Raw genomic sequence first — 72089 nt, 5'->3', positions numbered from 1 at the left:
TATCTTTTCTAAACTTCTTATCTTCTTATCTTTTCAAAATTGATTTTCAAATCTTTTTCAACTAACTAATTGACTTTTTTGTTTCTTATCTTTTTCAAAACTACCTAACTAACTCTCTCCCTCTAATTTTCGAAAATATCTCCCTCTTTTTCAAAAATTCTTTTTAATTAACTAATTGTTTCAATTTTTAATTTTAACTTGATTTCATTCCTAATTTTCGAAAATCACTAACCCCTTTTCAAAATTTTATTTTCGAAAATCCTCCTTCTCTCTCATCTTCTATTTATTTATTCATCTACTAACACTTCATCTCACCCAAATTCGAACCCCCTCTTCCATCTGTGTTCGAATTTTCTCTTCTTCCCTTCTTTATATTACATTCTTTTCTTCTTCTACTCACACAGGGGAACCTCTATACCTGGGTAAAAAGGATCCCTATTATTATTATTTTTCTGTTCCCTCTTTTTCATATGAGCAGGAGCAAGGACAAGAACATTCTTATTGAAGCAGACCCTGAACCTGAAAGGACTCTGAAGAGGAAACTAAGAGAAGCTAAAATACAACAATCCAGAGATAACCTTACAGAAATTTTCGAACAGGAAGAGGAGATGGCAGCCGAAAATAATAATAATGCAAGGAGGATGCTCGGTGACTTTACTGCACCTAATTCCAATTTACATGGAAGAAGCATCTCCATCCCTACCATTGGAGCAAACAATTTTGAGCTGAAACCTCAATTAGTTTCTCTGATGCAACAAAACTGCAAGTTTCATGGACTTCCATCTGAAGATCCTTTTCAGTTCTTAACTAAATTCTTGCAGATCTGTGATACTGTTAAGACCAATGGGGTTAACCCCGAGGTCTACAGGCTCATGCTTTTCCCGTTTGCTGTAAGAGACAGAGCTAGAGTGTGGTTGGACTCTCAACCCAAAGATAGCCTGAACTCTTAGGATAAGCTGGTCACGGCTTTCTTAGCCAAGTTCTTTCCTCCTCAAAAGCTTAGTAAGCTTAGAGTGGATGTTCAAACCTTCAGACAGAAAGAAGGTGAATCCCTCTATGAAGCTTGGGAGAGATACAAGGAACTGACCAAAAAGTGTCCTTCTGACATGCTTTCAGAATGGACCATCCTGGATATATTCTATGATGGTTTGTCTGAATTAGCTAAGATGTCATTGGATACTTCTGCAGGTGGATCCATTCACCTAAAGAAAACGCCTGCAGAAGCTCAAGAACTCATTGACATGGTTGCTAATAACCAGTTCATGTACACTTCTGAGAGGAATCCTGTGAGTAATGGGACGCCTCAGAAGAAGGGAGTTCTTGAAATTGATACTCTGAATGCCATATTGGCTCAGAATAAAATATTGACTCAGCAAGTCAATATGATTTCTCAGAGTCTGAATGGAATGCAAGCTGCATCCAACAGTACTCAAGAGGCATCTTCTGAAGAAGAAGCTTATGATCCTGAGAACCCTGCAATTGCATAGGTGAATTACATGGGTGAACCATATGGAAACACCTATAACCCCTCATGGAGAAATCACCCAAATCTCTCATGGAAGGATCAACAAAAGCCTCAACAAGGCTTTAATAATGGTGGAAGAAACAGGTTTAGCAATAGCAAACCTTTTCCATCATCCACTCAGCAACAGACAGAGAACTCTGAACAAAATGCCTCTAATTTAGCAAACTTAGTCTCTGATCTATCTAAGGCCACTGTGAGTTTCATGAATGAAATAAGGTCCTCCATTAGAAATTTGGAAGCACAAGTGGGCCAGTTGAGTAAAAGGATCACTGAAATCCCTCCTAGTACTCTCCCAAGCAATACAGAAGAAAATCTAAAAGGAGAGTGCAAGGCCATTGAATTGACCATCATGGCCGAACCCACAAGAGAGGAGGAGGACGTGAATCCCAAGGAGGAAGACCTCCTGGAAAGTCCAGTGATCAATAAGGAGTTTCCCTCTGAGGAACCAAAGGACTCTGAGACTCATCTAGAGACCATAGAGATTTCATTGAACCTCCTTACGCCCTTCATAAGTTCTGATGATTATTCTTCTTCTGAAGAGAATGAGGATGTTACTGAAGAGCAAGTTGCCAAGTTCCTTGGTGCAATCATGAAGCTGAATGCCAATTTATTTCGTAATGAGACTTGGGGAGATGAACGTCCCCTGTTCACCAATGAACTAAATGCATTGGATCAACTGAGATTGCCTCAGAAGAAACAGGATCCTGGAAAGTTCCTAATACCTTGTACCATAGGCACCATGACCTTTGAGAAGGCTTTATGTGACCTTGGGTCAAAAATAAACCTCATGCCACTCTCTGTAATGGAAAAACTGGAAATCTTTGAGGTGCAAGCTGCTAGAATCTCATTAGAGATGGCAGACAATTCCAGAAAATAGGCTTATGGACAAGTAGAGGACATGTTAGTAAAGGTTGAAGGCCTTTACATCCCTGCTGATTTCATAATCCTAGATAATGGGAAGGATGAGGATGAATCCATCATCCTTGGAAGACCCTTCCTAGCCATAGCAAGAGCTGTGATAGATGTTAACAGAGGTGAATTAGTCCTTCAATTGAATGGGGACTCCCTTGTGTTTACAACTCAAGGTTATCCTTCTGTAAACATGGAAAAGAGGCACAGTAAGCTTCTCTTAAAACAGAGTCAACCAGAGCCCCCACAGTCAAACTCTAAGTTTGGTGTTGGGAGGCCACAACCAAACTCTAAGTTTGGTGTTGAACTCCCATATCCAAACTCTAAGTTTGGTGTTGGGAAGTCTCAACAATGCTCTGAACATCTGTGAGGCTCCATGAGAGCCCACTGTCAAGCTATTGACATTAAAGAAGTGCTTGTTGAGAGGCAATCTAATTTTTATTTATCTAATTTTATTTTTATTTTATTGTTCTTTCATGTTTTATTAGGTTCATGATCATGTGGAGTCACAAAATAAATAGAAAAATCAAAAACAGAATCAAAAATAGCAGAAGAAAAACCACACCCTGGAGGAAGGACTTACTGGCGTTTAAACGCCAGTAAGGAGCATCTGGCTGGCGTTCAACGCCAGAACAGAGCATGGATCTGGCGTTGAATGCCCAAAACAAGCAGCATCTTGGTGTTCAGACGCCAGGAATGCACAGTAAGGAAAGCTGGCGCTGAACGCCAGAAACAAGCATAGAATTGGCGTTCAACGCCAGAAATATGCTGCATCTGGGCGCTGAACGCCCAGAACAAGCATCAATTCGGCGTTAAATGCCAGAATTGCATGCAAAGGCATTTTACATGCCTAATTGGTGCAGGGATGCAATTCCTTGACACCTCAGGATCTGTGGACCCCACAGGATCAACTCAGCATCTGTGGACCCCACAGGATCCCCACCTACTTCCACTCACTCTCTTCCCTCTTCTCAATGTTCATCCTCTCTTCCCAATAAACACTCTTCCCCAAAACTCTTCACTAATCACCTCAATCTCTCTTCCCTATCACTACTTCACCACTCACATACATCCACTCTTCCCCATAAACCTACCTCATAAACTCCACCTACCTTTAAAATTCAAAACCAATTTCCCACCCAAACCCATCCTAGATGGCCGAACCTTAACCCCCCCTCCCTTCCCTATATAAAGCCCTCCATTCTTCCTCTTTTTCACACAACACAACCCTCTCTTCTCCTTCTTGGCCGAATCCACCTCTCCCTCCTCACCTCCATATTTTCTTCTTCTTCTTCATCTATTCTTTCTTCTCTTGCTCGAGGGCGAGCAATATTCTAAGTTTGGTGTGGTAAAAGCATAAGCTTTTTTTTTCCATTACCATTGATGGCATCTAAGACCGGAGAATCCTCTAGAAAAGGGAAAGGGAAGACAAAAGCTTCCACCTCCGAGTCATGGGAGATGGAAAGATTCATCTCCAAAGCTCATCAAGACCACTTCTATGATGTTGTGGCCAAGAAGAAGGTGATCCCCGAGGTCCCTTTCAAGCTCAAGAGAAATGAGTATCCGGAGATCCGACATGAAATCCAAAGAAGAGGTTGGGAAGTTCTAACAAACCCCATCCAACAAGTCGGCATCCTAATGGTTCAAGAGTTCTATGCTAATGCATGGATCACAAGGAACCATGATCAAAGTAAGAACCCGAACCCAAAGAATTATCTCACCATGGTTCGGGGGAAATACTTAGATTTTAGTCCGGAAAATATGAGGTTGGCGTTTGACTTGCCTATGATGCAAGGAGATGCACGCCCCTACACTAGAAGGGTCAACTTTGATCAAAGGTTGGACCATGCCCTCACGGACATATGTGTGGAAGGAGCTCAATGGAAGATTGACTCAAAAGGCAAACCGGTTCAACTTAGAAGACTGGACCTCAAGCCTGTGGCTAGAGGATGGTTGGAGTTCATCCAACACTCCATCATCCCCACTAGCAACCGATCTGAAGTTACTGTGGATCGAGCCATCATGATTCATAGCATCATGATTGGTGAGGAAGTAGAAGTTCATGAAGTCATCTCCCTTGAACTCTATAAAATAGCCGAAAAGTTCTCTCCCTTGGCAAGGCTAGCTTTTCCTCATCTTATTTGCCATCTATGTTACTCAGCTGGAGCTTTCATAGAAAGAGACATTCCCATTGAGGAAGAGAAGCCCATCACTAAGAAAAGGATGGAGCAAACAAGAGAGCCCACTCATGGAGCTCAAGAAACGCATTAGGAAGCTCACCATCAAGAAATCCCTGAGATACCTCAAGGGATGCACTTTCCTCCACAGAATTTTTGGGAGCAAATCAACACCTCCCTAGGAGAACTAAGTTCCAACATGGGACAATTAAGGGTGGAACATCAAGAGCACTCCATCATCCTTCATGAAATTAGAGAAGATCAAAAAGCAATAAGGGAGGAGCAACAAAGACAAGAAAGAGACATAGAAGAGCTCAAGGACATCATTGGTTCCTCAAGGAGAAAATGCCACCATCACTAAGGTGGACTCATTCCTTGTTCTTACATTCTCTGTTTTTCGTTTTCTTTATGTTAAGTGCTTATCCATGTTTGTGTCTTATTACATGGTCATTAGTATTTAGTAACTTTGTCTTAAAGTTATGAATGTCCTATGAATCCATCACCTCTCTTAAATGAAAAATGTTTTAATTACAAAAGAACAAGAAGTACATGAGTTTCGAATTTATCCTTGAACTTAGTTTAATTATATTGATGTGGTGACAATGCTTCTTGTTTTCTGAATGAATGCTTGAACAGTGCATATGTCTTTTGAGGTTGATGTTTAAGAATGTTAAATATGTTGGCTCTTGAAAGAATGATGACAAGGAGACATGTTATTTGATAATCTGAAAAATCATAAAAATGATTCTTGAAGCAAGAAAAAGTAGTGAATACAAAAGCTTGCAGAAAAAAATAAGGGAAAAAAATAGCGAAAAAAATATAAAAAAAAAGAAAAAAAAAGAAAAGAGAAAAAGCAAGCAGAAAAAGCCAAAAGCTCTTAAAACCAAAAGGCAAGAGCGAAAAGCCAATAACCCTTAAAACCAAAAGGTAAGGGTAAATAAAAAGGATCTCAAGGCTTTGAGCATCAGTGGATAAGAGGGCCTAAAGGAATAAAATCCTGGCCTAAGCGACTAAACCAAGCTGTCCCTAACCATGTGCTTGTGGCGTGAAGGTGTCAAGTGAAAACTTGAGACTGAGCGGTTAAAGTCAAGGTCCAAAGCAAAAACAGAGTGTGCTTAAGAACCCTGGACACCTCTAATTGGGGACTTTAGCAAAGCTGAGTCACAATCTGAAAAGGTTCACCCAGTTATGTGTTTGTGGCATTTATGTATCCGGTGGTAATACTGGAAAACAAAGTGCTTAGGGCCACGGCCAAGACTCATAAAGTAGCTGTGTTCAAGAATTAACATACTGAACTAGGAGAATCAATAACACTATCTGAACTCTGAGTTCCTATAGATGCCAATCATTCTGGACCTCAATGGATAAAGCGAGATGCCAAAACTATTCAAGAGGCAAAAAGCTACAAGTCCCGCTCATCTGATTGGAGCTATGTTTCATTGATATTTTGAAAATTTATAGTATATTCTCTTCTTTTTATCCTATTTGATTTTCAGTTGCTTGGGGACAAGCAACAATTTAAGTTTGGTGTTGTGATGAGCGGATAATTTATACGCTTTTTGGCATTGTTTTTAGTATGTTTTTAGTAGGATCTAGTTACTTTTAGGGATGTTTTTATTAGTTTTTATGTTAAATTCATATTTCTGGACTTTACTATGAGTTTGTGTATTTTTCTGTGATTTCAGGTATTTTCTAGCTGAAATTGAGGGACTTGAGCAAAAATCAGATTCAGAGGTTGAAGAAGGACTGCTGATGTTGTTGGATTCTGACTTCCCTGCACTCAAAGTGGATTTTCTGGAGCTACAGAACTCCAAATGGCGCGCTTCCAATTGCGTTGGAAAGCTGACTTCCAGAGTTTTCTAGTAATGTATAATAGTTTATCCTTTGATTCAGAATAGAAGGTCCAAAACTGGCGTCCAACGCCAGCCTCCTGCACCTTTTCAGGCATCCAGCGCCCAAGGAGAAGAGACCAGCGTCCAAACACCCAAAGAGGACCCCCTAGCCAGCGTTCAACACCCTAGAGGCCTCCTAGCACATGGATCTCATCAAAGCTCAGCCCAAACACTCATCAAGTGGGCCCCAAAAGTGGATTTTAACACTAAAAGACTGTTTTACCCTTTCTTATATAATCTTTAGTCATTAGTTTAGTATTTAATGGATATTTTACATAATCATAAGAGACCTCCACACCATATTTCGTTTATGATTGTATTTTCTATTAGTATGAGTTTCTAAACCTCCTAGGTTGAGGAGAGGAGCCCTGCTGAGTCTTATGAATTAATAAAAGTACTATTGTTTCTCTTCAATTCGTGTTTGATTCAATTCTAAGATGTATATTCGTTCTTCAATATGGTGAATGGGGTGATCCGTGATAATCAGCTCCATTCTTCATACTAAGACCGCGTGCCTGACAACCACTAACCACTTGTGTCTTCTTGGGTTCGTGTGAATACATGACTGAAAAGCATCAAACTGCCAGCTTGATTATACATCTCTTAGATGGCTAATCCACGACTTCATTAGGGACTTCTCGAGACACCAGTTCGGCCGAGGTATGGGGAGATTAGGGTCTCTGTGGTAGAGGATAGAACCCAAAGGCATAGCATTCTCTGATCCGGAAGATTCGACCTTGTCTGTGGCGTTTTGAGTAGGATCATTAAGGAGAATGGACTGCAGGGGCTTCACCCTCAATCAGAATGGATCCGTACTAACCCTGGGGTTCAGATCTGGAGGAGATTGGCGACCGCGGCCATACGGTGTTAATCACATACAGCCTTCCATGGAAGAAATCATTCACAATTGAAGAAGACAGTAAGCCCAGAGTTAATTTAGAAGGACAAAGCATCTCCAAGCCTTAACCATCCTCTTATCATTGTTTACATTCAAATTCACAAAGTATTTTATACCCTTTTTTCTTTATTTCCTTTTTTGCAATTAAACATGTCAACCTAGTTTAGATCTCACAAATCCAACAACCCTTCTATCCGCCTGACTAAGACCTGCAAGATAACCATAGCTTGCTTCAAATCACAATCCTCGTGGGATCGACCCTGACTCGCTCAGGTATTGCTTGGACGACCCAGTGCACTTGCTGGTACAGTTGTACGTAGTGTGGGGATTCGTGCACCAGGTACTATCATACTCAAGGTTCTGAAAATCGAATTGGTCATCGAACTACTCTAGTCACTGGTTCACTAGTCCAACCGGTCCAACCATGGTTCATTTCCACCCTCTTGAGCAGAAGAATCAATAACGGGGGAAAAGCTTAAAGAAACTAAAGAAGCTCAAGTGTATAGCAAGAATTTTAAATCTATCGGCATTTCAGGATTTCAGGATTCATATACAAGACAACAAGACTAAAATCCTGTAATCATTCTCATACACAGGTGCAGAGCAATTAAAATAACAATAGCTAATAAACTCGGCTTATACGAGTTACACATCAACTAGGTTGAAACAACGGCTTGATTTAATATGTGAACATTATAGAGAAAATGAATGTATTGATTATTGAATGTATTTGCCACTTTTCTTTGTTGGATTACCTTATATTATTCAGTATTGCTTATTGAATGTATCTACCAATTTCATCAAGCCATCCCATTATATGGCTATCCTATGGTTATTTTATTCAGCTGTAGAATAGTGTTGTTGAAGTGAGTGTTTTCATTACATGTAATAACACTTGAGATCAGAAGCATCAACTGCAAATATACAATTTCAAGGCAATAATCAAAGTAAGAATAAATCCATCAGTTAGGAAATTTTAGCTAGACGAAAATCTTTAATTCAATTTAACTCTCAAACAAATAGGTGCAAAATCCGTTAATAAACTTAACATAATAACGAAATCATAAATGTTTATCACAATCACCCTCATGGAAAATAAGGACTACCAAATTAGATACCATTTAATCAAATTGATTGATACCATCAAAAACAACAAACCACAACAAGAACAATTTATCAAATTAACAAGTTAAAATGTCAAAGAATAACACAACAATCTAACAATCACAAGATCAAGAACAACACCATAACAAATTTATCAAATTAACAAATTAATAAGATCAAGAACATATCAAAACCAATTAATAATCAAATCAAGAACATAACAAAACAAGTTAACAAAACAACAAACCAACAACAAAACAAAAGTTATAAGTCTGGAACAACAACCTTACAATTAAAACAACAACAAACTAAAATAATAACTGAAAATCAATAGAGGAGGGAGAGGGAGATGGAGCTTTATAACTCGACGGAGATGGCTAAACAAAGGGCTGAGCTGCGGCAAAAAGGAGGCTGAGCAGCAGTGGAATGACTTCTATACAGAGGTTATACCACGCGATGGAACTGAGGTTGAATAGAGGCTGGAAGACGATGGCTGGAGCGCGGCAGAGAGCAAGACAATGACAAGACGATGACGAGTAGCACGAAGGCAGTGACACGACGTGGAACAGCTCGAACAAAGAAGCCACGGAAGGATAGACGCCGAAATGAGATAGAACAGAAGGTATTTGGATTTGGGACACGGCAAAAAGGGAACCCACGGAGGCGCGGAGGACCACGGATGGTGGTGGTAGAACCTTGGAAGAAGCTAGGGTGTTGGCCTTTTGGGTTTGAAGGAAGATCCAAAAAAAATTCATATCTGACTTCTTGCAGATATGTGACACTGTCAAGACTAGTGGAGTAAATCCAGAAGTCTACAAGCTCATGCTCTTTCCTTTTACTGTAAGAGACAGAGCAAGGCTATGGCTGGATTTCCAACCTAAGGAAAGCCTAGATAGCTGAGAGAAGGTGGTCAATGGATTATTGACCAAGTTCTTTCCACCTCAGAAGCTGAGCAAGCTCAGGGTGAAAGTACAAACCTTCAGACAAAAAGAGGGAAAATTCCTCTATGAATCTTGGGAAAGATACAAGCAACTGATCAGGAGATGTCCTCCTGATATGATCTCAGATTGGACCATGTTGGATATCTTCTATGATAGTCTATCTAAGATGTCCAAGATGGCATTGGACCACTCTACAGGTGGATCCCTCCATCTGAAGAAAACGCCTGAAGAGGCGCAAGAGCTCATTGATATGGCTACTAACAACCAGTACATGTACACTTCTGAGAGGAACTCTGTGAACAATAGGGCTACTCAAAAGAGAGGCATCTTAGAGATAGGCACCTTAGACGCCATCTTAGCTCAAAATAAGATCATGTCCCAATAAATCAACATGATCACTCAGTACTTAAGTTGGACACAGAGCTCAGAGGCTTACTGTCCAGAGACAGCCTATGAAGTTGACACTGGTGATAACGCCTGAGCCACCATGGAGAAGGTGAACTACATAGGAAACCCCTCTAGAAACTCCAACAACAATCCCTATTCGAATACTTTCAATCAGGGATGGAAGAACCACCCCAACTTTGGGTGGAGAGATCAGCAGAAGCCTCAACAAGGCTTCAGCAATAATTAGAATATAATGAACCAGAACTGGTTCAACACTAAACTATTCGAACCCTATCAGCAGCAGATGGAGACACCCAAGCAGAGCCTCTCTGACTTGGCTGCTATAGTCTCCAACCTCTCCAAGACCACTCATAGCTTCATGACTGAAACTAGGTCATCCATCAAGAACCTAGAAATACAGATTGGTCAGCTGAGCAAGAAGATCCCAGAGATCCCTTAAAACACTCTTCCAAATAACATAGAGGTGAATCCAAAGGAAGAGTGCAAGGCTCTCATGGTAGAGATGGTAACCGAACCCAAAGAGGAGCCTGCTATTGAGGAACTCAAGGAAATCAGAGTTCATGAGGAGACAGAAATAATCACCTTGCACGGCCCTGTGCTAAGAGAGGAATTTGAAGAATATTCTTCTTCAGAAGATTATGAGGAGTCCAAGGAAGAGCAAATTGCTCAGTACCTGGCCATCCTCAGGAAGCTGAAGGCCAACTCCTCTCATACAGAGGTATTGGAGGAGGAAGACGAGCCTGTGGTGCTGGCCAAGGAGTGTGGTGCCTTGGTTCAGAAGAAGCTTCCTCAGAAGCTCCCAGGTCCTGAAAGTTGCCTGATTCCCTATGTTATATGGACCATCAACTTTGAGAAGGCACTATGTGACCTTAGCTCAAGCATCAATCTGATGCCTCTGTCTGTAATAAAGAGGCTAGGAATTCTAGAGGTGCAGCGTGCCACAATCTCATTGGAAATGGCAGATAAGACCCTAAAAAGGGCGTATGGTATGGTGGAGGATGTCCTAGTAAAGGTTGAAGACCTTTACATCCCTGTTGACTTTGTGATTCTAGATACAGGGGAGGACAGAGACGAATCTATCATCCTTGGAAGGCCTTTCCTAGCTACTACTAAGGCCTTAATTGATGTGGAAAGAGGTGAGCTAGTCTTAAGATTACATGAGGATTGTATCTTGTTCAAGATACCCAACCCTCTATCCCTCTGACAGAGTTGGTACCATAGTGCAGCACATTGTGTTTCAGCCTTCCCTCTCAGTGCAGAGCTTTACAAAGCTCCAGAAACCAATTTTAAGTTTGGTTTTGGGCAACCATCATCAAGCACTAAGAAGGAAGGTACTAAGAAGAAGGTACCTAAGGGTTTGAGGGACAAGAAGATCCCCATTGAAGGACTCTCACCTGGCACGAGAGTTGTCTTCACTAAAAGTCCAGTACTTCCACACATAGTGAGTAGAATCCTGTCTCTAGAGCATGTAGAGCTCATCCATGAGAGCACAGGAAGAAAGTTCACTGTTAGGGGTGAAGATCTAAGCCCCTACCTATCTCCGTAATAGAGTTGTCCGTCGCTAATGACGGTAAAGAAGCGCTTGTTTGGAGGCAACCCAACCATTGGTATGGAGTTTTCATTTTCTTTTCATTTATTTTAAGTTTGATGTTGTAGTTTTTCCTTTTACTTTTTTATGTTTGTGATCATGTACAGCACTTAGAATAGTGACAGAAGCATGCAGAACTGAAAACAGAACACCCTGGAAAAACCCCCTTGCTGGGGTTGAACGCCTGACAAGAAAGGAATTGGGAGTTCAACGCCCCCAAGGGATATGAAGCTGGCATTGAACACCAGGAAAGAAGCATCCTGGGTGTTCAACGCCCCAAAGGGAGAGGATTCTGGCGTTGAACGCCAGAAAAGGAGTGCTCTGGGCGTTCAACGCCCTACAGGGGGCAACAACCCGAACCTTTTACCCCCCTATGGGCGTTCAACGCCCATTCCTGGCGTTGAATGCCAGGTAGGGGGCAGGGAATTCTAATTCCCTAGCCTTTCAGGACAGTGGATCCCACAGAATTTTTACCTACCCCACATTCTTCTCTCTCCTACTTTCTAAACCTTGAAAACCACACCCTACTTTCCCTCTTCCCCCATACACCCTCACCAATCACTTCCACATTACCTTTTACTCTTCCCAACACCCATTATAATCCCCATCATTCAATTTTCACCAATCGCACCCACTTCAAATTCAAACCATTCCCACCCATTCTTCCCTCCCTCATCACCGAACCCTAGTCTATCCCCATCCTATAAAAACCCCCCTCTTACAACCCTTCATCCACACTCCTCATAAATAGTATCTCCCTCTAACGCTATACACTTTCCACACTGTTATTCTTCTTCACTCCCCCACTTGGCTGACGCCATCCTCCCCCTCTATCTCTATCAATTCCTTCCCTCTTCTACTCTTTTCTTTCCCTTTGTTTATATTTGATCGAGGACGAGCAAAGTTCTTAAGTTTGGTGTTGCAAAAACTTGGCTTTTTGACTTCTACCATTCCCAAGTATGGCACCAAAGACTAATGAAGTCTCAAGGAAGAGAAAGGGAAAGGCTCCCACTTACTCTTCTGAATCATGAGAATCATGGAGATTCCTCACTAGAGCCCACCAAGATCACTTCTATGCTGTGGTAAGGCACAAAAGGGTGATTCTTGAGGTCCCCTTTAGGCTCAAGGAGGATGAGTATCCGGAAATCCTTGAAGAAATCTAGAGAAAGGACTGAAAAATTCTAGCTCACCCTATCTCAGCTGTTGGCACACTAATGGTGCAAGAATTCTACGCCAACACTTGGGTCACAAAGGGGCATAACGCTAGTGTCAACCCACAACCCAAGAACTACCGCACCATGGTCCGAGAGCAACTATTGGACTTCAGTCCAGAAAGTGTGAGGATGGTGCTTCAACTGCCTCAGATGCTAGGAGACCCACACTCTTACGCTAAAAGGGTCAACTCCAACCAAATACTAGATCAAGTCCTTGCGGATATTTGTGTGGAAGGAGCCCAATGGAGACTAGATGCACACGACAAGTCCTACCAACTAAGTAGGCTTGACCTTAAGCCAGTGGCAAGAAGATGGTTAGAGCTTGTGCAACACTCTATCATCCCCACTAGTAACCGGTCTGAAGTTACTATTGACCGAGCAATAATGGTACATTGCATCATGCTCGGAAATGAAGTGGAGGTGCATGAGGTAATCCCTCAAGAAATATACAAGGTAGCCACAAAAGCCCCTACCAAGGCAAGGTTAGCCTTCCCACACCTCATCTATTGCATGTGCAATTCGGTTGGAATTAACATTCTAGGTGATGCCCTCATTGAGAAGGATAAACCCATCACGAAGATATGGATGGAGAATGTCAGAGAGCCGGCACAAGGACCCCAACACGAGCCTGTGCAGCCGTCTCCACCAGAAATCTCTAAGATGCCTCAAGGGATATATTTTCCTCCCTGTGACTATTGGGATCAATTGAATACCTTAATAGGAGAGCTGAGCTCAAACGTGGAGCAGCTGAGAGTGGAGCACACTAAGCACGCCACCATCCTCCATGAGATAAGAGAAGATCAGAGACGGTTGATGGAGAAACAACAGAGGCAAGGGCATGACATAGAGGAGATCAAACGCTCCATTGGATTCTCCAGGGGAAGCAGCAACCACCGTCACTGAGGTTGTTGAGTCCCATTATCCCTCTATTTTAGTTCTGTTTTCACTGTACTTTTATGTATTGTCTGTTCCATTTTCTAAGTTCATGATCACTTCTAGTATTTTGTTCTTTTCTAGTTTTGTTTTCTTGTTTTATTTTGGTTATAAGATATCTTGTGTATCCGTTACCATGCTTAAAAGAAAATTTTAATTGAAAAGGAATAGTGAGATACATAAGTTTTGAGTTATATCATAAGTTATTCCAATTATTTTGATGTGGTGGCCTTGCATTTGCTTTCTGAATGTATGACTTAATAGTGCATAATTGATATTGGAATAAAGAATATTGGCTCTTGAAAGAACAAAGAATTTAGAGAAATATTATGGATCCTCTGAAAAATCAGAAAAATATTGATTCTTAAAGCAAGGAAAAGTAGCTAAAAAAGAAATAATATGCTCATAAAAGAAAAATCAAAAGAGCAAGGATCCAAGGCTTTGAGCATCAATGGTTAGGAGGATTAAAAATCAACCTCAAAAGCTCAAATGAGTTGCTATCCCTAACTATATGCTTGTAGTGTGAAGGTGTCAAGTGAAATGCTTGAGACTGAGCAGTTAAAGTTGTGATCCAAAGCAAAAGAGTATGCTTAAGAACTTTGGGCACCATTGACTGGAAATTTAAGCAAAGCTAAATTTGAATCCCAAGGGTTCCCCCAGTTAAGTGCCTATGGCATTTATGTATCCGTTGGTACTACGGGAAAACAAAACGCTTAGAGTCACGGCTAGGCTCAAAAGGTGTAAAGCACCAAAAGAAGTTGTGTTCAAGAATCAAGAAGAGCTAAACTAAGAGAATCAATAATATCATCCGAATTCTAGTTCCAAGGGATGTCAATATTTCTAAACTTCAAAGGAAAGTGAGATGCCAAAACTGTTCAGAAGTAAAGAGCTGTTAGCCCCACTCATCAATTGGAGCTAAGTTTCATTGAAAAACTTTAAAAATTATTGTATCTTTCTCTTCTTTTTTTTTGTCCTACTAGTTTTTGGTTGCTTGAGAACAAGCAACATTTTAAGTTTGGTGTTCTGATGAGCGAATATTTTATATGCTTTTTGATGTTATTTTCTTAGTGTTTTCAATATAATTTGTTCGTTTTATTATGTTTAGTAGGTTTTATTGCAAAATTTACTTTTTGGATACTACTTTGAGCTTTTATGTTTTTCTTATGATTTTAGGTGAATTTTGGGTAAATCTGGCAAGTTTTAGCAAAGTCTGATTCAGAGGCAAAGAAAGGACAACAGATGCTGTCAAATTCTCACCTCCGTGCATTCTAATGAGCATTTCTGGAGCTACAGAGGTCCAAATGATGCCTTCGCAACGGATTTGGAACGCTAACTTTCAGAGCTTTCCAGCAATATATAATAGTTTATACTTTGCTTTGGAAATGAAGGCCCAAAATGGGCGTTGAATGCCCAAACTATCCCCTTTCTGGCGTTCAACGCCCCAAAAGGACAGAGCCCAGCGTTGAACACCCAAAACTGGCATTCAACGCTACAAAGGGAGCAAGGCAGCGCACTCATACCCCCTAGTGGGTGTTCAATGCCCACTCCTTCAAGTTAGAAGCCAAGCTCAGCCCAAACACTCATCAAGTGGGCCCAGAAGTGGATTTTCGCACCTTTAGCTTAGCTTATTTCATTATTGTAATTTCTAATTATTATGAGTTCCTCTTTAAGTCTAGTCATTAGTATAAATAAGGAGAGATCACCATTGTTTAGGGGGATCTCCACCACATTCGAACTCTACACTATTGTTCTCTATACAGTATGAGCAACTAAACCTCCTAGGTTAAGGTTAGGAGCTCTGCTGATTCCTATGGATTAATGCAATTACTTTTCTACTTCAATCTATGTTTGATTCTATTCTATGATGCATTGTCATTCTTCATCCTTATGAATCTCGATTCTACATGAGTTCTTACGAGTCCTGACTCGGATAGTATTGAACTACAGCTTGAGGATGCATCACGGGTTCCAATAGAATTATCTGGGCTAATTGGGGTATGTGACATAAAACTTCATTAGTCAGGAGTAATTGAGGTCCTTGTGGCTCTAAGGGCTAGAACCATGAGAGCATTAGTCTCTGATCCAGAAGATCCGACCTTGTCTGTGGCGTTTTGAGTAGGATCATCAAAGAGATTGAATTGTGCGTGCTTCACCCTCTCCCAGATTGATCTAGTTCGCTCTGATATTTAGTTTGGACCTGAGGAGATTAATGACCACGACCAATGGCTTAATCACTTACAGCCTTGCCATTGAAGGAATCATTCATCATTGAAGTAGTGAGCATGACGTGTTACTCCATAAGAGGAAGAATCTCCGAAGCCTTAACTAACTCCTAATTACTGTCTTTGTCTCAATTAATTATCGCTTTTGTTTTCATTTGTTTATGCACCTACACTACCAAAAATCAACTTTCTATTCGCCTGACTAAGATCTGCAGGATAACCCAGCTTGCTCAATCCGGTGATCCTCATGGGATTCGACCCTTACTCACCTGAGGTATTACTTGGACGACCCGGTGCACTTGCCGGTTCAGTTGTGCGAGTCACAAATTCGTGCACCACCGTGGCGCAGATTTACGGAGATTGGAAAGAGTCATACAATGACTTGCACGATGGGTACTGGTGTGCAGATCACGATGCCAGGTAGTGTTGCGGTATTGAGCTCAAGTTCTGTGTGAGTTGGTGGAAAAGTGGATGACTCTTCAGCTTATTTCCATTGGCTTTTCTAGATATTTCCACCATGTATCGAGGCCTTCCATCATTACAAGCCATTGGTCAGTGTCGACGGGACCCACCTGTATGGCAAATACGGTGGTACACTACTTGTCGCGATTGCTCAGGACGGCAACTCCAACATCATTCCTATTGCATTCGCACTTATAGAGGGTAAGAATGCAGAGTCGTGGTCATTCATTTTATCTCACCTTCGGCAGTATGTAATGCCTCAACCAGGTATTCTAGTTATATCAGATAGGCACAATGGGATAAAGGCTGCATTGGAGGCTCCTGATGGTGGCTGGCTTTTGCCTAATGCATACTGGGCTTTTTGCATCCGTCACATGGCGGCAAATTTTGCCCTGAGTTTTAAAGGCAAGGATGCATGGAGGTTATTAGTGAATGCTGCTTATGACAAGACTGAGGTCGATTTTCACTACTGGTTCGACATCCTCCGATCCAAAGATCCTGTAATGTGTGACTGGGCCAATCGGATTGACTATGCACAGTTGACTCAGCATCGAGACGAAGGTCGGAGATTCAGGCATATGACTACGAATATCTCCGAGTGTGTAAACTCGATACTAAAGGGTGTAAGGAACCTTCCATGTGTGTGTTAGTGGTGCACGAAATCGTGATTGTTCATTCCCCAGCAATGGCGCCAAAAACTTGGTACGCGCGTTCATAATCTCAATTCTTTGTCACAACTCCGCACAACTAACCAACAAGTGCACTGGGTCATCCAAGTAATAAACCTTACATGAGTAAGGGTCAATCCCACGGAGATTGTCGGCTGAAGCAAGCTATGGTCATCTTGTAAATCTCAGTTAGGCGGATTCAAATGGTCATGAGTTTTGATGATTAAAATATAATTAAAATAGAAAATAAGATAGAGATACTTATGTAATTCATTGATGAGAATTTAAGATAAGCGTATGGAGATGCTTTGCTCCTTCTGAATCTCTGCTTTCCCACTGCCTTCATTCAATCATTCATACTCCTTTCCATGGCAAGCTGTATGTTGGGCATCACCGTTGTCAATGGCTACTTCCCGTCCTCTCAGTGAAAATGGTCCAAATGCACTGTCACCGCACGGCTAATCATCTGTCGGTTCTCGATCATGTTGGAATAGGATCCATTGATCCTTTTGCGTCTGTCACTACGCCCAACACTCGCGAGTTTGAAGCTCGTCACAGTCATCCCTTCCCAGATCCTACTCGGAATACCACAGACAAGGTTTAGACTTTCCGGATCTCAGGAATGGCCGCCAATAATTCTAGCCTATACCACAAAGACTCTGATCTGAACCAGGAGCACAAGAGATAAACGCTCGATCTAAGGTAGAACGGAAGTGGTTGTCAGGCACACGTTCATAGGTTGAGAATAGTGATGAGTGTCACGGATCATCAAATTCATCATGTTAAAGTGCAAGCGAATATCTTAGAATAGGAATAAGCTTGAATTGAATAGAAAAACAATATTACTTTGCATTAATTCATGAGGAACAGCAGAGCTCCACACCTTAATCTATGGTGTGTAGAAACTCTACCGTTGAAAATACATAAGTGATGAAGGTCCAGACATGGCCGAATGGCCAGCCCCCTAAACGTGATCTCTGAACATAAAATTATTCAATGACTAACCAGAGATATCAAATAAATCACTAAAAGTAGTTTTTATATTAAACTAGTAGCTAGGGTTACATAAGATAAGTAAATGATGTAGAAATCCACTTCCGAGCCCACTTGGTGTGTGCTTGGGTTGAGTATTGAGTTTTCATGTGTAGAGACTCTTTTTGGAGTTAAACGCCATGTTGTAGCCTATTTCTGGCGTTTGACTCTGATTTGCAACCTGTTTCTAGCGTTTAACTCCAGAATAGGGCAGGGAGTTGGCGTTTGAACGCCAGTTTGCGTCATCAAAACTCGGGCAAAGTATGAACTATTATATATTGCTGGAAAGCCCTGGATGTCTACTTTCCAACGCAATTGAGAGCGCACCAATTGGGTTTCTGTAGCTCCAAAAAATTCATTTTGAGTGCAGGGAGGTCAGAATCCAACAGCATCTGCAGTCTTTCTTCAGCCTCTGAATCAGATTTTTGCTCAAGTCCCTCAATTTCAGACAGAAATTACCTGAAATTACATAAAAATACACAAACTCATAGTAAAGTCTAGAAATGTGATTTTTATAAAAAATAATAAAAATATACTAAAAAGTAACTAAAACATACTAAAAACTATGTAAAAACAATGCCAAAAAGCGTATAAATTATCCGCTCATCAGTTGGTGAAGTCCACTTATGGGAGATTGGCCAAGCTATTTATTTGCAAAGGAAGAGAGGCCGAGGCACAGTTAGGAACTGGTCAGCAGTTTAGTCAACATCTGATGAAGGCAATCATGACTAATCTAAAGGCCTCAAGGTGTTTTACTATGACTTTGTACAACAGGGATAACTCTGAGTTTACTGTGGCTAAGGCCACTCCGATTGGGAGCTATTCACTTGGCTCTTACAGAGTTTCCTGACAGACCAGACATGTGATTGTGGCTATTTCTAGGAACTTCATCATCCATGTCGCCATGCCTTAGCATGTTGTGCATACGCACGCTTGACTTGGTCCACCTATGTCCACAAGGTGTATCGCCTTAGCTCCGTGTTTGATGTCTATCGGATGGGATTCACACCTCCAATCCTGGAGGGGTTTTGGCCATCATATGATGGTCCGACTGTCATACCTGATCCCACCAATAGACGTGCGTCTGAAGGGCGTCCCAGGACTACCAGGATCCGGACTACCATGGATAAGTCTGACCTAAATAGGCCCAATAGATATGGGCTTTACAGACAGCTCGGCCACACACGTAGGAGGTGTCCACAAGGAGGAGTGACCATCGGTTCTGCATCTACCAGTAATGTGTAGGATTGTGGTTATTTATTATGCTTTCTTGTGTTTCAGACACATGTTGGTTTATTTTAATCTCATTGTCCATTGTATGGTTTAGTTCAGCGTTAGTCTCCGTTGTATGGTTTAAGTTACAGTTAGTGTCCCTTGTGTTGGTTAATTTAAAGTTAGTGTGCCTTGTGTTTTTTTTTATGAAAATATTAGTGTACCAGTGATGATTTATTTTAATTTTAGTGTCACTAGTGTGGTTTATTTTGATGTTTCTATTCACTGCTTATGGACTCGTGTTATAATAAAGATTGATCATATATTGTGGAATACAGAACATCAATAAAAACGGTCTGAATAGATAACATAACATAACATAACATAAAGTGTAAACACGACGAACATAAGATCACTACGTGAAAAGTACATGACAACAAAGAATACATGACAACAAGGAATACATAATAACAACGATTACGTAACTAAAACTGAAATAACAAAATAGTGTTCGATTCATAAAATTCTAAAAGCACTAAACATTGCATGCTCTAATTTTTAAAAAATCGTTTACAATAACGCCTAACAAATTCTTCATAGGATCCAATACAAAACACTAAATAATTCATGACCCAATTCAAAAAAAAAAACTTAATCAAAGCATATAATATCATACATTCACACAAAATAGAAAATGCTAAAACTAAACGGGCTTAAGTGCATCACAACTCTAAAAACAATTTATCTTTAATGTATCAAAAATATCAATAAATTTATATTGAACCCTAATCCAAAACTAAATCTCACTGAATATAAAACTAATAACTTAAAAATCTAACATAGCTTACAATCCTAACTAACCTTTTTAGTACCATTTCAAGTTCTCAAAATTTAACCAACTAATAGATTACTACTTCTACCCAGCGATTATATTATAAAAATTAATTTTCTAATTGCCAATTAATGACTTTAAACAACTATTACAAGAAGCATGTTAACATTACTAGCATGACTAAATTATGTTCAAAACAAAAAATTTTGTTCACTAACCTCTTCATGGATGGCATTAGCAATATACGCGACTCCATCTAACCGATACAAACGATTCGGATCGTCCTCCATGTGTACAGATTTGAATTTTCTGTGAATTTTTCTCCAATATTTGGGAGGGGGTGGTGGGGTTCGTGAGGTAGGAATGTTGGTTTCTAATTTGAATGAACTGAATTCGAATTATATTTATAGGCATGCAAAGGTAAATCGAATCTATTTGATTCAATTTAGTAGAGGGAATGGATGCTAGTAAATCGAAACTATTGCATTTAATTTACTATTGGCTCTAAATTGAAATCGTTTGAGTCGATTTACTATGGACGAAATTCAAATTTATATCAGCCCATTATAAATCGAATTCAACCAATTCGATTTACTAAGAATTTAGCCAAATCGAGTCTTCTTCATTCAATTTAGTATTAGATATGATCATCACGTAATTTGAATCTTATAGATTCAATTTACTATTGAAGCCTCTAATTCAAATTCATTGAATTCGATTTTTATAGAAATGTAATCAGAGACAACTAAGTAACATTTTTGAGTTTAGAAAATTTAAATAATTTTGAAGTTGCTTTGGCTTATAAAGATGAATTATCCTAAAAAAATGTACAAAGAGTATTTAGTATAAATCTCATTTCTCCTTTCTTATATGTTGACATTATGAGTACATGAGTTTAGGCGACTATCCAGTATCCACATGATGACATTATGAGCTTATGAATTTTAGGTGCAGTTGTTTGTGGCACCACAAATATACATGGAATAAATAAAAAAGTATATGATTATTTGTTTTAATTTAGCTAACTCGCGTTCCTAGCCACTCCTTTTACTAAGATTAATTAATTACCTCATTTTCTCCTTTCAAATGACACATTAGCTCACTCCGGTTGACGCGATGATCTTCGTTTTAGTTAGATTGTTAAAAATAAAATATACTAATTTCGTTAATCATCAGTTTTGTTTCACACGTATGTTAAAGATGTTACAGGCGGTCCACATTCAACGGCATATACAATTAGGTCGTTTTCTAAATTATCTTTATAGGTGACATGAACAATATAGTTTTTTAAATCTTGTTTTCAAATTTTTTACATTTTCTAACATCTCTTATTCAATAAAGAGTTTAGTTATTATTTGATTTAAGGATATATATTAATATTATTATCAATTAACTTTTTTTATAAAAAACATAAATTTAAGTTTTTAATATATTTAATTTATACATTTATTGTAAATAGTTTAAAATTTTTACTATTAATAATTAACTTTAACACATGTACTTAAGATACATGTTACTTAAATATTTTAATGAATTACACAATTGCCTAATTTTTTTCTTAGAATTGATCAACCTAGGAATTGAGTTGTTTATTCTAATTGTTTTTGAATGGCCGATTTATGAATTAGAACAAGCTAACTAGATATTGCCATGAGTTATAGTAGATTGGTGAGAAGAAAATTTTTGAAGTAGTCTTCAGAATTTCTATTTATTATCATTAATTATGTTTAAATTTGAGTTAAGTTATTAACGAATTAATTTAATTAAGAGGGTTGGAATACTTTACTGATAGTGTTTTCATAGTTAAGAGTAATTCAATTTTGATTTTAATAAATAACTTAAGAAAATTAGAGTCCACTAATAACTAAATAAGTAATACAAAATATACATTAAAAATAAAAATAATAATGTTAGGTATATATTAAAATCAGCGATTAAAATTAGTTATTAGTGTAGAATAATATATATTAAAATATAAAATACACATTAAAAATAAATTAAATTACAAATACATGATAATGATTTTTTGTGTGCACATAATATTTTTGAAATAAAAATAGTTTTGACACCCATTATTATTTGATTTCATGATCTTTTAATAATTACTCTCTTAGGATTTAGATTCTATTTCCATATATTCAATCTTTTATATTGAATAATTGTCCAAATATTAAGAATTATTCCAAACAAACTAATATACTTGATTTTTCAATTTACGTAGAAAATGGCAACCCTTTTATTTATCTTACTAGTACATAGAAAACTTATATACATGCATGATTAAGTTGAAAATATATTCTATCTTATCTCTTTGTTGGTCACATCAGTTCTAGAGTTGGTTGATTTCTGAAATGAACTCATATGGATGCTAGTTCCTACTGAAATATTAATTAAAGTCTCCAACAACTAAACCAGGTACGAACAAGCACTCCATTATTGTTGGTTTCCAATAATATACATTCTTCTGATCGAGCAATAATATTGGTTAGCATAATTATTATCATCATTACCTAACAATTCATGAAATTGATCTCTCATTGGAGAAATACATGAATATTAGATATCGTTTAATATTTGCATATGTCAACATTTTCTTTTGACAAATTCAGGTCAGATGACGAATGACGCATGATTATGTACGTCAACTAGAAACAAAAAGGAAATTTATTTTTTTCTGACTAACGATTATTAGCTATACATGTAGTTAAGTTTGCCTTAGTGATACACGTACACCTGGTTCAGCTCTAAGTACAACAAAATGCAATCATGCATTATTATAAATAAGAGTGATGCTAGGTAGCCAAAGAATAATTACAATATAGAAATATCACGTAAAAATTCTCATTCTCTTGATAAGTAAGTGATATACACCTCCTTATCACTTATTCTCTTTATTACCTACTATTTTGCTGCATGTTTGGAGTCATTAATGTTCTTTCCAAAATCAATTTCAGTTTTTTCCAAATCAAATCTCTAACATCTCTCAATCACATTACACAACTAGAAAATGGATTAATACAGACAGATTTACAAACAGATTTAGTCTTTATTACAGACAGATTTTTTGTTACCGAAAAAATTACCGACGGATTTTGTCCCTCTGTAAAAGTCTCGTTGGAAATTATTTACCGACGGATTTTTACCAGTTACCGACGGATTTTCCCTCAGTAAATTCTCCCATCCATTTCCCTGAAATGTCGAACTTTCTGACGGATTTTTCGTCGGTAATTACAGACGGATTTTCCGTCTGTAATTACAAACAGATTTTTCGACAGATTTTCCGTCGGTAATTGGCAACAGATTTTCAGATAGATTTTTTGTTTGTAATTTGAACCTTGGAAAATCATCCCACACTCTGAATACAGACAGAAAATCCGTCTGTAAATCCGTCAATAAGGTAAAATAAAATTTTTTTAGATTTTTCCATTGCAAAATAAACACTTTAGACTTATTTTCTAAATTTACTCCATCAAACACACTGTAAATTGAGAAAAAGAAAGCCAAAAATCACATAGATAAACATAATATTCATTACATGATACCTATAAAATTGGATGTTATTTTTCAACACAATTAGCTAATATCTCACTATCTCAATAAAAAGATACCCCAAAAAAATAAGATGACCATCCCAATGTTACATGGATCTCCTTCATTAACTGACACTACTAGAAAACTAGTTATTACAGACGGATATTTCCGACGGATTTTATCCCACTGAAATACAGACAGAATTTCAGAGGGATTTTTTTGTCGGAAAATAAAAAAAATAGATTAGCATAAATTATAGACGGAAAAGAGAATCCGTCTATAATTCCGTCGGAAAAATTATTTTTTTTTTGCGAAATGATTACAGACGAATTTTCCATCTGTAATTAAGCAGACAAAATACGCATTTTATTAAATTATTACAGACGGAAAATCCGTCTGTAATTTAAAATTTCCGTCGGAAATATTAGAATAAAGATTTGAAGATCACGGTTATCTCTTCATTTCACACTACACTCTCGCGATTCCTCACTCATCCCTCTGAATGCTTCATCGGCGGCGCTATCAGCCGTGCACCGCCGTCTCACGGAACCTCCATTGCACTCTACTTCCATCGGCCTTGCTCGCATCACTCCCTTCCGTCGCACCCCTTCCCGGTTCTTCTTCGTCGCACCCCTTCCGTCGGCCTTGCTCGCATCGCTCCCTTTCGAACCCTAATGTGCATTTCTCTCTTCGATCTCGCCATGTTTGCTCTTTTCCACTGTGTTTCTCTCTTCGATCTTGCCTCAGCTATGCAGTTAACCCTAATCTCCTTTCTCTTTCATCGCTGTTTTCTTTCTTTCAATACCATCGCTAACTCTAACTATATTATCCTATTTTCCATCGCTAACTATGATTCTATTTCCTATTCTATGATAAGAACTTGTAACGGTTATAGTTTTTTATTTTGTGTTCTTATAAACTTGTTCGTGAAATCAAGGTTCCTGAATGCATTGACTAGTTTCATTTTTATTGCTGAGGAAGAGGAGGAGGTATGCATCTGCATTTTCTGTTGTCATATATGTTTCATACAAAACTGTTTGAAATTTTACTTGAACAATATGTTGCCTTGTATTTAATTTCTTTTTTCGTTTTTGGTTATTAAACAGGAAGTAGAGATAGAGTATGTGGAAGGTTATGATGAACTTGAAGAGGAAGATGACATGGAGGATTTTGTTAATTTTAGATACATTTCAATTCTATTTTTATGTATTAGTCTATTATTTTTCTTATATGTTGGAGGTGAAAAGTTGTGCATGTGGAGTTGGAGCTCTGTGGTTGAGTTTAGAAAAATGAAATAAACTAGGAAATGAACACATTTGAAAATCAAAAGCATAACAGAGTTTTCTAATGCAGCTGGAAGCTCTGAAGATGAAGAGGCAGAAGCAGCTGCTCAGAGAAGGGTGAAACAGAAGAATAAGTTAGCTTCAATGAAATCTGAGAAGGATTCTGTTGATCTTAAATCAAAGAAGGCAAAGGTCCTTGTTGAGTAAATCTATATTGCGCCCTTCAATTGAAAAAATGATCTAATTTCTCTTTTAAATGCTGGTTTTTGTTCTGATATGAATTAATTTATGTAAACGAAAACTTGTCCAGAAGTTAACCACTTATTAATGGTGATTTAGGGTATAGGGATTCCAAAATTAATAAATAGAAAACCAAAACTACTACTTGTCTCTTTGCCTCATTGCCAAAACCACCACTGCCTTAAGCTTAGTGTGAAACCAAATCACTTTCATTCATTCATATACATCAAGGTGGTTAGATTAGGGGTGATTGATTTTAACTTGGGTGACTAATGAAAACCATTTGTTTATTGCTGGCAGGCCCACATAGCCATTAGGATGGTGGGCCGGCGACATTATATTGGGCGGAAGGGATGAGCTCGGCAGTGGCACATGGTTGGGCTCCACCAGAGATGGAAGGGTGGCTTTCCTCACCAATTTCAGGGAAGTTGAAAGCCTTCTGGAACCCAAGACCAGGGGAGACTTGCCCCTCCGATTCCTTCAGGTCACACACTCCATCTGTTTGTTACTTTGTTTCTTAAGATCTTGTTGCTTTGAAAATTCATGTGACTATTTTCATATGGTACCAATTTCAAATATAATCTAATAACTTCATTTATATATCTTACGTAAACTGAGGAAATGTTGGTGATTTAGTTCATGAGTGCAAGAAGAAGCCGAGAAAAATAGAGCTTGTGAGAGATAATTCTCTTAGATTCATAGAGTAATGAACTAGAAAACTGAAATGTACAAGGGAACTAACTATTTATACTACCATAACAGTTAAACAGTTATTTATATCATCCATTACATATTTGCATCGCGTAATCTTAACATATTTATTTATAACAAATGAAAATACTGCAACATGACTGAGGCTATCATTGAAGAAAGAGAGCAAGGCATTCAAGAAATTCAGCAGCAAATTGGTGAAGTAAATGAAATTTTTAAAGATCTTGCTGTGCTTGTGCATGAACAGGGAGCTATGATTGGTAACTTTCACCTCTATTCTAATTGAGTACATCTCCGTCTTAATCCCAAGTTTTTTATTTGTCCAGAACTTCTCATCTGATCTGATGCCAAGAGTTTATATTTTTTTAGATGATATTGGGTCCAACATTGAGCAGTCTCATGCAGCAACTGCACAAGCAAGATCGCAACTTGCTAAAGCTTCAAAGACTCAAAGATCAAATTCTTCTTTGGTAATATACATTGTGTAATATTTGCTTTAAGATTTCACCTCTCACGTGTTGTTTTAGATGTTGGGTGTGGGAGCCGTGCTTCCTTGTTCTTCTTTTTCTTCTTCTGAGCTCAACCCTGCAATTCGGTCAGCTACTGACCAAACTATATCTTATCTGATTCTCTTTCATGGTTTTAGACTTGTTGGGCCTTTCTTAAACATATGTTTCTTTGTTGTTTCATGTTTGCTTATGTTGATAGGTCAGAGGTTTCATTTTCTGTTGGGTCTTGCCTCCTTCCTCATCCAGACAAGGTACTAAGAGTGCTAAATTCTGATTATTTAGCATATAGCTCGGTATTCTATTTGCTCTTCCAACTCCTTTGCTATCTCACTCTTTCACCATATAGCTCGGTATTCTATTTGCTGCTTCATTCATTATTCAGATAATTTCTTTTCCTTATTTAACTCTGTTTATTCAGCTCTTCATTTTTCGCTGTTTGAATCTACATGCTTTATGGATTGAGATATATAAATCTTTGGGCTTGAGATTGCAGCTTATTCTTCAATGGTTGACTGGGATATTTGTGCTTATCTATGGTTTGAGATGGAGGGGGCCGGGTAATGAATACTTAATCATTTCTAATATTTTGAAATTTTGGGATTCTGGTCTATAAGAATGTAGATGAATATAATTTATGTTGTATAAAGTCATAAACTAAAAGGATCTGATAGATGCCAATTAAGTTGTATCATAATCAGTAATAGAAAATTTGAAATGTAGAAAACAGAATACTAATGTTTTTATGCTCATTTTCTATATGGAAAGGAAGCAAAATCTGCAAACTAATGTTTATTTTGTTTGAAATCAATCATCATAAAACTCTGTCTTCACTCTTCAAAAATTGCAACAACCTCTTTCGTCATTTCCATACCTCTTCTTCCTTCTCCTCTCTTCAAAGCTTTGTCTGATTTTCTGCCTGTGTACTGTGTAGAATTCAACTTCTTACTTTCATCCCCCACTTCTCTCTCTTCTCCCCACGCTTCAAAAAGACTATATTTGTAATCCCCACTTTCCCTGTTGAACAGCTTTAGGTCACTAATCACCTTTTTTCTGTTTTGGAATTTCCCTAGGATACTATATTGTTGGTGCTTCAATTTACAGCTTAGTGATTACAGTAGGTGATGATTTGACTGTTTAAGTCCCTAATGCGGGTATTTACTATTTACACAGGCATCAGGCATAGCTGCCTTAGACATTAAGAAGCTTAAAGATGCAGGTATTTGCACTATTGAATCTGTTGCTTACACTCCTAGGAAGGATCTGTTGCAAATTAAAGGTATCAGTGAGGCTAAAGTTGACAAGATTATTGAAGCAGGTATGCACCTCCTGATATATTTTACTTTGCTAATACGGTATTTTCTTCAATTTCAACACTCAAGAGCATCAGCTATAAGCACATTAATTGTGAAGCCTTACTGATCTTCTGATGCTTGTTTATTGACAGCTACTAAGTTGGTGCCTATGGGTTTTACTAGTGCGAGCCAGCTCCATGCTCAGCGGATGGAGATCATCCAGATAACAACTGGATCAAGAGAGCTTGACAAGATATTGGAAGGTGAGACATCTCTAATAAAGACATTGCTTACAAGTGGATTTTATGGATTGTGTTTTTCATTGATGAAGTGTCATAATTCAATATGGTTTCTTCTACTAGGAGGAATTGAAACAAGTTCTATCACTGAGTTGTATGGTGATAGAAAATGAAATACCCCCAGAATTCCTAAACACTTTGTTGAATATGGCACCAAGTCAAGAGGAAGAATGAATCAGATTGGGCATTGAATTTGTTGAGCATTGAATTGAATCACTTCAGGATGTATGGTGTGGCCCTAGAATTGGATTCGCATCAGATCATGCTTCTGCTTCTGTGGATTGTGTGGTGGCAAGGAAGAATGCTTCTTCAAGAAGGAACCTTGATGCTGTTGAGAGAGCAACACATAGGGAAGAGGTATTCTTCTTTCTCCATCATCATCTTCTACTTCAATTCTTACTGTTTTCTTTTTTTTATTTAATTGATTCATTTATGTTGTTTTCTCTTCAGACATTGCATTTTCATGTTCATATAATTGTTGTGAATTGAGGCCTCTTCTCTTCCTCAACTCAATGACAGTTCTTGATTGCTTAATTGATCAAAGACTTGTATAAAGTATCCAGTCACTGAATTGAATATGAATCACTTGCTTTTAGACTTGTTCTGGTTTATTGCATTGTGTGCATTACATGTTCCAAATTTGCTATTGCTATTTGGCAGCGTCCATGATCTTTAAAAAGAACTAACCTTGAGAAATCTATGGAAGAGTTCCAAATTGTTGCAGGCAGATACTTGAAATTTAATCAAAAGTAACTGCAGTGGTAACAATTCCTTTTTGGTTCTTTTTTCTAATAACTGCAGTGTAGATCGGATATAGTAAGGTAGACATCCTCTGCTCAGAAAGTGGGAAGCAGCGAATAATTTTGATGGACCAAGAATCTCAAGAAGCAAGTATATTGCCATCATCACTAAGAAGTTCAAGAAAGAATGAAGCTATCCATAAATTAGGATATTGAATCTTGATGAGTCCACTAGTAGTTATTTGTCATCTAATGTATTTAGATTGTATTATTGTATGGAAATAATTGCTTCTTATTATAAAGAAAGCGTTTTGTACTCACTGGTGTGTTTTTCTATTTATACCATCAATAAAAATTTGTATTTATTAAATTTATATTTATTTTATATGAAACAGGTTTATTTTTGTAATAGAAAAATTAAAAAAAAATATTTTACCTTACCGATGGATTTACAGACGGATTTTCTGTCTGTAATCAGAGTGTAAGATGGTTTTCAGACGGAAAATCCGTCGAAAAATCCGTCTGTAATTACAGACAGAAAATCCATCGGAAAATCCGTCTGTAATTACAGACAGAAAATCCGTCGGAAAATCTGTCTGTAATTACAGACGGAAAATTCGTCGGAAAATTCGTCTGTAATTACAGACGGAAAATCCGTCTGAAAATCCGTCTGTAATTACAGACGAAAAATCCGTCGAAAAGTTCGTCGCCTTTGGGAAATGGATAGAAAATTTACAGAGGGAAAATCCGTCGGTAACTTGTAAAAATCCGTCTGTAATTTTCCGACGGAAAAAAATCCGTCGGTAAATAATTTCCGACGGGGCTTTTACAGAGGGACAAAATCCGTCGATAATTTCGTCGGTAACCAAAAATCCGTCTGTAATAAAGACTAAATCCGTCTGTAAATCTGTCTGTATTAATCTATTTTCTAGTTGTGTGATATCACAAATTACACTTAGCACTTAAAGATGGGATAATCTAAAATATTAATGGATAACTAAGTTGCATTGGCAGCATCAAGCTCCACATTGAAAATTGCAAAAGAGAATGCTGAATATGAAAAGTCAGATGCACCAAAGTTGATACTATCAAATACAAATGCCAAAGCATTGATGGGTTGAGTAGCTGCAACAAACTGATAGAAACAATCAAACATAAATATAAGTATCACAAATTTAGGGTGCTGAAAAGATTAGATACCAATGTACACAAAATAGACTTACAAGTATTCCAATTTTTATGAGGTGGAGGACATCAACATCTCTTGTAAATAGTTTAGCTCCAAAAGGAAGTCCTGCACCAAGAATGAATGCAAGAGCCAATCTCAGAACCAAACCATCTGCAATATAGACCATCGGCAAGAAGAGATACTGCCAGCCAAATCTACAGGCAGACTTGAAATGCAGCCATAGATTTTGATCCCTGGCGTGCAGCTAGTGAGGCGGCCAGAGTGACACAGAATGTTACAACAGTTACTCTAATTAAGAACAGAAAACCTGAATGACAAGAATGAAACAAAAAATAATCTCAATACTGAAATGCTAGTTAACCTATTTGGCTATTTTCCAGGGATAATCAACTCGAGATGCAATCATAGAACAGGACACTTCTATAGGATTTTGGAACTGCCACAACTCATCATGGGCCAGCATCATTTCTTTTTATAACTAAAATGAAGCAGAAAATCATACCACAAATATAAATTATGATTACCACATGAAAACAAGTAACTGTGCATTGCTAAAAATGAAATTTTATTTCAAAAATATTTTGTTGAATCTACCAGATAAATATCAGCGGTATAGCTTGTAAATAGACAGTTTTACATGACCCCCACACGTCCACCTAGCCCCGACAAGAATCATTCAGCACTCTTTAGAATGTTATTTTACTATATACATAAAATGTGGAAAATCCAGCAAATAAATAGAAAAAAGGGGGGTTATATATGGTGATGAACTCACAATTTTTGGAAATGCAGCTCTCAGTTGTGCAAGTCTAAGCTAGCCACCATAGATCTCACTAGTAGCAATGTAGATCTGCATGTCTCTATCAAAACCTAAGGCTTAGAGAACTAAGGCTGTCTCCTCTGGGGTTATATTTTATGACACTATCTTATTTTACAATTTACATTATACAATACATTTTTAAATATGGTAGCATATGGTTTTACTTACACAACAGGGAATGCAAAAGAACCATTATTGCCTTCAGATTGGTTAGAATCACTTAATTCAGAATACAATATTCCAAACTCATCAATTCCTTCTCGGATTTGCTCTCTTTCCATCTCTTTTATCTCTTCCTGCAAAGTAATAAAAGAAGATATAAATCAATAAGAAACTAATAGTTTGGTGATAACACTAAAGAAGAATAATCCATGTAAATTGTAAAGAAACGTCTAGTTAGACACAAAGAACCTCACCTCCCATGTCGCTAGACCCTTCATGTAGCCAGGAAGACATTCAAATTCTGTTTCCGATATCTTTATAAGAGAGCTGGAAGGTTCAGGTGACTCTAAATTCTCCTTGTTTGCCTCTGAATTTAGTTTAAAAATGATACATAAAAAAAATCTCTTTGTGGCTTATGGTGGGATTTGAAGTATTGAAGCAAGAAAGAAAACTATTACCATCAGATAAGAAATTCCTCCCCTCAAATGCCACTATTTTGTCTACCACAGGTTGCTGCTGCTGCTTAAAATCTTGTTACCTGTTCAACCATTGCTCAGGAAATGAGAAACTTGCAGCAATCATCTACAGAAATGTGGAAATAATATTCACAACTTTTAACTTACATCTCAGGTTCTTGTGGAAATAAATCAGCAGCAGCGGTGCAAGAAAATAAGATAGTGGTACAAATAGAGTTAGTAACAAACAAATAATCAAAGCAAAAGTTTTGTTTTCATGAAATCAACATCAACATGACCACAAGACCAGATCAAGTGACATCCCTTTTAACCATAAAATGAAGAATATTGGAACCAAAACATATGCATGAAATTCTCACAACCAACAAGAATGCCAATGAAGGCAAGTGGCATATCAGTATCACTAACCTCTAGATGCTAACGTGGCCAGACAAGCATCTAAGAGTCCAAGTTGTTTCAAACTCATAGATTCATCGAATCTGAAGAGAATTAGATTAAGGGACATACACCAATAAAATCAAACGGGATGAAAATATCATATCGTCATCTAATCTTTTCAATTTTCATAGCTTCAACATAGAATTTCTGAAAACAAAGTACAGAAATAAATCAAATGGATGAAAAATGTAAAACACAATCATATGTGAGTTGATTTTGGTATCTTCAGGGTGGCAGATCACATAATTTCACTATTATATCTACAGAATTTTTTATTTTCATTTTTCAGTTCTATGTTAAAAATTGTTCAGCAGCCAAAAATTGGAGAAGGATACAAATCATCTTCGTTGAAGCTAGAATCCAGCACAGGAGCTAAAATCTCCCCTTCTTCTTCATCTTCCTCATCCTCTTCATCCTCAAAATTTGGAGCTAATTCCCGAAAATAGAAAATTCTCAATCCAACAAAACAAAGGAAGGAAAAAATGCAAAGTATAAATGGAAAGAGGTGCGAGAAGAGGAAGTAAGAAGCACCTGGAACGTAGCCATAGCTGCTCTTGAGACGATCTTCGAGTTCAAGTAGATCGGAGTGGTTTTTCTTGAAACTAATAGATTTTCCATAAAAAACTATTCCTTGATTATTGTAAAGTAGGGTACAAAACACAACAAGAAGCAATTTCATTAGCATATAGAAATGAAGCTATGTAAATTAAACTACAACATTCACATAAAACAAGAAATGGTTACTATCTCATTTATATTACTACTATATTTCCACCTAGAACTTGTACTTTTAAATCATAATTCATATTTTATAAGGAACAAAACAGCAAAAAATTTTGATATAATAGAGTTATACCTCAACAACAAGATAACAAATAGAGGCACCTGAAACATTCCAGTTAGCTAATTTTTACTAAATTAGCTTTGGTGAAGTCAGATGTTTTTAGTTAGTTACCATTGGTATATATCCCTTCAATCCTAGCTATGTATATCTCTTCAATTGAATTTAATTTCCATATTCAATCTTTCTGTGTATCCTGTAGTTTTGCATTTTTTTTCATTCACACGCTTGGATCCTTCCACACCAAGCACTACTAAGAAATGTGGTTGAAGGCTTCATCCCTTTCTAAGTGGTAAGTTATTTTTAATTGAACATTTTAAATTAAATGATAAATAATGCCTTTGCATTCTTTCATAGATCATATATATAGACAAACCATTAAAATTTAAATCAAATTGAATTCAATTTCAAACTCAGAATCCAAATTAAATTGAATTCAGAATCACATCAGCATTCAACAAATTAAATAAATAATTCAATTCCAAACTCTGTGCACAAATTTAGTTAAGAATCTTAAAAATTAATTGGAAAAAAAGATGAAACTGAAGAAGCGTTGGCTTACCAGAGAGACGGCGAGATGATAAAGTGAGCTCGGAGAGTGTGAGACAGAGTAAGCTCGCGATGAGAGTTTGAGACAGAGTTACCTAAAATCAAAGAAGAGAAGGGGCAACAGCCAAAAATGGCGAGGAGTAGAGAATCAGAAACGACGCACGGCGAGGAGGGGAGGAACCCTTCACGACAGCGACGCCACGAGCTCAACTCAACTTCGTGCGACGGTGAGGAGAGGAGGAACGATGCGAAGAGGGCCAAGTAGAGCTTCCCCAGATGACGAAGGCACCCACGGTCTGTTCTCGCCAGCGGCGACAGCACCTTCTACCGGAGGAGAAGAGTTCGACGACAACTTTGAAGAAGGATGAGGGCTGCTGGCAACATTCGAAGAAGGTTTAGGTCAGGAGTGTGAATGGAACTCGATAGGGTGGGGATAAAATTAGAGTAAACTCAATATTTTCGACGGAAAATTTTAAATTACAGACGGATTTTTTGTCTGTAATAATTTAATAAACGCAGTATTTTTGTCCATTTAATTACAGACGGATTTTCCATCTGTAACCATTTTCCACGAAAAAAATTAATTTTTTCGACAGAATTATCAACGGATTCTCTTTTCTGTCTGTAATTTATGCTAATTCATTTTTTTTTGTTTTCCGACAAAAAATTCCTCTGAAATTCTATCTGTATTTCCGTGGGATAAAATTCGTCGGAAATATCCGTCTGTAATAACTAGTTTTCTAGTAGTGTTATTATCCATTAAAATACAATAATTCTCTGCAAAAATTATGGAAGTTAAATTAAAAATTTTTAACAACTTCTACTATATAATTTATATTTTACATATAGACTATTAATAAATAAAAAATAAAAAACAAAATATAAACCAAAATTAAAAAATAAATTTTTAAAAATAATTATTAACTCGTCATATTAAAATCAATAAATAAGCATACATACGAATATTAAATAAAAATATTAAAATAATTAAAATCATGACCTATTAGTACACATATGAGATAATTTGAAGAATACAATAAGACGTATAGTTTAAAATTTGATAATATTAATTATAAAAATTTATTAATTATAGACATCATATGTATGAAATTATGAATATTATGAGTACAAAATTATGGATGTTATTAATATGAAATTATGGATGTTATGTGTATGAATTTATAGATGTTATGAGTAAATTTATCAATTGAATAAATTAATTTAAGAATTTGACATTTTTTAAATTCAAGTATGATAAAATTTAAAAACATCTGTGTTAATTTTATAGTTACTTATGGAATAACTAAAAAATGATATATGTATGGATGTAATATCTAATAAATATGAATTTAATTTTTAGATGTTGGTTCTATGTAATTATGGATGTTATGTATATAAATATATGAATGTTATATGTATGAACTTAGTTAGTACAATATAATTATAAATGCACATAAAAATACAAAAAAAAATTAAATCAGTTTATTACCATACCTCATCAAAGCTATTGTAGTTTTTCATATTCTCGAAAATTGATTGACTGACAACAACCTCGGGTGAGTCCATCTATTCAAATTCTTCAGCACTTTCTACCATAGGTACCATATTAAGGTTGAATTCAAATGCCATACTATTTATAATGATAAAGATGATTTATTGTAAAATTTCTTGACCTATTCTAATTGTGCTTGCAATGGTATTAGAGTTGTGAATTTTGAATGAAAATAATTGAATTAACGGAAAGAAAATTATATTAAGGTAGCTTTTAGGTTTTATATCTCTCCATTGAATGATGATAAATGACTCAACAAAAATAAAAAATTAATTACAATAAAGAACGGTAATGATAATAATAATGAAAAACCAAAAGAGCGTTTATGATAATAATCAATTACAATTATTGAATTTATGTGATATTATCGTATCTCCATTAGGCGAAGGAGCAGAGCAAGAATCAATTACAATGATAAATCATAACCGTTATTAATTATTATTATTATTATTATTAATCTTTATTATATTCTTAATATAAAAATTAAATTATAAAAGAGAATATTAAGTATTGATTACAAGAATGTCTAATAGTAAGGAATATGATATTATAATTAATATAATTAATAAGTAGAGTTGATAAGAATATGATAAGTGGAATGATAAGAGAGTGGACTAAAAAATAAAACTGTTATTAAATGATGTAAATGAAGTATATTATGGAAAGTTTTGACTAATTATGGCTGAAAAATAAATAAATATGTATTCTTTTCCCTTTTATATATAGGTAGTGTTTAAAGTGATTACGGAACTATAATGACTATGGTGGTTATGTCTTCTAATTCATTATTAGAATTTATTAATACACGGAGCTTGTTGACAATACAACAAAAATGAATAATACATTTATTTTGTAATACAATACAATAAATGAGTAATACAATCATAACTCTCATTTCACTCTCAGCACATATTTTATTCTCTATTTTCTACCTTTCTTGGAATGCAAAGTTCTGAGTTTCTCTCCATTTTCAGACCTCATACCATATTTTACTCTTTCAACTGAGTTTATATAGTATCAAGAGCCTTGGATCAATAGCTTTATTAGCACTTTCTTCTGAAAATAATAAAAATTCTTTTGCTCTAATTGTGAACGAACTCTCAATGATCCAAATTCTATTACATGTCAACATGCCTTTTTGTAATTAGAGGCTAGAATCTGGAAGACCATATTTTTGAAGATAAACCACCACCAAAATTTAATTCAAATGCTGCACAAACAATAGCTATAGTTTTTTTTAAAATATACAGAATAGTTACAACGACAACATGATAACAATTTGAGTTCTTGGATCATGGCCTCCATTGATTCTTGCTTAAAGAATTGTATTGTGCATTGTTCATCTGCACTTTAAATTTGAAAAATATTACAAACTTATTTTGTTGAATCAATCAAGACTAAAATCAAGCAACTTCAAAATCAACTGTACTCAAAAACATAAAAAAGAAGAATCTTTCTACCAAAGATTACCTGGCATAGATTAAGAATCTTGTAGAATCCCTTGCTACTTTTTCATTGAAGATCACATTGAAACTATATGTGATGGATTACCTAAAGAGTTTCCATAGATCAAGAATCTTGTAGAATCCCTTGCATATCTTTTCCATTGGTGTCCCCGCAGCGGCATCTTTCCGCCCATTCCGTCTACTCCAGACCGAACCAAGACCTAATACACAGACCTGTGCCAATGGTGTACATGTGTCGAGCCATGAGATGAAGACTTGAACCTAGAGGCAAACAAAGTAGATTCATTTGAACAACACATTGATAACATGTTTGCTGCTTCTATGCTGAAAGGTGCAAAGGACGCAAGACTACCGAGTTCTGAAATGTTGATGTTGTCGGTAACAAATCTTGAACCTTAGTATATAATAAATGATTAGACTCCATTTTACGTTATCATGTAGTCTCTTTCTATATGATGTGGTTGGATGTAGTTATTAAATTAAAATTTCTTAACCAAAACAAAGAAAGTTTATGTTTATAAAACTATGTACTTCATGGTAAGACTATATCAACTAAAATCTTAATCAAACATAAGTATAAATGACATAACACTAACTTAAGTTCAGACCTATACTTATCAAATTAAGTGATTTATGATGAGGCTAAACAAAGAGAAACATATTAATAAATCAGCATGTTAGATAAACTCCTTCTTAAATGTCAGCGAGTCTTCCTTCCTGTGCCAAGTTCTTAGTTACAACCACTATTTCAATTTTCAAATACCTAAATGGTTATATTTATATTAATTTTTTTTATCTATTAATAATGGAGATGTTAACGATATGATTGTTTCTCGTGTAATTTAATTTCTTATATAAATATCTTTAGAGAAATGATTCATTATCCTAAATTATCTTTCTAATTATCTTCTTAATTTTTATTGAGTACAAATTCTTAGTTCAGCCTTTTGTTTCTTGAATACCAACTAAATCATGGTCATAATTTGAATGAAGAGAACAAACAATTACTTTATTTTTAACCTTTTTAAGATATTAAACACATTTGAATAAGGTTCTATTTTTTATAGATTCTGATGGCATAATCAAACAAGCAAAATTAAGTGTGAGGAAAGCTATGGAGCGGCCTCTTAATGGTAAGAATATCATACTGAAGTTCAACGTGAAACTACAATCAATTGGAGATGGAGCTGGTCTATCGAGTGGCCTTCTTAGAATGTTAGGTGTTGATTACAACAAATTTTCCTATCTGTAAGAAAAAATTAGAAAAAAGTGACTGGCAAAGACATCGTATATAATGATTGCATAAAGGTAATAAATTTCAGCATTGTTGAATTAAATCAATTCTTTTACTTTGATGAAGATAGAAGTGGAAGAATTAAGAAAATAATTTTGCAAAGTATGGAGAAGTCTTGGAATGATACAAGGGGTAGGTTGTATAATAATTATTACAAACCAACAAGGACACTTGAGAAAAATCTTGAGGAACGCCTAGTGGGAATTGATAAAGAGTATTGGTAATGGTTCCTTATTTATTGCAATGACCCTAACACAAAGGTAACCTATTTTGAATTCGTTAAGAAATATTACTATTTATGGTATACTGGTATGGACAAGTTTCCTCACTAATCAATCTTGCTTTTGATGGCATAATAGGAGAAGTGCAGGAAAAATACTTTGAATCGATCGAAGCAACTTTACATTCACACTAGCGGTTCTAAAAATTTGGTGAGGCGAAGGAAAAAAGAGGTAATTTAGCTTTGAATTCATTTTTGAATGTATTTTGGACTGCATCTTCTTCTGTAGAATACTTTAATACAGTTATGGTATAAAATGTATTGTTACAGTAAGAACTACATGGGAGGAGAGTTGGTAGAGGAGAATTATGGACCAAAGTGATGTAATGGCTCCTATATACATCTCAAAGCTCAGAGGATTGGTGTAAGTACTACGTTTTAATCCTTTTATGTTCTTTCTCGTTGGATTTAATTAGTAAATTGTGTTGAGCATGCTTTAGCCTATAATTGATTATGTATACTTATTTACATCTATAGAAAAAAATTAGAGAGATTAAGCAGCGTGATAAATCCACTAGAATATTGTTTGTAAATGATTCTCTTGCCTAAGCTCTCAGAGAAGAGCACTCGAGTAGAGTGTGTGGCATAGGTTTCAGACCGACTCCAAGTCAACTCTTTCGTCCGAGTTCTCAGCCACCGGTGAATGGAGCTCAAACAGAGGAGGCCCAAAGGATGTTGTTTGAACTACAAGCAGAGGTGATGGCCGAGAAATTAAGAAGGAAGACAGTGGAGGATAAAGTAGTAGTAGAGAAATTGAAAAGGAAGGTAGTGGAGGATGATGTAGCAGCAAAGAAGATCAAGAGGTAGGCAATAGAGAGTGTTCTAAGTTATTTGATTCAACGGCAATGTGGAGAGCTGCCACCAGACATCGCTGCACGCCCGAATTCTTTGGATGGACATAGCAAAAAATATAAATTAAGAATATATGTTATTTTATTTGAAATATATATTTTGTTTAAGTTGACTATGCAGCACACTTAATTAGTGAAATACTTTATCGATATTAATATAAATATATTAGTTTATTTCGCAGTTAAATTTTCATGAGTTCTTGTCCTCAATTTAGATTTTTAAATAAATTGATAAGATTTTTAAATTAAAAAATAATCACAAAAAAATTTACAAAATATTTAAAGAGAAACATATTAAAATATTTTATATTAAAAAATAGTAGTAATAAATAGTGGCGGTTCGTAACCGTTGCAAATAATTTTGAAAAATTGGCGAGTTTAACATGGTGGCGGTTCGAAACCACCCCGCTAATAAAATTTCAGAAAAAATCTGCAGCACCAAATAGTGGCAGTTCATGACCGTCGCAGAAGCAGGAAGAAATCACCTTTTGCCATAATGCGGTAGTTCGGAACTGCCGCAAATTCTATCGATGCAAAATATGTGAATTGCAGTGGTTATACCAGCTTGGGAACCACCGCAACATTCAATCCCAGCACCCTTAAGGAAGGCATTCTTCAACCGTTGGCAGTCTATTTAGCGGCAGTTTCAAACCGTCGCAAATCTTAAAAAAACTGCCGCTAGTATCCGTTCCCTTTGTAGTATTAATCTTGCTCAGAATTCTAATTCAAGATTTGCTGGAAGAAGAGGACCCGTGATGGTAGAAATTCTTGGCAAATAAGTAATAGACAAAGTTGCCAAGTTTGTGGAAGGCTTGGTCATTCTGCCCTCCAATGCTTCTATTGTTTTTATCATTCCTATCAAGGTAATAATTCTTCAAATCAATCTATTTCTTCCTCATCTTTATAAATGGACAACCACATCCACCCTCATCATGTTTCCACCAACCTTAATCATTCATGGATGCACCTTCTAGTTCCTCAGATTAATCTTGGTATCCAAACTTAGGAGTCATACATCACTTAACTCATGATTCTTCAAGCATTATTGCTCCATCTAATTACACTGGCCCTGATTAATTGTATGTTGCTAATGGTTCAGAGATCCCTATTTTAAACATGGTCATTCATTCTTACATAATTTTTCCACTAACAATAGTTTTATTCTAAAAAATCTCTTACATGTGCCTGCTATTGCAAATAATTTACTAAGTCTTTCAAAATTTTACCTTGAAAATAATGTGTTTTCTGAATTTCATATATTTTATTGTCTTGTAAAATCTTAGTTGATAGAAGAAGTACTACTTAAAGGATCCCTAAAACATGGTATTTACTCATTTGATGATATTTCTATCAGTAAAGAACCTTGTAATTCAACATAATTCAATGCTTTTCTTGCTACTTATACTACTAGTCTTAAATTCTGGCATAGGCATTTAGGCCATTTTTCTCCTATCATTGTTCAAAACGTAAAAAAATAATATAATATTCCTTGTTCCAATAATATCGAATCCGATTGTTTTACTTGTGAACCTTGCTTTTTAGAAAAAATGTATACTCTTCCATTTTTTTATTCTAAAATCATCTATCATACACCTTTATAAAATTGGTATACATTGATCTTTGGGGACCTGCTTCTGTTTGCTCTAGAAATGGCATGTAAGTTTTGTAGATGCCTTTATCCGATACACATGCTTATATTTACTAACATTTAAATCTCAAGTCTTTGGCATTTTTGGCCAATATAAGTCTCTAATAGAAAAGAAAACTGGTTGTCAACTTAAAGTAATACAAATTGACAATGCCAAAGAATTCTTATCATATACATTTCAAGATTTTTTCATTTCTCATGAAATTGAACATAGATTCTCTTGTCCACATACACACCAACAACAAAGTCTCGTAGAGAAAAAATACAAGCACATCATTGAGATGGGTCTATCTCTTAGCTATTACCAAACTTTCCATGTTTTTCTAGGATGATGATTTTTTAACTTCAATCTTTTTAATAAATTGACTATCATCCAAAATATTGAATATAAAATTTTCTTATGAATTGTTATATAATTCTCCTCCAGATTACTCTTTACTTGAGGTTTTTGGTTGCTCTTGCTTCACTCATTTGAGACATTTAAACAAATCAAAGTTAAATTTTAAATTTGAAAGGTGTTTATTTCTGGGTTATGCACCTCATTCAAAAGGTTTCAAAAGCTTGAATGCTGCTGATAAGGTTTTTAAAGCTAGAAATATTATTTTTGATGAAAAGATTTTTCCATACCATTCTATGTTTTCTATAATTCTGCTAGTAGTACTGATTTTGACTCTTCTGCATTTAAGTCCAATTTACAAAATTTACAACAAATTTCCTTATTTATTCCTTCCAATCTGTCTTCCTCTTCTACTTCTACTAACGACTATGTTTCACCCTCACTTACTCAAGATCCAACTACTGCTATTCAACCTCTTTTACCCCTGTCCTCTCCTTCTTCATCCAATTCTGATTCATACTCTACTAATAACACTAAATCTATTCAAACCTCACGTATTACAAAAATTTCATCTATTCTTATCTCAGGTATTGAGATGCATCTACCCAGAATTTCCCCTTTTGATTTTTCACACTCCTTACTAAAAAATCAACATCCTATGATTACTAGATCCAAATCTGGAATCACAACACCAAGAATTCTTATCATTATTGTTAAACCTCTAGAACTCATTCACAATACACCTAAAAGTCTTAATCAAACTCTCAATTCTTAGCATTGGTCACAAGCTATGTATGAAAAATTTAATGCTCTCACGATGCAATAAACAAAACTTGGCATTTAATATCTCCACCCCCTAATTCCACTATGATAGGATGCAAATAGATTTATGCTACTAAAAGAGAGTTTGACAATCCAATCAAGAAATATAAAGCTAGAATAGTGGCCAAGGATTGTCATCAGATTGAAGGAGTAGATTATTCATAAATTTACTATCTAGTTATATGCCCTACAACCATTCCAATTGTCCTATCTCTTGTTTTATCTCAAGGTTGGTTATTAAGACAATTTGACTTTGATAACGCCTTCTTGAATGGTGAACTCATTGAAGATGTCTATATGCAACAACCACCAAGTTTCATTTCTTCTAACTCTACTTTAGTTTTCAAATGAGACAAAGCCATCTGTGGCCTTAAACAAGCACCACGTGCTTAGTTCAATAAGTTGATCTCTACCTTATAACAATTTGGTTTTTCATCTACAAAAGTTGATCCCTCATTATTTGTAAAAAGAAATTCTTATTCTACAATTTATATTTTAGCATATATTGATGGCATAGTCATCACAGGTAACAACACTGCACAGGTTGAAGCTCTTATTACTCAACTAAATTCTCTTTTCTCTCTTAAATATCTTGGCATATTTCATTATTTTTTAGGCCTTGAATTTAATTTTCTTTCTTCTGGTGATTTGCACAACTCACAGACTAAGTATATAAATGATCTACTAAATCGTGATGCTATACATAATTCTAAATTTGTGTCTACACCAATGTTGCATTCTATCAAACTTACTCTCCAAGGCTTAGATTACTTTGATGATCCAACCCTATATCGCTCTATTGTTGGAGTCTTACAATACGCCACTCTCACTCACCCAGAGATAGCCTTTTCTGTCAATAGAGTAAGCTAATTCATGGATCAACCTCAGCTTCAATGCTGGATAGTAGTGAAGAGAATACTTTGCTATCTTTCAGGTATAACACCCCTTAGCATTCAATTTTCAAAGAGTTACCGTTTTATATTGTTAGCTTTTCCAAAAACATACTAGGCCAATGACACTCATGATAGAAGGTCTACAAGTGGATATCATATTGGGAAGTAATACTTATCTTCTGGAGCAGCCACAAACAAAACACACTGAGTCAATCTTCTACAGAAGCAGAGTATAGATGTCTTGCTAAAATAGTTGCTGATATCCTATGAATTCAAAAAATTCTCAAGGAATTTCATGTCTTTTCCTCAATTGGTTCTACAATGTTTTATGACAATTTGGACACTATTCTCTTGTCAGAAAATCCAATTATGCATAGTCGCTCGAAACATTTTGAGGTAGACTTGCATTTCTTCCAAGAAAAAATGACCAAGAAGGAACTTCATGTTGTGCACATCCTAACTCAGTCCCATGTAGCTGACATTCTTACAAAACCTCTAAGGACCCCTGAATTTAAGAAATCTGGAGACAAACTTTGGGTCCTTCCTCGCAGTACCTTCAATTTGCGTAGGGAGGGGGTGTTGACAATACAACAAGAATGAAAATGGAAAATAGTTAGTTACAAGTTAGTTATATATATTTCGCACATATTCATCCTCTATTCTGTACCTTTCTTGGAATGCAAGGTTTTGAGTTTCTCTCCATTCTCAAACCTCAGATCTTATTCTACTCTTTCAACTAAGTTCACATACAAAGATAGTTGATTCTGTTAGCAACTACTTTGAATTTGTCAAAATTTTGGTAACCCACTAATCTTGATTATAGTAAATTATTTAAATTGTGTTCTCTATACTAGGCACGCAAAGAACACGCCAAGCACCCTGTCACATTTTTTAGAGAAGAGGGCAAGCAGCTCAGTGCCACATGTGTTGTCTTCTTCCTCATTGTCCACGAGTTCATTGAACGCTTCTGCTATGTGAACACTTTTACTCCCACATGCAACCAGCAAGAATCACTATAAGAAACATCGTTAAAATCAATGGCCAAATCGACAGCTACTGTAACAACCTAGTTTTCGGGTACACAAGATTTTTCTGAAGATACAGAGTTTTCCGGAAGATCGGTGAAGGGAAAATCTTTGAAATATCATCAAGCACCTCAATCTATATCATCGTTATGTCATCAATAAGTAAGAACCTCTTTTGAGATAAGTTTGACAACACAGTCGCGGAGAACCTAGGTTTTGAACCGTATCGGTTAGGAACTTTTGATTCCGGTTTCCGTAAATAGTCTCAATTTGATGAACCGGACTCGATTCATGAGATAAGGAAGATAATAGTATAATATTATCATTATATTAGTATTAGAAGATGCTTGAATGATATTATAAGGTTACCTGGTCTATTTTAGTTAAAAACAGGAAATCGGTTTAACCGGGTTCATAATTTACTGGTGCAGCTTAGCACCAGCACTCTTTGATGACTTTAGCAACACTAATGCCTCATCATATACCTTCTATTCTCATGTTAATCATGTTACTAATGTCATTTATACTAGTAGCTTAGATATTAATCTCTAGAAGTGTTGTTAAGTATATGTTCTAATACATCTAGTTTTAGTAATTATACACCTGAGATATTTTAATATTATTTTAATCCACCTCCAAGCCAACCAATCACAACTCACCTTACACCCCCCAAGACACTCCAAGTCTGGTCATTTGCTCCCTTTGGCCGAAATTGAAAAGAGAGAAAAGAGAGAAAACTTCATTAACACTTGATCTTTAAAGCTTGATTTCTTCTGAACTAAAACTCAAATCAAAATTCCAATCCGACCAAAATGATCCTCTCTTCTTTCTCTACATAACCATATGACTTATCAAGGCTGAAATCAAGGTGAGTTGGCTGCACCATCTCCCTTTTGCTTTGATTTCAAGGAAACCTGCTTAAACATGTGTTTTCTTGAAGTTCTTCCTTAGGAATCATGCTTAGCTTGACTTTTGGGCCAAGAAATGTTAATTTCCAGCAATTTTAAGGTGAGAAATCTCTTCCTAACATGCTGAATGAGATTCGGTCAGTTGAGGGTTTGTGGATTTAAAGTTATTCTTGATGTGATTTAGGAGAAAAATAGCTTAAAGACCACCTAGACACATAATTGAATTTGAGGCATCAAATCAAGGTAGGGTTTGGTAAAATTAATCTTGATTAATTGTGTTTAAGATGTTTGATTATGATATGGTTTGGTTATGCTTGAAATTGATTGCTTATAAGAGTGGTTCTTATTAAAATTTTGGTAAAAATTTCATGAAATTTAATGATATTCAAGCTATGAATTTTGTTCTTGAGGGCTGCTGGAATTTCGAACCCTAACCCTCAAATTGGGGTTGAAATTGAGTTGAAATCAAGTGGGAAATATGGGGTTTTAGTGGCTGCTAATTTATTATGAATTATAGTAAAAATCAGTTACTAGAAAGATTGAAAAACGAGTGAAAATAAAGAAAGAATCTGAAAAATTTACGAAGAACACGAAGAATACTTTGAGTGTGGTGAAGAACAGGGTTTTGATTCATAAAAGGGCAAGGAAGTAAATTTTTTGGTGTTTGGGGGGTTATTTTGTAATTTCCAAAAGTTAGGGTGGTTAAAGTAGAAATATTAAAAGTTACGGGTGGTAAAAAGTGAATTTTAAAGGTTAAAAGGTAAAAAGGGGTAATTTTCGAAAATATATTAATAAAATAATAAATAATAATATTTAATTAAAAATAATATTTTAATAAAAATAATAAAATAATGTGGAAAAGACAGCTTTTCGTAAAAGTTTTAGAAAGACAACTTTAAGCGTAGAATCTCATAATTACCTTCATAAAACACTTAGGGAGTGGTAATAACATATTAGTGAGGCAAAGATAAAGGAAAGATAAAAAGTTAAAGAAGAGATGAAAATCGAAGGAAAATCTGTGAAGTTTTAATGGCAGAAACAAACAGAGATTAGTGAACGAACTAGGAGCAACATAGTTAGTATTTGAGTTGCGTCTAGGGCTAAGTATAATATGAAAAGTTAAATTGTTTCAATATAGACTTAATGAACCTATATTTGGGACAGGCTAACTATTCATACCGAAATTTACATAAGTTATAAATACATACGTCAAACCGAGAAACGAGAGCAGAGTAAAGAGACAAAGAGAGACGAGCAGTAAAAGCCACAAACTGATAATGTTAAATACGGGAAGCACCCACGAACTGAATGATCATTGGTCTCGGGAAAACCTACAAACTGTTAACTATTTTATATGCGGGAAAAACCCACGAATTGATAATCGTTGATTACAGGAATAACCCACGAACTGAGGATCTCTGTTTTGTTGTATGTTGATCTCGGGGAAACCCATGAACTGAGGATCTCTGTTTTGTTTGTGTGTTGATTTCGGGGACGCCCACGAACTGAGGATCACTGTTTCCCCTTGTGCATATATTATGGGGTCGAGCTTTGCGCTGACTACCGATAGTCACGAAGGAGTGGTATTCTTAACCATCGACACGTATGCACGAAGGATGCAATAGGAAACCATATCTAAGACTGGTTCTTAGGTAATGTCGGGCTGCAGGGTATAAACCGACACGTGAGCTCATGGCCTGCATAGGACAGACATGCATCATACTTGGTTGTGCATTTCCTCTGTTATGATTGTTGAATGAATGTATCCTTTGTTTATTTTCTATTCTCTGTGTCTGTGTTTTATTTTCTTGTATTCTTTTGTTGTGTTTTGCTTTCTATTTTCTCTATTTTCTCTATTTATCTGTTTCTTCTATTTACTGCTTCTCTGTATTCTACTATTTGTCTGCTAAACAACACCGAATTAATGAACGTAACTAATAACCCCGGTCCTACTAAGAACTCCCCAGTTCTTACCCCTTCTCTCCCCCTTCCCCCTTCAGATGGAAGCATGAGTATGCTTCCGTAGTTCGCTGACGACTGTTTGCGAAAAGGATTCCGCTCTAGGTATTCTTCTGAGTCTAGGGTGAATCTCGTTCTCTGTTTATATGAATATACTGTGAGACCAGCCAACCTCTGCACCCCATTTGTATGCGAACTTTAATCTAAATCCGGTGTACGAGACTCCTGTTATGTGGCTACTTGATGAGGTACCAGAGAGACGTCATATGGCAATGTATGATCGTGCAGAGGAGTAGTAGATTATGTTCCACCTTTTGATGACGTTCCACCTAACTTGAGTTTTGAAGACTTAGAGCGTACTTTCCTTTGCATTAGTAGTTTAGAGGGACTAGGTGAGTATAGAGTCTAGGCTAGCCTGGGTGCCAGTTTAGGGACTTATTGAACAGGTCAGGGCCTGAGATGTTGTATGTATATATATGTATATAGATATTATTAGCTATATCTAGGGGTGTTCTAACTAAAAGTCTATACTCTAATAAAGGCTAGATCACTGAATGTTGTCAACTGCTTGAGATGTATTTATGTATGGTTGTTTATAACTGTTTTATCAGTTATTATTTGTGAATTGTTTATGAATGATTCTGTTTATTAATCCAAACATTTTCAAAAGTACCTCGCAAGATAACTCGCAAGATAACTACGCTTTTAACAACGAAACAGGCTCATATAATGAATAATAGATAATAATTAGGAAGACAAGTTGGTAACGCTCAGTTTCTAGTATGATCATGACGTACCAGAAATTGGATCATTATAGCTAGGCCGTCGATAATATTAAAAATCAACGGCAAAATGGATGGCGGAGGTGGTTGCTATTAAACTTATCGATTTTTCAAAATTCTAATTAAATCGACGGCTAGGCAAGCCGTCGATAATAATTTAATAAAATTGACAATATTTTCGTCTATAATATGAGTTTAAGAATTTTTCCTTCTTACTAAAATCAACAACGTTGCCGTCGATTTAATTGTTTAGATACCGACAAATTCTTTGTCTATATTTTGTTTTATTTGTCTATTTTAAATTTAAAAAGCGATAACGCTGCTGTCGATTTTAATAGCTGTATTTTTAATTATTTTTTCTATTTGAAAAATAGTAAACAATTAATGCAAATAAACCTTTAAATATAAAAATAAAATTTATACAGAATATTAGATAACAAGACAAATAAACTTTTAAATATAAAAATAAAATTTATACTAAATATTAGATAATGAGTTTACAAACTTACCAAAATAATAAATAATCCTCTAACATAAAGACTCAAGACAAGATAAATAACTAAACTTAGACTTATATTCATTTAAATTGCAATCCACTAATAATACAAAATATTCAACGCTTTTCAATCCACTAAACTTGACAAGTGAAAATTATGACTCCCTTTCTGTCTTGAACCTACAAAGTTCTTGAGCTTCTCAATGTTTGATCTAGAAAATTTGAACAAACCCCTTACAAAATACTATTCTTACAAAAAAGTCACATGACATGAGAAATCTTAGTAACAATAGCCATTTTCTCTTATATCAGTGTCCTTATCATTGAACTGTATTTCACTTCAGAACCAAAAAATAAGAAAGAAGAGAGAGATGGATTAATAGAAATAGTAAATGTCATGTTAATACCAATAGCAAAGAAAAGAAAAACCACCATACCAAACTTATAGAAGAAATATAAACTACTCAGGATCTAGCATGAGCCATTTAAATAAAGGTAAATATCAATAGGATAAAATACTATTATCATGTTTATCGAGAATCAAGTTATGAAGAGTCACCTCACTTGTTTTTCTATAATGCACAAGAATAGTATGCTCATATCCCTGCCATGAAACAATAGAATATCAGTTATTCTGAACAACTGTTACAATAACATATGCACAAACACATCTCAAAGAGCAGTTACACAAATCATTATAATTGAAGATTGTGAAAATCAATATAGGGATCAAAAGGCAAAGAAGTATTCCATAAATGAAAAGTTGCAAAGTACCTTCCTATAGAACCATCATTGAAAAGAATGCTATACTCAGAACATTCTCCATGGTTGAAATTTCACCCAACAGATTATTCTTGTTAATTCTGTGAATAGAGCATATACTATACGTGCATGGTGTACCCTACCAGCAAAGCAATCATATATTACAAGTCATATTATTTCAACTTATGTGAACCCTAACTCATTAAGTTTCATATTATTAATAAAAAGAAGTACAAAAATTCTAATATGATAAAAAGATACCATACAATTAAACACATTTCTTGGATTAGAGAGTTGCAGGGCAGATACGTGTTCTTAATGGACAAAACTTCCTCCATCTGCTTTCCCTTTACCCATTCAATAGATAACAAAAGAAAACCATAAATTAGAAACATATATGCCAAATGTCAATCTAGCAATAATGACAAGATTAGATGAAACATGATAAAATCAATCCACAAATAAAAAACTTATTCTTATCTATACACACATTCTACCAACCACTGGTAACAAGCATGCTCCACAAGATGTTTTCAACTTCGAGCTTCCTAAATCCCAATATCTGATAGCATTATTAGAATGTCTAATTTTTAAGACAAACTCAAACATGACTTGAAGTACCTTCCTATGGTATATGTTAAACATGACTTAAAGCACCTGATAGTAGTATATGTTAAATTAAATTGAATCTGACAATAGCTTTAACAGATAAAAGGCAGGAATTAAATTAAACTAAAAGATTAAGGAAGAGAACCATACACTCAATCTAATCTAATCTAATCTTAATAGTAATCACTACTACTCCTACTACTACTAAGTTACCTTAGGTACATGCACAAGATAGAAAAGTGCAGGTTGTCCACGAACTTCATCAAGGCTGATTTCACTGAGAACTTTCTCTTTATTGATATGCTTTGCCAATGGAAGCTGAACCAATATACATGATTGCATACATTTTGTCATTTTTTTACCTCAAACATGGGCTAAAAATAAAAGCTTGGAATGGTAACAAGTAACATAAATCTAATACTGTGAACATCAGGGCCTGACATTGAGCTGGTGAACTTGCTTAATCAAATTGGATTCGAAAACTTGTTAGGGAAGGTCAATGTCGAAGGACTTAATCCCTAATTCAGCACATGCCTTTCTCTTCATTCCCACATAACTCTATGAGTCCTTCTTGTTCCCTACTATCACCATCGCTAGCCTCGGAACTTGCAACAACACCATCACATTACATTATTCTAATTTCCAATTTTGATTAGGTTAGATTGGGATTGGGAATGAGATTGAGTACCTTGCTGTACTTTTGAGAGGGAGCGCGCTTCCTCCACGATCTCAGATCTGATAGTTTGCGCCACTGCCTTGCCGTCGATGACGGAGCGATAGTGGCGCGAGTGTAACGGAGCGACGATGGGCACGGGAGCAGCAGAGCGACGACGGGCGCGGGGCCAGCAGAGCGACGACCGGCGTTGCGGCAGCAGAGCGACGACGGCGCGGGGTAGTGGAGCAACGACGGCACAGTGACAGCGGAGAAAAGATGGCGCGGCGACAACGGATAGGGAAGGTTGGTGAAATGGTAGGTGTGAAACGGAAAAGGCACAAATTTGGGTTAGTTATTTTTTCAGGTAAAATGTAAGTGGGGAATTGAGTGAAACGAGGGACGCGGGAAGTAAAAGTGGGGTGATTTTTTGTTGATAAAAATCGACAGTAATTTTGTCGATTTTAGTCGAAAAAAATCAACATTCTAGTCGTCTATTTTATATAATAAATCTATACCATCCATTTAATTTCAAAAAGAGATCTCTATCGTTTAACATTATCGACGACAAAAATTGTCGATATTGTAATTATTTAAATAAACTACCTGTGTGTCGATTTTAAAACAAAAAATTTCAATCTACTATTCCGTCGATAATGTGACGATAAAAAAAAATGACGTTAGAAGGTTATCAAAATAATAGACGACGTGGTCGTCAATTTCAATATTTTATTTCTAATAATTTCTTTTTCATTTTATCGACGACAAGCCGTCGAAAAATGTCGATGAAAATTTTGGCCGTCGATTTTTAGTGTCGATAATTATATTATTTCTTGTAGTGAATCTAACTGAAAGAAGTAAAATTTTTATAAGTAAAATTGAAAGCTTGTGAAAAGGATTCAAACAAAAATTATGGAGAGATAAAAAAAATTGGTAACAAAAAGTGGCTATATAAAGACCGAAGACAAGGTTGGTTTGGAGTATGAGAATAGAAAAGTTTGTTTTATTTTGAAGGAGAATACCGAGAGACTTTTAGTTATTAATAATTGTTAGTCATGCATTTATATTAGTGTGTGAGAGACTATTTTATATTTTAATTAAAATTAAGGATAAAACGCGCATATAAGTTAAAGCCATATCAAAATTTTATAAATCAACCAAATTGAAAATCGATACATAAATCAACCAGAAGCATATTTTTATGTAGTTTGAAATTTTGAATTAGGAGAATTCGAATTAAATATTTACAGTAATTTGAATCACACTTATTCGAATTACACACACGCACACTAAGATACTAATTCGAATTGGGTAGTTTCGAACTACTCATGTTTTGGTGTCCATAGTAATTCGAAACAGGGTGTTTTGAATTACTCATATTTTGCCTATAAAAAGAGTTCGAACCAACCTTATTCGAATTACAGTATTACTATACATTAGCTATGACAAATTTTTACAACACTCTTAATATTTTTTAAGTCATTTTTTGAAATTATTTTGTAATGAATAAAATCTTTTTTTGGTATAATTTAAATAAATTTATTAAAAAAATTATTAAAAATTATATTTACTGAAATTTCAAATATAATAATACTCTTTTACATAATTAATAATTTAAAAATTAAAAAAATTATTTCATTTCATGCGAAGCCATTTAAAAAAAATGGCTTAAAAAATGTTAGGAGTATTGTAAAAATTTGTAATGTCCTAATAACTTAGATAAGTAAAAATATATATTTTTTTTAATTTTTAAATTATTATAGACTATACAGAGTATTTTATTTAAAATTTAGGTACATGCATGTATTTACCTAAATCACTAGGACATTATAAATTTTGACAGTACTCCTAACATCTTTTAATCCTTTTTTAAAATTATTTTGCATGCAATAAAATATTTTTTTGTGATATAATTTAAATAAATTAATTAAAAAAATTAATAATTTGGAAATAAAACAAAATATATTTTATTCTATGCATTAAAAAAACTAACAAAATATTTAATTATGAGACTTTTTCAAAATATTGATAACCTATCAATTCGAATTCTATACAATACTCTTCAACCCATTCTTGATAGCTCATGAATATTTTGAAAAGGTCTCATAATTAAATAGTTTGTTAGCTCATTTTTTCTTTTTAAACAGTTTTGTATGGAATAAAATAATTCTTTTAAATTTTTAAATTATTATTGATTATGTAGAGTATTTTATTTAAAATTTGAGTACATACATGAATATTTACATTTAAATTTATTTTTTTTAATTGCTTCGCATGAAATGAAATAATATTTTTTATTTTTAAATTATTAATTATTTAAAAGAGTATTATTATATTTGAAATTTGAGTAAATATAATTTTTAATAAATTTTTTTAATAAATTTATTTAAATTATACCACAAAAAAATTTTTATTCCATGTAAAATAATTTTAAAAAATGACTTAAAAAATATTAGGGGTGTTGTAAAAATTTGTAATAGCTGATGCATAGTAATATTTGTAATTCGAATGAGGTTGGTTCGAACCAAGGTTGCGAGAACCGGACCGGTCAATAAACCGGTGAGGTCACTGGTTCAATGGTTCACTGGTTCGATCGGGGTTCAACCGGGGTTCAACCGATTTAATTAAATATTAAATAAAATTATTAAACTTAATAAAATTCAATAATTTATAACTTAATAAAATTTAATATTTCACATAATAAATTATCCATTACTTAAGATTAGAGGTTCACAAACAACTTCAAACATCAAAGTTTATAACTAAACAAAAAATAAAACGTACATAATGACAAACCCATAGTGTTCTACATTCAAAAGATATAATTACTAGCAAATTTTCAACTAATCAAAGGTGCAACTCATCAAAAATCATAATTATCATTAAGTGTTCCAACATCTCCATCATAATTTTCATGAAGCAGCAAACAGAAGCAACAAAACTGGATTAAGAACAATGGCCACAATATGAAAAAGATTAAAAACAAAAGCCAGAGTGCAAAAAGCTCCATGAAGAAAATAAAATTAAGCCAAATCGAAAAGCATCAGATCGGCAGATCCAAATCAAATACCAAAGGCAAGAAGCAATAAGAACAAAGTGGCAGGAAAATAGAAGCAAACAATGGATGAATCATGAATTACCCCTATACTCGTCACTGAATCAAACAGAAGCAACAAAACCCTATTTCTAAACAGATTCATGAAGCAGCAAAATTGAAGCAGCAAAAAGTAAAAATATTCCCCAGCTACCTTCAATGCCCCAGCCTCAATTTGCTTGCAATGATCATCATTCAATCCCAAGTCACCAATAAACGCATCATAATAGAAAGCCAAAAACAGATTGAAGATTCATCAAACAGAAACCAAAATCATGTAATCCAGATAAACATGAAGCAGCAACTCAAAATCATGTAATCCAGATAAACATCAAGCAGCAACCAAAATCATGTAATCCAGCATGAACAAATAGGAACAGAAAAATCAAATTATAAACATGTTCTGAACTTCTGATGAACACAGCTAACAAAACATGAACAGATGAACACAGACTTAACAAATCATGAACAGAAAAATAAAAAAATTATAAAATCAAGCACAGAGTAGGCGACGATTGAATAGGAGCCGAGGTGGAAGGCAGAGTATTACCGGCGACGACGGTGGAGGTGGCGAGCTGGGCGAGGACGATGGAGGAGAGGAGCTCCGCGACGGCGATGGAGGAGAGGAGCTCCGCGACGGCGATGGAGGATAGGTGGGACGACGAAGAGGGGCTGTGGGATGCGGTGGCGATGGCGGTGGGATGCGGTGGCGATGGTGGTGGCTATTAGGGTTCGTCAGAGGGTGAGAGGGTGAGAGTTGAGATTGAGATACTGAGAGGGTGAGATGAGGATTGGGAATTAGGGTTCGTGGCTTCGTGTTCGTGCATAGCCCTTTTCTTTTTTTTTCCCTTCAAAACGACGCCGTTTTGAAGTTTAATATGCAAACCAATAAACCGTAAAAAAACCGGACGGTTCTTCCGGTTCACCAGTTAACTGCCGGTTCGACTGATTTTTTTACCGATTTTCTGTCAGACGGTTTCTGATTTTATCCAGACCGGTTTTCGGTTTTTCCGGTTGAACCGGCCGATTCGGTTCGGTTTTCAGAACCATGGTTCGAACTCTTTTTATAGGAAAAACATGAGTATTTCGAAGCTACCTAATTCGAATTAGTGTCTTAGTGTGCGTGTATGTAATTTGAATCAATGTGATTTGAATTAATATGAATGTTTAATTTAATTTTTCCTATTTAAACTACATGAAAATGTGCTTCTGATTAATTTATGTATCGATTTTTAATTTGGCTGATTTATGAAATTTTGGTATAACTTTGTCTTATATGCGTATTTTACCCTAAAATTAATATATGAGAGTATTTTAATTTTATATTAAGTATATTTGTGGTGTAAATAAATTTAAATAATGCCCCTCGACGTCATAATAAATGCGATATAATAATAGAAGTAGAACAATATATTGTTGAATGAGTGCGTAGAATTTAGTTAAAAAATATTTTATATGCTTTCTAATTTTTCATGCATAAATTATTTTAACTGAAACGCTACACATTATATGTTCCTCATAATTAACCTAATATGGTTCTCGAATATTACATTACTACAATACTTTTTGACATTATTCATTATTCTTGTTATCAAATTCTTTTTCTTTATTTAGGTGAATCAGGCTCTCATTGCTATAAACTAGAGATAAATTAAATGATGATATTGCATGAAAAATAAAAATTGAAAATTAGTTTAAAATAAGAAAGAAACCCTCACAACCAAAAACTAGCACTCTTAATAATTATTCGTTTTGTAAAGGATAACTATTTTAGTGGACCATCTTTTACCGTAAGTCATTCATTGTAGAGGACTGTTTATTCATTTTGTTCAATGCACAAGGCGAGATTTAAATTAAATCTTAATACTTGTTTTACTTATTTAAACAGATTATCGAATTAAATATTAGATTAATTTAAGTTGGTTAATTGTTTATTATTTTAATAATCAGTAATCGTTAAAAAAGATGTCAAATACACTGTTTACCGTCAAATAATTATAAAAATTAAAAAGAAAATCGACAATACGTTTTTGTATTCACATTTGATGAGAATTATTAATGGAAAGAAAATAAGTAAGGAGTAATAGAATAATAAAAAACTCTTTAGTGAAAAACACTAAAATAAAAATGGGGTGAGTAATATTAAATAGAAAACAAGAACAACTCTAGGGGGAAAAAAAACAAGATAACAGACAAACATCAATATGATAAGTGCGTTAGTGCATATAAGTGAATGATACGTTACTTCCATGATTTTGAAATGCGCATTATAAGAGAGAAACAACAACAAAAGGTATAAATGCTTTCTACGAGGCTAAATTAATTTAAATCATTGGGTTCTAGTTCTTTTTATACGTATAAACTTTACAAAGTAGTTCCCTAAGTTTCCATTTTAATTTGAGAGAAAATGAGTTCCTTTGATCAAAGAATATTTGATTCTTAAGTAGTGAAGATGGTGAGACCGTCACTTTTGGACTTTTGGTGCATCTTCAATATGAATATTACATCTTAACAGTGAAAGTTTCCTTTTTGGTGCAAATATATACATTGAATTAAGAATCTAGAATTCATTTGACCCTTATATTGTTGGCCACAATATAATAAATTAATTAAGGAATTAACATTAAACATTTGCGTTCGAGATGTGTGAATACAGGTAGGATGAATGCACTAATCATGAAGTGGTGTTAGAAGGGGGAAAAATGAGTTCTTTCTTTAATTAGTTTACTCATGTTTAGGTGGGGATCGATGTGAAATTGAAATGGGTTGGTGATTTTAAAAGTGACACGGGTGATCGAGGACATAAAGCATTAAAGGACAATAATCGTACTAACCAAATTTATTGTAGCATAATTAATTTGGAGAATGTTGGTGGAGGGCGCAATATAGCTACCAGCAATTCTTTTAGATTTTGTCAAGCAACAACATCATATAAGCAAAGAAACTAATCAATTAGTTAAAGTAAGATGAAAAATATATAATAATATTACAATAATTAACATTATATATGAGATAAGATAACTATTAATTTTGTTTCTGAGTTTTATAAACCGTTAATAAAACAAATTCTGCGGTCACCTTTCCAGCCATGTCAGTAATTACATTAGAGAAAATACAGGGAATAACACTTTTTTTAAACAACGTAACAAATAGATTAAAAATAGAAAGTTAATTTTAATTTTAAAAATTAAAATTTGAATTAATTAGGTTTAATCATAATTTTAAATTTTTTTAATTTTTGCCGTCGTTCCCTTGCAATTTTGTGCCACTGCCACTGCTGTTGTATCACAATCCTGGTGCCCCACAGTTGCTGTCTCGTTACTTGTTTCTTATCAATTAAGTCGAATGTTTATTTTACTATGTATACAAATGGTTCTTTTCATTCTAAACTGAATGTTTATTTGGATATACCATTGGTATTTTACTTGATTTGCTTAACTTTGTATGCACATGCTCCATAGGATGTTCATTTTACTATGTATGCGGATGGTTCTTTTCACTAAAATATAGATGTTTATTTGGATCATACCATTTGGGTGAACAAAGCAAAACAGCACATGATGAAAGTGGCAAAGACATGATGCAGCGGCGTGGAAGCATGGGTAGAGGTGCAGCGTTGAAGCAGCGGCGGAACAAGGCCTCTGGCTTAGTGACGGTGCGACGTCACTTCGTGGGTTTTGAAATAGGCAGAATAGCGATGCACGAAGGATGGGGAGAAGACATGGCTGCGCAGCGGCAGTGGTGCAGCGTCCGAGCAACAGGAGAACTGCGATTCTCCTCGGCGACCGGGTTAGTGAGAAGAGCAGCAATGCGTGGTGGTTGAGGATGAAATGCGACGGTGCGTCGTTGACAAGGGGACAGTGGCGCGGTGTCAGGGTGACGACAGAACAACAATTCTCCTCACAGGATTAGTGACAGTAAGGGAGAGGGCGGCGTTGGGGAGCTTCATTGCCAGCGACGGTGGCTGCGTGCTATGGTAGGGGGCGGTGGGATAGCTTTGGTGAAAAAGGGGTTTAGGTTAGGAGGGTGACATTAGGTAAAAAAGAGGGTGAAGAGTGAAAGTAAAATTGGATGTTTAGTGAACTTGAAATGCGGCCCGTTGTTCGCATCTCCCATTGTTTACCTAGCGGAACCCATTACATTATTTAGAATTCAAATCTTCACGATTCAATTTAGTTGCTACACCAAGAAGCACAAGTGTATGCCACATCTCCTTGATAATTTTATGCATTCGTTTTTTACATGGGTTATCCTTGTGGGAGAAGATTTTTTTTCCGAGTAAAATACTATTTTTATCCATACTAATAAATTTACTTACGACAAAATGAAACTAATTTTATACCAAATAAAGATGAATTTCAATAAACAGAACCATTTGAATCCAAACCTAATCTAACCTATTTCTAATATCCAACTCGTCACCACCACTACCACTCTAGTCTATAATCCTTTACCACTACCAACCAAATCTTTCCTAATCCAACTCTCATCCTTAGCTCTCACCATCGCCACAGTTGCTGCCGCCACTGCCACAGTTGCCTCCGCCACTGCTACCTTAGCCTCCTTCTGTTTAATTACCACTATCACCATCTTCTCCTCAAATACTAGCTTCGTCTTCGATGACTTCCCCGTTAACGAAACCCTCTCTAAAAGTACGTCCTCAAGGACAAAGAAATCCAAGGCGAAGCTCACCAAAGAATTTGGATCGACCACGGTTGGGTGATATGGGATGAAATTTTCACTCCAAAAGCTTATTTTTCTTGGAAGGGCCTTAACGAAGGCAAAGATGGGCCTCTGAAAACCTTCGGAACCATTAAAGCATTCAAGATACTATAGGATGAATTCTCTGAGAAGGAGTTTGAGATCGAAAAGGGAGAATCTGAAGCATATTGAAATGCTTTGGACGACTTCGACGGTGATATAGTTGGTGACATTGAGAGATTGGCCGACACTAGGAAGATAGGTGGATAAGGAGGAGTTGGCATTCATGAGGGCTCCCACACACACCCTTCTTTTTTCGTCATCCGCTATGAGAAGGCCACAAGAGAACATGGATAGGCAAAGGTGGTGCCATTGTTGTACCTAAGCTTTGAGAAGGCCACAAAAAAATCAAGCAGAAACAACAAGTGAATGGTTGTGAGTAAAATATTCAACCAACAAATGTTTTGAGAAAGACACTTTTAACTTCTTCCGAACTTTAATTTCCTCTTTACGTTGGCTGCAACTTTAATCCATTTTAGAGATGAACTTATCTGCCACTTAAAAATGCCATATATGACAACCATAATTCCAAATGATCCAGTAATCATCCATCCAACAATACCCAAATGTAATACCCTAACATTCAAATTCTTATACTCGAGTCATAAGTCAATGATACTAAGGTGGTACGACTCAAGGTGGAGTTGTAGTACTTGTATATTTAGAATGAATTATTAAACGAGAAGCCTGAAAAGAATAAAAGAAAATCGCGAGCACAAACACACATGTAACGAAAGATATAACACGTCGGGAAAAAGTGGGATAAATAAAAACTCAAGGGAAGAATAGAGTTAAGAAAATATGTATATAAACATATGGATGATAGCCACTAGTCACGACTCGCGAAGTTTAGGTCAGCTAGGGTGACAGAAATAAAAACAGTTGATAACAATTTGTAAAACCTTGAAATTAATAATAATTAACTAATAAATTAATTGTTATTTAAAGAAAATAGATAAATTAAATTTTATATTTTAATGGAGTAGAAATAATTAAAATATGAATTTTAACACTAATTTTAAAGATTTTGGTCCAAAATTACGCCAACGGACCAAACCGGTTAGACCGGACCCAAGGCCCACATATATAAATCAAAGCTCAGCCACCTCTCTTCCCCGAAAACAATGAAACACGCTGAGCAAGGGAAAGGAAAGAGAAGAAACCCCAAACCCTTGTCTCAAAAAATTCAAATCCACGTAAATTTCAATCTGGAGTTTCGGTTGACGAGCCGTCAACGGCCACGCGTTCGCCTTGAAATTCTATACAAAACCACCGAACAATTTGGTAAGAAAATCACATTTTCTCACCCAGTTCTCCCCTTTTCAGTTTCAAAAATCCGAAGTCTTGGTATTGAGAAATTAAATAATTTTGATGGTTTAGGTGAACTCTAGCAGCATCACTGAGTTTTGTCCATTTGACTCGTAGGTAACGGTAAGAAAACCCTAACCCTTGTGAATTGGTGATTTAGTAAGCCCTATATTGATTATTGTAATATTGTATGAATTAGATTGTGTATCTTGTTGAATTGGAGGGTTGAGACAAAATTCTGGCGGTTAAACTTGTGAAATTGGCATATGGAAGCTTGAAGCTTATGAAAGAAAAGGTTTTTGAAGTGTTCCGCGCTTAGGGAGGAATCAACCAAGGTATGATTTTGGTTTCTCATAGATAACGTATAATGTTACATGAAAATTTAGGCCAATTAACCATAGGATAAGTTGGATTATGAGAACTTGTTAATGTTTAGTAACCTTGGTTTGAGGCATATCCTTTGATGTGGCATCCGTATTTTTAAGCGGGGTTCTTTCTTCCAAACCGGAGTTGTGATCATTTTCAAGGTTGTCCGCCATGATGATAGGATGACTTCCAGGTTCTCCGGCAACGGTGCCAATGTTTCGAGGGTTACTGATGACATGTCATCATGTCATGTTTTTCTATGCTTTTTCATACAAGAAATTGATGATTAGTGCTTAAATATTGTATTTTTTTGTACTTAAATGGTATATTTTCTTGATCTTTTGATTTTATAAATTTTGTAAGAAATAAGAAGAAAAAGAAGCAAAAGAGCACAAAATAAGTTAAAAAAGAAAAAAAAAAGAATTTTAGAGCACACTTTGAAGTGGAGCACGCTTTGGAACCTTAGGCCACACTTTTAAAAGCGTGGCCCATGACCATGAAACCGTGACATTTAGTAATGCCTTATGCATCATTAAAGCATGCATGCATTTAATAATGCCAATCAAGCTTTACGCATTACTAAGTAATATAAAGTAATTGGCATTATATATTCATTGGCTTATATGTTAAGTAAATGAAAGCATGTGGTATTAGTAATGCCATGAAAGCCGTGCATGTATCATTGGCTTAGTCATACTAGTATCATTAGCTTATTCATTAAATGAATGAATACGGCCAATGGAAGCATGCATGCATAAAGCATTTAATCATTAATGCTAATTGGAAATGAATGCAATGCATACGGCATTATTTAAACAAATGAACATGCATGAATCATTTGAATATGAAAACTTAAATGAATGAACGCTAGCGTTCATTAAAGTAACGGAGCGTTACTTTAAAATTTAAAGGGAAGCCTAGCGTTCATTAACAATGAGCGCCACATTACTTTTCTTACCTTTATCGTGATTATTGAGCTTGGAACCAAGGAACCATGCGCACAAGGGAGCGCTACGTTAAAATACTTCACTGAGCGGCTGAGCGCTACTACAAAGAAATTGTTATTCAAGATGAAGCCACCAAGATTCGAAGAGGAAACCAACGCAGGCCAAGGAATAGCGCTCACTAAGGAAGCGTGACGTTCACTAATTGAACGCTGGGAGAGGCCAAGCAAGGGAAGCATGCACAAGGAGTGAACGCAACGTTCACTTTATGAACGGAGCGCTCCACTGGAGCCTCACCAAGCAACCCTGACTCATGCCACTTGAACCAAGCCACTCCTGACCCATTCATTCAAGGCCACTTTTGAAAAGTCCATTGACACATCAAAGCAAGCAAAACTCATGGACATCACTCAAAGACACAAGATACAAATTAGATTAGGAATCTCATTTGAATTTTGTTTTCAATTTCAATTTTATTTTCATTTTTTATTTTGTAAAAAGCCTATAAAAAGGTATCAGTTTCATTTTCAAAAGGAGGCTGGCTCTACTAGAGAGCAGTAGGAGTAGAATAGAGAGATCTCTTTTAATTTTCCTTTTTGAATTCTAGAGAATTGAGATCGGATCTAAGATTGTTTCCTGATTTCATTTTCTTTCGTCTGCAACCTTTGCTTTCTGATTCTGGGTTTGTGAACTTTGATTGAAGAATTCTTTGGAGTTCTTCCTCTTGGAGTTCCATTGTTTTTCTGCTTTCTGAATTTAAGAATTAAAGATCTGATCTCAATTATTTCTTTAAGTTTCAATCTGAAGCAAGTTTTCACTTCTGATTTTCAATTTTTCTGCAATTTTTATTTCTGCTTTAGAATTTCTGCAAATCTACTTCATCTCTTACTTCTCTGCACTTTACAATTCCAGTTTTATTTTGAATCCTAGTTCCCAAATCCTTTATTCTTCAAGAAATTTAAGTTTCTCAGCAATTTAGATTCAAGCAATTTACATTTCTTGCACTTTAAGTTTCATGCAATTTACTTTTCTTGCAATTTAAGTTTCAGCTCTTTTACTTTCTTGCACTTTAAGTTTCTGTCCAATTTACTTTCTGCACTCTACTTTTACTACAATTTACATTCCGTTGCTCAATTTTACCCAATTCACCAATGTTAGCTTGACTAAACTAATCACCCACTAAAGATGCTTGATCCATCAATCCCTGTGGGATCGACCTCACTCTTGTGAGTTATTACTACTTGATGCGACTCGGTACACTTGCCGGTGAGTTTGTGTGGAAATCTAATTTACACCCATCAGTTACCTGAAACTGAAGGTCGACCTCGGAGGAGATCTGCTGTTGTGGCCGAAGCTGTTGCGTCCAACTTGTTGAACATTGAGATGTTGCTGATCCTTGATCACCGGAGGGTGGTGGTACCTGCAAGAGACTCCGATGCTTAAGTTAGCACGGGCTTTAAGAAGGTTTTTTGTGTAGAATCAGAGTATGAGTTATACCTGGGTGCTCCAGTGTATTTATAGTGGTGTGGGCTGACCTTTCTAGATAAGATAAGTTAGTTATCTTATCTTATCTTTGAGTGAAGTCATCTTATCTTAAAGTGAAGTCATCTTATCTTATAGGCCAACTGCCTTTGGAGTGAGCTGTATCCCTCTGTTTGGGCCTACTTGGGCCCTTATAGTGATTTGGCCGAGTTCTTTAAGGAGAGGTCGGTGGAGATCCAACCTTAAGAGGTCGGATGTTCTTGTCTGAAGTCAGCCCAGGTCGCATAGCTCGACACGGGGTATGAACAGTTAGGTTGGGCTAAGGGCCCAATATGGGTCCGGTTGGCCCGGTTTGGCCCGTTCGGTCCAATCTTGGTCCGATTTCTATAAAATTGGTATCGAAATTCTCGTCTCAATCTCCTCTATCATATTAAGCCGTAAAAATCACATTTTTGGCTTTCTAAAATAAATTCTCATTTATGGGCTAATTAGTCATTAATTAACCAGGTTTTACAGGATGGAGGTCTCCAACAACTTGGGCAAAGCAAATTTCACTCCCTTGTGCTCTTCTTGGATGACATCCACCTCTTGACAAACTCTCTTAATTTTAATTTCTTGTTCACCAACTCCTTCTATACATCCCTCATTGCTCAATCCATGTGTTGGAAGTTGTGCTCTAGCCTCCTTAACATCAACTTCACAACACAATGAGGAAGGTTCAACAATCTCAAATAGAATATTAGTTGATGTGGAATCATCTTCAATAGTAGGACTTGTCACTTGCTCAACTTCTTCCAATCTTTCATCATCCACAATATGCTCAAGAGGTTGCACATTATCCTCTTCAACATAAATTTCAAGCTCAATGGAAGAAGGTTCAACCACTTCCACAAAATCACCAACAACATCACTTGGTGTGGAAGTGTCTTCAAGCTTGAAATCTACCTCTTGTTCAACTTCGCTTAGGTCTTCAACCACTTCTTCTTTCTCAACAATCTCTTCCTCCTCCATTTATTGCAAGACATACCCCATCTCCTTGTCCTCATGTTGGGATTCTAAAGTCTCCTTCATGCTCCACTCTTCAATTGATTTCTCACCTTCATCCGTGGAGATGCTTTATCTACGGTATAAATCCCATGAGTCCAAGTTGGCTTTAATTTTGGCAAGGTTAGCCTCGATAGCTTTGTTTATCCTTTGGGCTTCCTCTTGCTTCTTTTGACGGATGATTTCTTGAAGCCGATCCATTGCTTTCTTGAAACAATCCCTTGCTCTTGTTCCACTTGGCTAGCATAAGTAGGATCATGTTGCTCTTGGACCAATGGATATGGATGTTCTTCCATGGAGGGTTGTGGTGGAAAGGGGAATTCATTTTGTGGTTGAAAGTTCTCATACATGGGAGGTGGTTCATCTTGGTAATAGTATGCAGGTGGTGGTTCTTGAGGGTATTGGGGTTGGAATTGTGGTGGTTCTAAGTATGGTTTATATGGCTCATAAGGTGGTTGGTATGGTGGATACAGATTGGGATCATATGGAGGTGTTTGGTGGTATGAGGCTTGTGAGTATGATGGTTGAGGGCTATATTGAGGAGGGAGTTCATAGGCATATGGTGGTGGATGTTGATAATCACAAGGGGGTCCACCATAGCCATTTGATTGGTATGCATCTTGTAATGGCTCTTGCTCATATTACATTTGGGAAGGTTGTTGCCAAGAAGGGTGATCAAATCCTTGAGGCTCCTCCCATCTTTGATTGTTCCATCCTTGATGCATGTTGTCATTGAAATTCCCATTTCTTACAACATAGTTGTAACCACACTCATAGCCAAATGGGTGAGAATTCATAGTGAAAAGAGAAAATAAAACAAAAACTAATAAGAAACAAGAGAAACAAAATTCTACAACTAGCAAATAAAGCCAAAGATCAAACTATTCACAATATTCATATATGAACAATAGCCAATAACATAACACCATTGCAATTCTCTGGCAACGGCGCCAAAAATTTGATAAGCGAGAATTATTGTCGATCCAGAAATTCCTCAATAGAAATAGAATTTCTTCGTTGTAAGCATACTTCCAAACCAACTAATAACTCTCACATCAAATTTTAATATTGGTTGTCACATGTACAAACCCCAATAAAAATTAACCGAAGTATTCAATACTCGGATCGTCTCACAAGGAATTGCAATGAAGTGATCAATTATTACTATAAAGGGGCAAAGGGGGTTTGATTTGTAGTTGGCAAGAAAAGTAAATAACAAGAAAGTAAATGACAAGAACTAATAAAGAAAGAGAAAGAACTCTTGGCTAGGCATAGGAATTGAGATCACCCATCCTTATCTACAAACCATGTATTGACAATTATGAGAGACCAACCTATTTAGTCTACTTCTATGGTTGAAATACGTATAATGTCTACCTCAGCGCTTGAAGTACGTCAAATAGGCTTTATCAACATCAATCCATAAGTCCTAACCTAGCTACTAATTGACTTAGTAGTAGGCTAGTGTTAATGGTTATCAAATTGACCACTAAGGGTTCTCAAATCACCAATTCAATGAGACCCAATGACTCAAGGTCACTCAATTCCCTTAGCCTAAGCCAAGAGTAAAGAAAATTACTCAATAACTAGAGAAAACATTTTATCAAATACCTAGAGTGTAATAAAAGTAAACATCATAAATGGAAAGAATTAATAAAAACCATAACTAACACAAACAAGAAATCAACAATAGCAATGAAGATAAACATAAAAAGACATGGAAATATAAAAATACATTAAAGGAAAATAAAATCAACAAGAGTGCATGAATATAAAAACAACTAAATAAAGGGAATGACAAGTAAAATTAGGAGAACAAAGATGTAATAACAAGAAAGTAAAAGGGAAGACTAAATCAAAACAAAAATTAAAAGTTAAATCTAAAAGAATTTAACCTAAACTATCCTAAATTCTAGAGAGAAGGGAGACCTTCTCTCTCTAGAATTCTAACCTACAACATAATGAAAAACTATACTATGACTCCTCCCTCATTCCCTTGCAATCCTTGGGTTCAAAAGCATCCGAAATCGCCCCCAGCATATTACCTTTAGTGAGGTCACGTGCCGCTTGTCACGCGTACGCATGGGTCACGCGCATCGCATTGCAAAATTCCTCTTCACGCGTGCGCGTGGATGATGTGTGCACGTCGCTGGCGAATCTCCTTCTCACGCGTACGCGTGGGTGACGCGTGCTCGTGGCCTTGAGTTCAGCAAATCCTCATTTCTTAATGAATTCTCCATTTTTGCATGCTTTTTCTTCCTTCCTTCAACCCAATCTTTGCCTTCTAATCCTGAAATCACTTAACAAACATATCAAGGCATCGAATGAAATTAAAGTGAATTAAAATTAGCGATTTAAAGGCCCAAAAAGCATGTTTTTACTCTTAAGCACAAATTAGGATAAATTTACAAAACCATGATATTTAATTGAATAAATGTGAGAAAAGTTGATAAAATTCCCTAAATTCAACACAAGATAAACCACAAAATTAAGATTTATCAGTGACGCAAAGTATGGCTACAGCTCAAAAAGTGTGGCATCCTTTTTGGCCACACTTTTCCCAGCTTTTTGGCAGGCTTAAAAAATTTGGCAAAATGAAAACTTTTTTATTTGCGTTACTTGACGTTTCAATGATCGGAGAACTCTCATGAGTTATCTAGCAACTTGATCAACTTTTGACATTTTTAAACATCAGTTGTAAAGCTTCAATTCCCAGCAACCTTGCAAACTAATAAACTGGCAGTGATAATATCATGTCATGTAATTGTAGTAGCTTCATATGTAATTTATGCTGAGCTGATAATGAGCTTGCTTTTAATATCTAAGAGTAAATCCCTATAATAGTCCCTGAGATTCAGTGGATTACTCAATTTGGTCCTTGAGGTTCCAATTTCACCATAACAGTCCTCCAGACTCAGCTCCGGGCACCATAATAGTCCCTGAGTCAATTCCGGTGCTGACTCAGTTGACGGAGTGCTGATGTGGCACTTCTATGCCACCCTGGAAGTTCTCAAAACGACGCCATTTTGGTTTGGTGCCCATTCTTGAGAAAAACGATGCCGTTTAAGTGTGAAAGTTGCATCAAAATAAGCCTGATCAAACATAGGAACTCCTTCGTCTTCTACACTCACTCTCGTTCTTCTTCTTCTTTTTTCCTTCTTCAGTTTCTTGGGATTCTTTGTGTCACGTGACGACAATGACGTTGACGGAGTGCGTTTAATCATCTTCTCCTCACTTGGAAGCTAGGTCATGCGAATGAAGGTAAGCTTCGTTTTTTTTTAAAGGTGATTATTTGGTACAATAGCGGTGTTATTAATATCGTTGATACAGATGACTATTAGCGTTTCTTTAGTTGCTAGGGTTTCTTACATTTTTTGGTGGGTTGGGGTTTACATTCTGTTTTTTCTAATAGGACAAGGATAGGATAAAATTACATAAAGTGAATATGTACTTTAAAAATTACATAAAGTAAAATCCGAATAGTTGAAAACAGAATTGTGGTAGATACATGTAATAATCAAGGTTATATTTGATGCTACAAAAGAATAAAAGGTGTTGCACAAGAGATAACATGCCTTCCATAACCTCCATATTCAATGTATCTAAAAAAGATGCTTGCATGGATTGAAATGTTATTAACTTATTATACTGTTGTATCTTAAAATTTCTATCAAATTTTGCATTCTGAAGTTGTTTCTATGTTTTTTTTAGATGAATGAGTTACTCAATATTATGAAAATTTTAATAAAAATAAAGAAGGAATATTGGTATATGCATTGACATAAAGCACTGCTGTTGGCTCCTTCCTGGTAGAGACTTGGAGAATGGTTTAAGGAAATTGAGTAGTGACAAGGAACTAATAAAGATAATCATTTGTGATAAGAAGAATGGAGGAGTGGTTGATGTATACTATGAGCATAGTATTTCAATTACAAAGTTATTAGTAGGTAAGGAGTTAGTGGTGTATTTGGATGATGATGATGATGGTAAAAATGATGCATCTCTTACAATTGAAACTCATGGAAAAGTGTTGCATCTCTTACAAAAGGAGTTAGTGTTGTTTTTTTCCTTCATAGGTTGCTGTCCCTACAAGGCCTTTAAAGTAAAGAAAGAAGTCCTCTCCACTAGCATCATCTATCCCAGTCAATCCAATACGGGGTGCTAGTTCAAGAACAACAGCAAAAATGACAAACTACATAAAATTTGTACCAACTCCAAAATTCAAGGCTCCAAAGAAAAAGAACGGAAGACTTTAGATCATATATATATATGCCTTTATTTTTTGTGAAAAACTTAGAGTGTTTGATTAAAGATGTGCAATCTTTAGTGTTATTTTTTAGTCTATGACTATGACTGTGGATGAACATTATACCGCATAACTTTTTTTGCACTATATTTGGTATCTTATACATTGATGATTATATAATTATGACTCCTTATGGTGATTTATTATTTCCATTCTTTATACTTATTACTTGAATCATTTCCATTCTTTATACTTATTACTTGAATCAGGCATCATTCATAATATGATGCAATTACAGGATCAATACTTTGCATATATTTCACTATAACAACTTCAGATTTTTGCATTCATATATTTCATTCATTAAATATATAAACTAACAAGAAACTGCATTCAAATTTTACAGAACATTACAACAAAGAATCATTTTTGACTCCTAACATCATCTTCTAACTTTGCAAATCTCCAGGCAAAGTTTAGCTTTAGTTCATCATTTTGACTAACAAGTTCTGGTTTTTTGGCACCTTCATCTTGTCCAGTGTCTACCCACACAAACCACCCACACCACCTCTTCCCATTTCTCTGAAACAAACAAAAAATTTAAATATGCTACAGAAAAAAAAAAAAGAAGAACTAACAACTTAATAAAACACTAACAAATTAACTCACATTATAACTAGGACAACAAAAAAAAGTTTGTTTAGATTCAAATCTATCCTAAACCATCGCAAAACCGGATGGCAGCCACAGGCACACCATTCCATCACGCGCGTTGTGTTCCCACGGTCAGTAGTCTTCATACAGTACCCATTCGAAGGTGACTTTATCAAACTGCTTGCAGCAATGCTCCCACTTCCCATAATAGTTTATTAATGTCAAATAAGTGCAGATGATCAAAGAATTTCGATTAAGAAGAAAAAGAAAAAGAAGAAGAGGAACGCAATCTAAACATTGAGAATAAATTAGGGTTTTATAATGGGAGAGGGACCAAATTGGATCTAATTACAATATTTCCAAGTCATCTAGCTGTTGGGAACCTCCAAGGTGGCAAAGGAGTGCCACATCAGCACTCCGTCAGCTGAGTCAGCACCGGAATTGACCCAGGGACCACTATGGTGCCCGGAGCTAGAGTCTGGAGGACCATTATGGTGAAATTGGAATCTTAGGGACCAAATTGAGTAATTCGCTGAATCTCAGGGACTATTATAGGGATTTACTCAATATCTAACGATTCTTATATAAATTTACTAATTAGGTAGCATCCCGCGTATTACTTTGTGCGTACTTCATACCAATTCATCTACGTACTTGAATGTCATATGTGTAATTTTCATAAAAAATATTTTACATATGTTGTATTGCATATTGCATATCTATTCTTATACCAAAACGTATTGCGTTTCATGTAATTGTTTCCATACCAAAACTTATTGTGTTCTATGTATTTATGTTCGTGAAATATAACCAACGGGCAACTCTATATTGAAGTCCTTTTTACACATCAATAATATTGAAGTACTTTCATCTTGCTTCTTCCTTTGAATCTTTAATATCAAGTCTCTTGGCCACATTCTGCAATTTTGCATATTCTGCTTTAAGGGAGCAAGTAGGAAAGCAAAGAGACACTATTGGTTGATGGGGCCAAAAAGTGATAGTACAGAATTGGAATTGAAAAGGAAAAAGAAGTTAGTTCACTTATAAAGAGTGGATGTTGTGGTGTAAACAGAATCTACTTCACCTGGTAACAAATTATATCTCTCACATTCAACTTTAGAAGCTTCCTATTATTTCCTTAATCTCTTCTTTATATCTAAAGCAAAACCACTACAATAAGGTGGGTAAGTTTGGACATTGTTTTTACCTAAATATAAAACGGAGACATCGTGCACTCAAGAAAATCTAATCAAAGACACTTGCTTGAAGTAGCAAAGACACTTTAATTTCACATATGACAAGAAAATCTAATCATGCGAATGAAGAAATATGCGTTCTTTCTTATTCTCAACTACTGTCGGCCACAATTCTCAATAGTGAATAAGGCTTCTTGAAGAAAATGGTATTTCTTTCTCTCGTAAATAATTTTCCATTTAATTATAATAATTTACGTAAAACTAAGAAAACAATTAAAAATACTTTTAAATTAAATGAATTCTACCTTTATTTTTCCACTTCCACTTTTATTTTCGTTTTATTTAATAGAATAATATTAACAAAAAATAGCGTAATACTACACATCCAAATATTTTTATGAACCAAATCTAATAAAAAACTTATATGTATAATATTATTCCAAAAAATATTAATGAATGTTGCAAATTTTTTGGTAAAAAAAAAACAATTGTTTAAGATCAAATAAAATTTAAAAAATGAACAATTATTTGATACGGGAGAGGTAGCACAGATAGGAAATTTTTTTTGAAATAAATTAAAATAATTCTTTATTTTTTCAAAACAAATAAGACTAAATTTAAATATTTACTAATATAAAAGATTATAGTAAATTTTTTAATTTTGATAAATACACACTAATTTTAAAAAGTTCATCTTTAAACGTTTTAAAAAACACCCCTAATTTTTTAAATTTATAGGTACAAGCAAATGATGGTTTTAATTTATAAATATAAAATGAAATAATAATCATTTATTTAAAAAAATTTACCAAATCAAGCATAAACTTAACAATAAAGGAAAGAAACACTAATATTAAGAAAAATATGGATTGATCAACCTACGGATAAAGGAGCTGAAAGCTATTTATAGGAGGAAACTAGCTAGTTCTATATCTCAAATTAAGTTTTGATGACTAATAAATAATAAATATAATTTTAAAATTTTTTACTAATTTATTTCTAACTGTTTTCTCATTCTCTGAAGTAGTAGAGAATATTTTTCTAAGTAATTAATTGTAAATAAAAAATATATAAGACCGAAAAGATGTAGCATATTTAAGGTTTAAACATCTCAAAACGTAAGTCTGAGTTTAGTATCCATGTAAGAAGTTACGAAAGCATAGTTCTTGCATTATAAAAGCAAGATGCAAGACACTGCTAGTGTAAATTCTGAGAAATTAATTAATAAATAGTTAATAAATTAAATTATTATTTAAAAAATTAAAAAATTAAATTTTAGTTTAGAAAAGTAAATTAAAATACGAATTTTGATATTAATTTTAAAAATTTTGGTCTAAAATCGAGTTAACAGACCGAATCAAACCCAAATTGGACCCAAAACCCATCATATAAAGCCAACACTCAGCCATTCTCCCCCAAAATCATAAGGGAATCACACTGAACTTGAAGTCAGGGGGAGCAAACAAAGAACCTTAACCTTGTCTCAACTTCAATTCATCATATCTTCCAATCCGTAACTCCAATTGACGAGCCGTCAGCGGCCACGCGTTCATTCGGAATCCTCTTCAAAACAATCCAAACAAAGTAGGAATCGGCTAAGGCATGGTTTTGATTTATCGTAGTTAATGTATAATGTTATGTGAAAACTTAGGTTAGTTGACCGTAAGAAAAATTGAACTATGTGAATGGTACATGTTTAGTGGATATAGTAAGTAAGTATTGAGTTTCATATGAATTGTGGTTGGAAATTAGTGTATGGTATTGACAAGTTATATGTTGAGATGATGGTGGTGTGTTTGGTGTTGAATATAAATTATATGTTAGGTTTGATAGTGAAGTGGTTGAAGTTGATAGTATTTTGAGTGACTAAGTGATTGGTAGATAGTGGATTAGAGTTTGGTAAATTATGAGAATGCTTGAGATGGTATGGTTATGATTTGGTTGGTATAGATTGGAAAATTTGGTAAAAACTTGAGTTTTTGGGTTTCAGTAAAAACACAATTTTTAATCAATTTTGATGCGCTGTAACTTGGCCCTCAGACCCTCAAATTTGGTGAAACTTGTCTTACATAAAAATTGGGTCCGAGTAGTTTACGACGTTCAAAGAACGAACTAAAAATTATTTTTGATTAAAAAGTTATGCGCATTTGAAGTTTGGGTTTAAAAACACAATTTTGCAGAAAACCAGAATTTTTTGTGTGCATGCATACGCACACTATCGTGGACACGCACAGATGGTGAGACTCGTGCGTACGCACGAGGGTTTGTACATATGCACACCCTGCGCATTTTGCAAGTTGTGCGTACACACACTATGATACGTATGCAAGTTGTGCGTACACACACTATGATACGTATGCACAAGCTGGGAAAGTTGTCTGGTGCATGCGTACATATACTATGATGTGTACGCACACGAAGGGAATTTCGTCTGGTGCGTACGCATATGCCCGATGACCTGTTTTATACTAAAACTCTATTTTAATTGTTTGACCTTTCCAACAAGTTTGTGACCCTCCAAAATCACTGTTTTGTTGAAAATTCACAATTTTTGAACTATGAACCATTCTTCTAGTTTTTCCAAACATCTGAAAACTCTGTTTAAGATCCGATGGCTAGGTTTTAGGCTACAGAATATGAGTAAGTGTGCTGATGGAGCTAGTTTTGGTATCGAAGAAGATTTTAGAAGTGAATGATTGACTTGATGAGATATTAACAGTGATGAATGAGACATGATTGAGAATGACATTGACATTGATGAATTATGATTGAAGTACTTACATGAATTATTCATTTAAAATTATCTGAGACACTAGTTTCCCTGAGTGAATGCAGTGGCTTGTCACCACTTGCTCCAAGTTGAGACTCGATACTCTGTTAACTCTCTGTCGCAAGATGTGACCAGGCACTTTAAATCCTCGGGTTCCCCCATGGGCATGCATATATACATTAATTTGAGCTTAGGATTTTTCATCATGGATATTTTTGAGCTTGAGAACATGTCGGATTTGGCTATATAACCGACAGATGAGACTCATCAGCCATAGGACAGGAATTCATCTTATGCATTTGTATATTTTGCTTGAGTGTGCATTTGTTTTGGGTTTGCCTAACTGCTTAGCCATGTTTATCTGCTACTTGTTTACTTGTTGTATATTTATTCTATCTATGTTTTTTTTCTTTGAATTGTGTGTGTATGTATCTGAGAGACCCCTCATGGTGGATACGTGATGAGGGTTGTTCCACCGGTAATTAGGAGGTCTGGAGGAGACGGAAGGTGAAGAGTTAGGTTAGAAGCTAGAATCCCTTATATAGATTGCCAAACTTTCTGGTTTAGTATTAATTTTTAAGTTTCAACATGAGTATCGAAGTTCTAGGAATGCCTTTGGCTTTTCCAGGACCTTATATATTATCTACGTTGGCACCACTACCATCCTAAGAAACCCTGGTTCTCATTCCTTACATATATTGCTTTTTTTCAGATGCAGGTCGAGAGGCAACTCGTTGAGCATCTGGAGATTCTCTGAGCAAGAAAAGTTTTGGATTTTTGGGCTATGATAT

At 35.5% G+C, this 72089-nt stretch overlaps 2 protein-coding genes and 1 non-coding gene across 4 annotated transcripts; 1 reads left to right on the top strand and 2 right to left on the bottom strand.

Annotated features, from left to right (window-relative positions):
- Positions 1-1004: 1004 nt before the first annotated feature.
- LOC148549440 (small nucleolar RNA R71) lies at positions 1005-1112 on the bottom strand. Its single transcript, XR_015898717.1, has one exon. It is a non-coding gene; the product is annotated as a small nucleolar RNA R71 (small nucleolar RNA).
- Positions 1113-25930: 24818 nt separating this feature from the next.
- On the top strand, positions 25931-28992 carry LOC107614135 (DNA repair protein RAD51 homolog B-like). Of its 2 annotated transcripts, XR_015896621.1 has the most exons (7): positions 25931-26042; positions 26152-26377; positions 26491-26542; positions 27462-27606; positions 27736-27846; positions 27946-28239; positions 28684-28992. XR_015896621.1 is itself a non-coding variant. In XM_088497171.1 (6 exons), the coding sequence occupies exons 2-6, from the start codon at positions 26152-26154 to the stop codon at positions 27993-27995; spliced, it is 459 nt and encodes a 152-aa protein (XP_088353297.1). In that variant the 5' UTR covers positions 25960-26042; the 3' UTR covers positions 27996-28041. The 2 variants fall into 2 exon arrangements, 1 of the variants encoding a protein (XP_088353297.1); XM_088497171.1 differs by lacking the exon at positions 28684-28992 and having other exon boundaries at positions 25960-26042; positions 26152-26252; positions 27946-28041.
- A 2354-nt stretch (positions 28993-31346) lies between these two features.
- LOC107611883 (uncharacterized) lies at positions 31347-32386 on the bottom strand. Its single transcript, XM_088496419.1, has 4 exons — positions 32239-32386; positions 32043-32136; positions 31678-31748; positions 31347-31375 (listed from the first exon to the last, which is right to left on the bottom strand). The coding sequence occupies exons 1-4, from the start codon at positions 32384-32386 to the stop codon at positions 31347-31349; spliced, it is 342 nt and encodes a 113-aa protein (XP_088352545.1).
- Between the last annotated feature and the right edge of the window lie 39703 nt (positions 32387-72089).

The sequence above is a fragment of the Arachis ipaensis genome, chromosome B8 (genome assembly GCF_059453495.1).
Source record: "Arachis ipaensis isolate K30076 ecotype BB chromosome B8, ASM5945349v1, whole genome shotgun sequence".
In the NCBI taxonomy this organism is placed as follows: Eukaryota; Viridiplantae; Streptophyta; class Magnoliopsida; order Fabales; family Fabaceae; genus Arachis; species Arachis ipaensis.
Note: the sequence above shows the minus strand (reverse complement) of the source record. Positions and strands in the feature narration are given on the sequence as shown.

What these genes read in the sequence shown, in the direction of transcription:
- LOC107614135 (XM_088497171.1), top strand. Translation starts at nt 26,152, where the DNA reads ATGATATTGGGTCCAACATTGAGCAGTCTCATGCAGCAACTGCACAAG. An exon ending in TCCTTCCTCATCCAGACAAG is followed by an intron (nt 26,543 to 27,461) that starts GTACTAAGAGTG and finishes CTATTTACACAG; the next exon opens with GCATCAGGCATAGCTGCCTT. An exon ending in GCTTGACAAGATATTGGAAG is followed by an intron (nt 27,847 to 27,945) that starts GTGAGACATCTC and finishes TTCTTCTACTAG; the next exon opens with GAGGAATTGAAACAAGTTCT.
- LOC107611883 (XM_088496419.1), bottom strand. Translation starts at nt 32,386, where the DNA reads ATGAAATTGCTTCTTGTTGTGTTTTGTACCCTACTTTACAATAATCAA. An exon ending in AGCTTCAACGAAGATGATTT is followed by an intron (nt 31,749 to 32,042) that starts GTATCCTTCTCC and finishes AATTCTCTTCAG; the next exon opens with ATTCGATGAATCTATGAGTT. An exon ending in GGCCACGTTAGCATCTAGAG is followed by an intron (nt 31,376 to 31,677) that starts GTTAGTGATACT and finishes ACATTTCTGTAG; the next exon opens with ATGATTGCTGCAAGTTTCTC.